A 72,089-nucleotide genomic window follows, 5' to 3' on the forward strand; every position below is an offset into this window, starting at 1 on the left:
AACCTTCCTATCATCTCTTAAGAAGACATCACCACCATTGTATTTCTCATACTCGCAAAACCACTCTCTATGGGGAGTGAAGTGAAAGAATGCACTTGAGTCAATCAACCATGCCTCATGATCTACATGTGTACTTGAAGAAGCCAAGTACACATCCCCACCTTCATCTAAGGTGGTTTTCGCCTCTGCAGAAGGAGCATCATCAGATCCCTTTCCTTTATCAGGAGTTTTAAATTTACAGTCCCTTTTGTAGTGCCATTCCTTTCCGCATTTCCAGCACACCACCTTTACAGGTTTTCCTGGAGATTTAGATCTCCCTCTAGATTTAGATCTCCCACTCGATGACTTATTTTTGTTTCTGTTCTGGGACCATCCTCGTACAGACAAGGCATCACTATTCTAGATCTCCATATTTTTCCGTCTCATCTCCTCTGTCAGCAAGGATGAGACTATTTCATCAAACTGCAAGGCATTTGCATTGCTGCCTATTGCAATAACCAAACTATCCCACGAATCTGGTAGAGAACACAGCAAACTAATGCACTTATCTTCATCTGAAATTTTAATATCAACAGATGCTAACTGACTTACCACAGTATTAAATGCATTCATATGCTCTGTCACCGAGTCTCCATCTTTCATCCTTAGGTTATACAGCTTTTTCCGTAGGAACAGTTTATTCACCAGAGACTTAGATTGGTACAAAGTCCCTAACTTGTCCCACAAAGCCCTGATACATTCAGCAATACTGAATCTGAGACACACAATCGTATTGTGCTCTTTGCCTTTTGATCCAACTTCTTCCATTCTTCATCAGACACTCTCGTTGGTTTAGTACCCGGATCTACCACGGTCCACTAATCTTTATTCACCAACAGATCCTCCATCTTGAGTTTCCACAACTCAAAACTCTGACCATTAAATTTCTTGATCTCTATCTTTCCACTACTTGCCATATTCTTTCACCACCAGAATCGATCTCGTAGATCTCCCACTGAATAGGGTGTACCACAGGCCTGAGTGAAACCCCTCAGCAACAAAGGCATCCCCTTGAAGCTAAAACGGCTCTGATACCAAATGTAGGTTTTAACCCCGTACAGAAATTACCTGCATACAAATTCTAAAACAAAGAAAATAAACAATGCGAGAGAATAACACATAAAACACATATACGCAGAGATTTTCCCCTAGATCCCAAAACCAAGACTACAAGCTTGAATTTTCATTATGTTCCTTTCAATGTTACAATACATATTTATACATTCCGAAGCATCCAATACCATGGAACAAAAAACCATCGCGTCCAAAACCATGTGCAAAAAAAATGCACAAAACCATAGGTAAGTCTGCCCAACCTAACATAGGGTCCAAAACCAAAAAATTTCGGGGCGCTGCTCCAGACCCCATAGAGTGGTGTTACATGCACCCCTCAAACCCCCTATGACTCCCCTCGCTACGCAATCGACGCAACGAAGGGGGGGCTCTGCCCCCCTTCTAACCCCCCAGTTAACTACATGGGCTAGTCGTGGAAAGAATATAACACAACCCAACAAACGTGACTTAGGAGGTCGAATCATATTATAGTAACTTCTTGTCACGTGTTTACCCCAGTTGGTCAGTTACTTGGGTAAATGTGGGAGGAGGATGTTACAATCTGATTAAGTCATATGCTAAGAGATGGTAGTCCACATCCTTTGCACCTGTACCACTACCTGTACCTATGTCTGCACTCTGCTATAACCTGTGCCTAAGCTCCATGTACCTGTTATCTCGTTGACTTGCCTTTAAGATCTGATCTTGTAGATTGTCCCATAAGAACTCATAACTACAATGTGATTTACATGTACCCTCCTAGTAAGAAAATCTGCAACCTTGTTCTCTTTACCCTTGATGCACTTGATCTCAAATTCAAACTCACTAATCGTGGCCAACCATCTAGCTTGATTGGAATTCAGATTTGGTTGTTCAAATAGGTACCTCAACCCATTGTGATCATTCATGAATACAAACCTCCTACCAAGAAGATAGTGCATCCACATCTTCAATGCATGAATGATCGCTGCTAACTCAAGATCATGAGTCAAATAGTTTTGCTCATTATCATTTAGCTTTCATGACTTGTAGCACACTACTTGTCCCTCCTACATAAGGACTTCACCAAATCCTCTCTTGCAGGCATCTATACATACCACAAACTCTTTTTTCGGATCTGCAATATTTAACACTGGAGAATTTGCCAATAATTTCTTTAACTTCTCAAAACTTGCTGCACATTTTTGTGTCCATTAAAATTTCTTACCTTTCTTCTACAATGACGTAATAGGATATGCAATATGAGATAAGTTCCTGAGGAACCTCCTATAATAACCTTCTAATTCATAAACGATATTACCTCTTCCACATTTCTAGGAGCTACCCACTCCATGATAGCCCTTATTTTATCTGGACCCACTATTATGCCTTCCTTGGAAACAACATGTCCCAAGTAATGCACCTTTTTTTTAAGAAAATGCATTTACTGAGCTTAGCATACAACTGATGCTCTCTCAATAGTCTCAATATTGTTTCTAAATATTCGACATGCTCTTCATAATTCTTAGAATATACCAGTATATCATTAATGAATACAATAATAAATTTGTCTAGATAAGGACGCAAAAAATTATTCATCAAGAACATAAAGGTAGTTGTTATAGCACCATTTACCACCCTTGGTATTTGTGATGCTTGGTTTATGTCCTAGGGCAACCCCTCCTTCTAGACTTGGTCCAAATATTTTAAAAACAGTGTTTTATTCCCTATACGCTACTTTGCCCTGAGATAAAAGCGTGTACACGCAGGTTAGTCAATACCCAACCCACGTATATGTGTTAAAACACTTAAAAAAATTAAATTTCCTTAATTATGGGTAGAGTTCACAATTTTTACCTATTGATTACCTCCTATTGCCCATGACCCAACTGTTTCCCAACTTAAAAACTAATTGGGAGAAGTATAAATAGACTTCTATGGGAAGGCCTTAAGGAGGAGAAGAGATAGAATTATTATACTGAGATTATCCCTGACTGAGTCTGAAGTATCCCTGTGCTTAAAGAACTTCCCCAAGTTTAAGGAAACCCTTGTTTCCTTGATTGTTGATATTCTCCCTTTTGCTTTAGATATCATGGTATTGGTTATGGAAGGAGGTTGTTGAAGACTAGGACTGGACGGATCTGGAGGACGGTTCCGCTTGGAGCCGGAAGAAGAAGACTCAGGTGAATTCTCTCCGTGTTAGTTATAGCTTTCTACAATAAAAAGAAGCATTGTCTTGTTCCTGAGATTAACTTTGTTTATGCATCAGATACTATTGTAATTCATGTATGAATGTTATTTTGATGTATAACTAATCATTTGCTTATATGATATAAAGTTAATTTCATTAAAATTATTTATCTATATGATGCTATGTATGTTCGAATTGGTTGATTTGCAGATTCGAAGATCATCAGGAGTTGCAAAGGGTCTGAACCCTGCTAGAACTACCCAAACGAAGGACATTCGGGTATGGTCGCTATCGCATAGTTTGTTTATATAAGCATGTTTCCTGAGTTGTATGAGTGTTTCTTACTGTAGTTTGCTCTTGCTATGTTGGGGTTCCAACCCAAAACCCTAGGGTACTTATTCCCGTAACAGAATTGGCGACTCCACTGGGGATAACAATCTTGTTATTCCTAGTTTGGGTTGTTCATTGTCAATCAGGGCCAAGTTATTGGTTTGCTTGCTGTGACAGTATTGTTCGGTCCAGTAGAATCTCATACCTTAAGTCTGATCTCTTTGATCTGGCTTTGTTTTCTATTTTTCTTGCAAAGCTTTATATATGCACTTTAGTCTGCTTACAGTAGCGTACACACGCTTCTTTCTGTGAAGTGAACTGGCGTATATGCGAGTTTCCTTTATCAGAAGCACGTGTACACGCCTTTGTGCTTGAACACAATCACGTATACCATTTTTTGCATTGTTTTTTCAAATCTCTCTACCCAGAAAGATTTGTTTATTGGTCTGTTTAGTCTCTGAGTGGTCAATTTCTGTCTATGGAATTTTATTATTTTGTGAGCTCACTGTTTTGAAATTTCTTCCACTTTGAAAAGATTTGGCCTAGGTTTGCTTTTGAGTGAGTTTAATGATTTGTGTTTTGGCACACAAGACTTCGTACAGAGGTTCTTGATTGTTTTGGTCCTCCAGAACAGCATATTGTTTTCAATCTTAGTGTCAAGCTCGGTTATTGGTCTACTTTCTTTGCTTTCCGTCATTTTGTGGCCTTATACCTTTTCTTGCTTTTTGAAAGTTTCTTTTTGACAAATTTGAAAGTGTTTCTTTCCTGACTTCTTGGTCAGTTTTTCAAAGCTCTTTGCTGTTGTTTGGGTCGTTTAGTGCAAGTTGAAGCCTTTTTGTTCAAGTTTTCATTCGTTGTCGAATTTGTAACTTGCAAAGATTCCTTGTGCTCTTCTTTCGGTCTTTGAGTCTTTAGTGGCATTTAGAGTGCTTTCAAAAGGTTGTTTTCATTGCTTCTTGAAAAAGAAAAGATCTTAAAAAACATTGTTTTTGTTTTCTTTTGCCAAGTTTGATTTTGGTTTCTTTTGATTTTTTGAAAGTGAATTGTGATCTTTTTGGATTTGTCCTTCTTGTTTGGAGAGGATTTTGTATTCAAAATTTGTATTCTTTTCAAACACTTAAGTTGGCTTATTAATAGTTATAAACAATTGCTTTCGTTCTTTTTAGAGTAATCTAGGATCTTGCATCTTCATTTACACCTTGCATTAGGGTAGTTTTGCATTATTAAAGCATCAATAGTCTTTTTAGTTTTTGTATGTGTGAAGTGTGTTTTAAGAAAAGAAAAGAAAAAAAAATTGCTTTATAGAAGTTTCGTAGAACCCACGTAGAGATCTCTTTTCATCGAAGAACAAACAATTGCATTCATATAAGTTAGTTTTTTATTGATTTCTTTTGCATCATACAAACACCATTGGTTTCATTTCCATTTATCCCTTTAACTTAAAAGAACAGCCATTAAAAATCAAGCGCTTAATAAATAAACTAGAACTTTTGTATTGTCATCAGAATAAACCAACAAGTTTAGGTTTATTAGGGCCTTGGATTAGGCAAGAGGAGAGTTAACTCTCCAAGACTGCTCTAAATTGTAAAACATAGAAGTCTGATTAAAGAGCGAAATCCAATAGCATTAGGGAGACTGAGAAAGCTCTGTGACTGGGAGTAAAGCACGAGGGTTAGTGAAGATAAGGACGAGAGATACCCCTTCTCTTACTTTTCGAATCCTACCTCACAATTGTTCCGCCCGACTTTTGATATGAGTTGGTGACCATATTTGCCTATCCTAGGGATCCACACAGGTGGCTGCGGAGGGGAATCTCGTGGCACCTGAGGTTGACGTTGTATCATGTTCAGCAGTACTTCTGGAGGGCACCCTTGTGAAGATTGGGGGATTGCACCAAAAAAGGTTGTTGTTTGGAGGTCAGCGTAACTACCTCTGATACCTTCGCTAGTAGGCCTGGGGCGTAATTACCCAAGACTATTTTCGGAAGGCCCTTATTATTAACTTTCTTGTATTTTGGTGTCCATTCCTAATCACCCAGAGCAGAAATAATTGGAAAATGTTTGATTGTTGATATCTCTAGGGACATTTTAGTGAGTGTTTTGTGCTCCTAGTCAGCCTAGATTTTTAATTTTCTTGAGTCTTTAAGTAGATTTTGTAAAATAATTCAAAGTGGCTGACCGACCATCTCGACGGTCTCGGAGACTTCGTGGGCTTTCACCTATGAGTCCAGAGCCTTCTCCTAGAAGGCATAGGAGCGATTCTACCAGTGGTTTCCAACCAGTGGCAGCAGGCGCATTGGAGATTGATCCTCCGCTTGGGGGCATTAGTTCACAAGATAGACCTGGTACTACTACAAAGTTAGAGAGGAACACACCAGTTCTTTCTCGAGTACTCTTCTAGTCGGAAGATAGTATTGAAGTAGAAGAGCTTTCAGAGTCGGTTGCGGCTCCAAATTCTCCTCTCCCTCCTAATCATCTAGACGTTTTGTTATACGTTGGAACTCCGACTCATAGGCCTTCGAGCCCAAGTCCACATACATCTATCCCTTCGATGACCACTGCTGGAAGCATGGCATCCACGACGAGTGTTGCGAGCATGCAGACTCCCATATTTGTGCAAGGGGGAGGAACTATTTCCATCCCTTCTAACACTCCCAGCACATCTATATTTGGGTCTACTTCCATTCCATCGACGAGTGGAAGTTCTCAGCCTAATGCATCCAGTTTTGGATTTTTCCCTTTTGGAATGCCCTCTCAAGGTATTCCTTCAGTTCCTTTGAATATACCATCAACCGCCTCCACATCCATGATGAGTGGATCAGCTTCTTTTTAGGGTTTCCCATTTTGAAGTGGTCATATAACACATTCCAATCCAACAGTAGGGTCAATGCCTTTTCCTTTTACAAGTCAAGGTAGTAACCCTTTCAGAGTTGGACAAACCCTACAGTTAGTGGGATAGGAGCTGGGAATCAATTTTTCGGCCAACAAGGGAATGTGCCGTATTCTTCGGTTAATTCATTTCAAAGTTTTTCACCCTTTGCTAATGCATGGAACCCTTATCAGGGGCTGTCAGCTCCTTTCAATACTTCGTTAGGGGGTAACTTCACTGGTTACGGAGGATTTTCGGCAGGAGTTGGTCAAACTCCGAATTTTACTGGACCACAAGGATCACCCTTTGGTTCAGTAGGCTCTACGAGTTACTTTGGGCAAACTGGTGCGTTTCAAAATCCAAGTCATTATTTTTAGACCTATTGGAACCCCGCCCATTCCGAATGGAATTCCCAAGGTCCTCCACGACTTCCTTTTCTGGCCACGCTTAATTTGCTAGACTTGACCTAATTGACGAATGGTCCAATTAGGTACAATCTGGCTTGGCCTTCCGTCCCAACTAAACTTCCATCGGATATTCCAAAATTCGAAGGGAAGAATGGTGAAGACCTGCGAGACCATGTGAACACATTCCACTTATGGTGCTCATCCAACTCCCTGATAGATGATTCGATCAGGTTGAGGTTATTTCAGCACACCCTAACTAATAATGCGGCCAAATGGTATATAGAGTTGTAAGGGGGCACCTTTACTTCTTTCGCTGATTTGGCTAATATTTTCTTGAACCATTTTCAGTTGCCTATCCTCTATGAAGCCGGAACTAAGCTTCTGACCAATTTTCATCAAGACACGACAAATCACATTTTAGATCATATCCAAGAGTGGAGACAGAGGAAGAGTCTTATCAAAGCCGAAATTCCACCAGAGTTTCATCTCGAATGGTTTCTCAAATCATTACAAACGGAGATCTCAAAGGATGTTTCTCTTTCCGGTGTTTATTCGAAAGAGAAGGCTATTTTTTGAGCCCAACAATTAGAACTGATATATTCTCAGTCTAGGACTCTTCAAAAAATCCTACCTGATGCTCCTAGATCCAAGGTTGATTTAGCCAAACCGAAGCCAAGCCCTCATGCCAATGGTATAGTTGGATCAATTGACGCAAATACGGTGAACCTTTTGAACCAATTGCAGCAGTTGTCTCTACAAACTGCTTCTTCTAACCAGGCAGCACTGTCTACACCTTCGCCCTCCCAACCTACCTCCATAAATGTTGTCCAGGCTTCTAACCCCAAAGGAAATCAACAATCCGATGGGAAGAAGAAGGGACGAGGTAAGAAGAAGAACCAGGAAGGGAAGGGTAATGCAAACAATCCCGACAACAGTGCCGGTGAGGGTAGAAAAGAGTCCAAAAACAAGGTTAAATTTCCATGCAAGCTATACAATGGAGATCATTTGACTCACCTCTGCCCTAAGATTCAAGATGCTCAGCGCTTGTTAGTGCAGAAAGGGTCCTCTAGCTCCCAAGATATCCTGACTAACCCTTTTCCCCAAGGGCAGCAATTACCTGCTGGTGCAAACTCGAACATTGGTACCTCTGCAAGGGACAACCAAGAAGGGGAAAATTCCTCAAATGTTTATATGATGAACTCTCATGTCGATGTTGCTACACGAGCGAACAATTATGGTGAAACAGAAACATCTAAGGGTAAAGTTGTTCCCGAAACCACATACCCACTTCATATTGAGCGACCCTCTGTTGAGTCTATACCTCAGATACCGAAAGGTTCCACAAAGTGCTCGACTATTAACCCTAATGCTAGGGCAGCCCAGAACTACTCGATTGTAGAAGATCTGGCTCAAATTCCTTGTGCTATGTCTGCATTGGAGGTACTCCAGTCATGTCCTACTCAGAGAAGTTCTTTGCTTTCGGCGATCGGGGTAGTGGATCCAAAAAATTCTTTAGTGCTCACTTTTGATATGCTAAATGTCAAAAAGAGACTTCCTCACCATATGGCTTTCCAGATAAAGTCTACTTACCGAAAAACCAATATTTTTCGGACAATTATAGATGAGGGAGCTTCCACATGCGTAATGTCTATGTCATGTTGGAAGGCCATTGGATCACCTTCAGTTATTCCTTCACCGGCTCTCTTAACAGCGTTTGATGGACATTCTCATAGGCCACACGGAATTATCCCGACCTTTCCTATATGTGTTGGAGGAAAGGTACTTAATATTGAGGTAAAAATGATTGATGCCAACCTGGATTACAACCTCCTCTTAGGAAGGAATTGGATTTATGAGATGGATTCCATAGTTTCATCTCTATTCTGCATCCTCTGTTTTCCTCATGAGGGGAGAATTGTTAAAATTGATCAGTTAGATTATTCTTCGGGTGACTCTCGAGCAACTTCGGATTCTACCGTTCCATTGGTGGATAATCCCCGTCAACCTATAGAGAATTTAGGAGTTGGGATGTACTCTTCCTTGATGGGTATATTTGACCTTCCCCCTCCTACAGCTAGAATCAATGCAATTTCATCCTCCAAGGGGCCTTCACGGAAAGAGTTCTTTCGAACTCATTATTTTTCAGACCCTTGGACCTTACCTTCATCTACAACCACATTAGATGGAGGCCAGGTTGGTGGAATGGAATTTCCCATGTCTGCAGCAGAACTTAGCTATCAATCTATCGTTAACTCTACAGACAACCATCCCACTCCTTTTTTAGAGGAGGAGTTAGATGGTGATGTGGCTCCAGCTTGGACCCTTGACTCTACTTCTGCTATGGATTGCTTAGATACAATTTTACCATTTGACGAAGCAATTTTAGAAGCAATGATGGGTGTAGGTCGACCTTGGGAAGATTTACATCATCGTCCATATTTTCATCTTCCATTGCATGAAGTCGAATCTAGGTTCTCCAATCTACTTACTAGCGATGTTTCTACAGTTTCAAACCCTTTGGATACAGCACAATTATTTGTTGAAGGTAATATGTTGATTATCTCAAAAAATGTACCTATAAACATCTCTAGGAAGTCTGACGTTATAGAAAATGTCTTCATCAGGGCCGATTGTTCCCCTGAGAGATTCAGATTTATGCCGACCTCTTTAAAGAGTTTCAAGATGTGTTCACTTGGTCTTATGAGGAAATGCATGGTACTGATCCATCTATAGTCCAGCATGAGATCAAGACATACGAAAACGCCAAGCCAATTCGTTAGAAGCTTCGACTGGTCAATCCTAGGAAAGAAGCAACTATTAAAGCTGAAGTTGAAAATCTGCTTAAGGCAGGTTTCATATACCCTGTTCCTCTAACAAAGTGGGTTTCCAATCTAGTCCTGGTAGATAAAAAGCAAGGAACAATCCGAGTATGCATCGACTTTAGGGATTTGAATAAAGCTTGTCCAAAAGACAATTACCCCACACCTTTTATTGATCAAATAGTTGATGAATGTGCGGGTAATGAAATTTTTTCATTCATGGATGGATTCTCTGGTTATAATCAAATTTCTATCCATCTAGAGGACCAACATAAGACAACTTTTATTTGTCCCTAGGGCACCTTTGCATACAAAAAGATGCCTTTTGGTCTTAAAAATGTTGGAGCTACGTTTCAGCGGGCCATGTCTTATGCTTTCCACGACATCAAACATGTCATCGAAGCATACTTGGATGATTTAGCTACTCGTTCTCGAAAGAGAATCGATCATCCCAGCCACCTTTGGTTAGTTTTTGAAAGATGTTGATTTTATAAAATCCAGTTGAATCCAAATAAGTGCGTTTTCGTGGTCACATATGGTCGGTTGTTGGGGTTAATCATATTGAATAAAGGGATTTGAGTAGATCCCTTCAAGGTTGAGGCAATAATTTAGTTTCCTCCCCCGTCTTGCATCCAACAACTTCAAAGTCTCCAAGGAAAGGTAAATTTCTTAAGAAGATTTATAGCAAATTATGTTGAGATTACCAAAGGATTTATGTGTTTTCTTAAGAAAGGAGTTCCATTTTTATGGGATGAATTTGCGCAACGATATTTTGATGCCTTGAAGCAGGCATTAATCTCTGCCCCATTGTTGATTCCATCAGATTATGGCAGAGATTTTCTTTTGTATCTCGCAGCGGCAGAATCAACCATAAGTATGGTTCTGGTTCACGAGGATGTTGCTCTCATGGAGCATGTGATTTACTACTTGAGTCGAGGCTTAGTAGGTCCTGAACTATGCTATTCTCCTATCGAGAAATTGGCCTTGGCAGCGGTCCACGTTGTCCAGTGGCTTCGTCACTATATTCTACTACACAAAACATTTGTCTTAGCGGTTGTCAATCCTTTTCAGTTTGTCCTTAGTAGGAAAGTGATTGGGGGAAAATATAATCGATGGATTGTTATTTTGCAAGAATTTGATCTCGAGTTCTTGTCAGCCAAGTCTAAGAAGTCATTGGTTTTTGCAGAATTAATTTCCAAGCTGCCTTGTGAAGAAGACATTGTTTATGAGGAAAATTTCCTCGACGAACATTTATTCCTCATTTCTTCACAAGATCCCTGGTATGGAGATATCATCATATATCTCCAGACTTCGAAGTTCCCGCCTGCTTCCTCCAAGGATGAGCGTCGAAAGTTACGTCACCTTGCTAAAAACTATGTTATCATTGGTGATACATTATATCGTAGAGGGGTTGATTCAATCCTTAGGCGTTGCTTAACTTTGGAGGAAGCAAAATCTGTACTCAATGATTGCCACAATGGAGCTTGTGGTGGTCATCTATTAGGGCTTGCAACAGCCCATAAAATTTTGCGTGCCGACTACTTTTGGCCTTAAATTTTCAAAGATTGTATGAAAGCGGTCAAACATTGCCACCGTTGTCAAGTCTATACTCGGAAGATGCGCGCACATCCAAATCCTCTTTTTCTTGTTATCACTATCGGTCCATTTACTAAGTGGGGCATTGACTTTACTACTTGTAATCCACCTTCAATGAAAAATCACAAGTACATCATTCAGCTTTGTTTCTCTTCAATCAAACTATTTCACGTTTTGGTATCTCGAGAGAGATTGTTACTGACCATGGCAGTCACTTCCAGAACCAACTAATGACCGAATTGGCTCTTAATTTGGGCTTCTGGCAGCAGCATTCGTCTCCGTATTATCCTCAAGCCAATGGGTAAGTCAAATCCATGAATAAGTCCCTCAAGACTATCCTGCAAAGGACAATTGACAAAAATCACTCCAATTGGCACATCATGTTGTACCCGGCTCTCTGGGCATACTGAACCTCGGTGAAGACTGCCACCGGTTTTACACCTTTTCAATTAGTTTACGAGCTAGAATCTACTTTTCCTATTGAATGCGAAATTCTATCCCTTAAGCGAGCTGTAGAGTTTCTTCTAGAGACGTCTAGTCCCAAAGAACGCCTTGTTCATTTGGAACATCTCGATGAGCAGTGTCGAGATGTCGCCATAATAAATGAGGCCCATAAGAAAAGGGTTAACACTCAGTATGATAAATCTGTCCGTCCTTGAGTCTTTTCTGAAGGCAACCTTGTCTTAGTCTATGACCAAGATAAAGATGCCTTGGGGGCAGGAAAATTTAAGTCTATGTGGTATGGTCCCTTTATAGTAAAACGAGTTTTGGGAAAAGGGGCTTATGAATTAGTCGATTTTGAAGGGAACAAGTTGGCGGAGCCCCGAAATGGGCTCTACCTTAAAAAGTATTTTTCTTAGGTTTCGACCGAGCAATTGCTTGTTTGTATATATTATATTTTTGTACATATTTGTCAGGAATTTTGTGATATCGACATTTTTTTATCTGCTTTGGTAGGTGTTGATGGATGACTTGATATATTTTGGATTCGCCAATGGTGCTAGTCGACACACTTGGAATCTTGCTTCCATAGCATGGGTGATTTATTATTCATTTGGCCAGTTGATGGTGTCGAGGGGAGTATGTATTGGTCCTACTTCAAATAACATTGACGAATATACTACCGTTATTAATTTACTATCTGAAGCAATTTCTTATGGAATTGATTCGTTGGTGGTTTATCTTGACTCACAACTGGTAGTGTCACAATTAAATAGCATTTATCGGGTTCCTGATCCTTATTTATATCGCCAATTTTTTAGAGTGAGAGCTTTGCAATGATCATTTGTTTATATTACATATGTGCACATTCCACGATCTAAAAATTCATTAGCGGACTCTATCGCTAATCAAGCATTAGATTGGCATATCAATCATTCATCAAATTAAGCAAACATTCAAAATTTGGATCTTTATATATATCATAAAATTGCCTATGTATAGCTAATGTGTTCAAAAAATAATATACAAAGTTGGGATGAAATGCCCATAATCATGTCCAGTTTGTTTATTAGCCCAGCTCAGGATGAGCGGCTAAAAGTTAACTACTACATTGGCTACACACCGAAGTATGCGGACCCAGTCCCATGGTACTCCTACCACGCGGTGCTGCATATCCTCAGGTAGATCCTCTATGGCTATCATCGGTACCTGGTGAGTCAATCTCACCAAGTTTCTTTGAACTGCATATAGGACCCTCTCTATCTCAGCTACTGCCTCTTCGACACCTGTGCCTCAGAAATCCATTTGGTCTCACTGGACCCACATCTGGAACATGGTCATTTTGTCAGTATTTTGTCCCATTAAAGGTATTTCTAAGTTCATTTAATATTTAGAAAAAAAAAAAACTTAAAAATTTACAAAAACTTAAAAAATTGTTACCTATGTCTCCCCATGCTGTGTTTGGTGGCAACACCAAGTCTGGATCTCCTCATAAATCCATACCAGCATATGGGTAGTCATCGACTGCGATGATCTGTTAGTCCCACCAGGAGAAAAAATCATCATCGAAAGTCGTCCTAGTCACGTCCCTGCCTCCAAGGCATTTCATCAAGTCATCCCATCTTCCCATCCAAGGAACTGGTGGGCTACTGATAGAGATAGATACTTTGGGACGTAGCCCAGGTACCTTCTCGAAGAAGAAGGAGCATAAGATAGTCCCATATCCAAATTTCTTTGTTTGACCCTTCTGAATAGAGGTCAGTTGGCTCTTCATGTTGGTCAGAAGAGGTGTGCACCAGTCGAAAACTGTGGTTAGGCATTCCACTGCCAGGCTCATGGACACTCGTGAAGCCTGATGCAGTGAAGCTGATCCATTTACCCTCGCAATGGTAAACAGTAGAATCCTCAGAGATAAACTATCCACATGTTTGATTGGAATCTGACTTCCAATTTTTCTAGGTGCCCAGGGCAGTATATATATACATAGTCTTCTACTGAAAGACTACTCCTTGTCCTGTTGTTCGAATGCACAACCTCCCCTCTTCAAGAGAGACCTGTAATAAAGTAGATTTCTTCCACCTCAATTCGTAGAGGCATTTGATCTATCATGAAGGCATCATCCTCTACACTCCAGTAGTGGATCAGTAATTCGAGCAGGCATGTGTTGGCTTTCATGTTTGGAATTTTGAAGAATTTCAATAAGTCGCACCCTCTCAATGCATCTAGTGCATTTTGGTCGTTCATTACCTCATTGTCAATTGTGGTATGCTCTCTCTCTCTCTCCATGTGATGGTCATCCTAAAAAAAAATGAGTTTCAACCGTTAGATTTTGTGTTTGAACTTCAACTCGCGTACACGTGGGTTCCCTTTACACACAATCGAGTGTAGGGTTGTCGTATACGCAGGTTGATCACATCCAACCCGTGTGTACGCAGAGTTGGATTTTTTGGCATGAATTCCCACAGTTAAATCTTAATGAAAAATTCTAAAAACTATCACAAAACATTGCAAGCATGATTTGAGGGTTACTTGATAACTTTGACGTGATTTGAACAGTCCAATTCTTCAGAGGCAATTTTGCTCCTTTTTGATCCACAACTCTTTTCCAAATATAAATAAAAAAATTTGTGAGTCCAAAAGTCAATATATAGATTTGAAATTGCAATATTTTTTCTCAAAAATTGATTTTTTGTCTCATGAATTTTTTGACTTGTGGGCTTGGATTGTCGAGAATGGGTTATTGTTTCAGGATATTTTGGACACTTCTTCGAGATCTTATTTCAGTCCCATGACCGTTGGCCCGTCATGGCAGGTATCAGTCACTCACTGGCATATAGGTTAGGGAAAACCATTTTTTCCGTTGCATCTTGCATACTAGCCTCCGTTCAGCGATACATTAGCCAGAGGGTCGACCCCATCGTGTCTTGGTTAGAAAACCATGTTCATTCACCAATTTTTAAATCATGATGCGATGGTAGAGCCATCCTTTACATGGACATCTTAGTTAGAACCTCGCTAATATTGGTTGCCCATGTTGTTATATTGAGTAGGCTCGGGAGTCCTCTTTAGTCCTACCATGACTTGTGCATTGAAGACACATTCTCCTTGCTTCTATGCTTATTTATGGCCTTATACCCTAGAGGCTCCTTTGTGTTGAGTTGTACTGTTGCATTGCATTTTGACTATTTGCACCTTTTGGCCTTGAGCTAGCTTCACTTGACTCATGTTTAAGCCACTTATTTGACCATGTCTTCTGCAAAATCAACCATGCAATAACTTAGCTTCTGCAACTTGACACGTCCTTTGACCCGTGGAAGGAACATCCCTTTAAGTGTCCTTGATCAGTTTCACCTCCCTGCATTGAGCATAGGATTGTTCCCATCCCATGAACTAGATCATCTATTTCTCTGATGCTCGTTCTTTCCATTGTACTATAGCATTCTTTTATTCTTTTTCCAGCTTAAAGAAAAAAAAGAAAAAAATTATATATTCCAAAAAGAGCGGGAACGAGACAACATTTCCATATATTGTTGGCAACTAGAGTTAGTTGTGTCGCCCTTGAATAAAGCACTCAAAATAAAGTCTCTCCTCCATTTTGGGCAGGATTTAGTTTGACTTAGGTACACCTTAACCTTGTTATTGAGTCAGTTCTCCTTCGATTGGTTACCTCTTCCAATCATATGAAGAGTTCACTCGTGCCTCCTGCATGACAAACTTATACAGAGTTATCATATGCTGCCATATAGTCATCATTGAGTCGTGCTTTTGTTCAAGGGAAGTAAGCCTGAGTCGGCCTCTCTGCGGTGTCTCTTGACCTATTTTCAGTTGGCCATCCCTGGTTGTCAGTGTCATGTTTGTCATCACATCAGTTATATTGGTCCTCTGCTTGTGCCGGTTCGATAAGGTCTCCATTGACTTCTTGCAGGCAGGACTTGTCCTTATCGACGACAACATATTACTCTGAGGGCAGGCCTAGAGCCACACCCTGGCCCTATTTTCATTATTGATAGGTCACCTTGTGCTCAGCATCGATCAGTATCATGGGTCTTTGACTGAGTGGTTTCCCTTGTGTTCGACATCAGCTTTCATTATCACACATTGGGATTCGTGCAGTGCCTTGGTTTCCGTTTGACCCTATTGGTGGATTCCTTGCCTCTGTGTCAGTTTTCATTATTGGTTGGTTCAGAGGGTTTCTATCGTGTGCTAGCTTCATCTTGTGTACATCGGAAACGTGCTTCGGTTGGGTTACTACATCTTTTTCATCTGATTCCTTCCACATTATTTGCCTACGGGTTACACTCGCACTAGATTGATGAAGGATGCCTTAATGCCTTCCTTCTAGCGGATCTCTTCCTATCGACTATGGCTCATTGCTCTGGGACAAAGATCTAGAGTCCATCTGGCATTACCTTGGGGTTTGCAGTCATCAGTGGCAAATTCCTTAACTATCGACAGTGGTAAACCATCATTGTCCCCTGATTGATAGATTCTTCCAGGTGTTCGACTTTAGCTCATTTATTCGCACTTATTAGATTGTACTGGGTACCTTGACTCTCATTATCATTATCGGTGAGTAGTCTCGCATTTGTTAATGATATACATCAATGACCAGTAATCAAACGATTTCTCACATGGTCAACTTCAGATCATTTATTCCTATTGTGTAGAAATGTACCACGGCGGTCGGTGAAGACCTTGGGTTGCTTCAGCATGTTTTGGTTCACTTGTCAGTTTCTCCTGTTACTGCTAGTCGACACCATCCACCTTATATGTTCCAGTCCTTCATAGCGACATCTTATATTGCGATGTAGTATCATTTTATTCCATCATGATCATTTGGTATTATTGGGATCAATTTTTGACATCAGTGATCAACTTCATCTTTCAACTTCATTAATCATCTTATTATATGTGATATTCAGACATGTACTTTTTTTATCACGATCAGATGATCCATTATGTGCTTTCAGTTGTTTATACTTGTATACATAGTGGATCCGCTTGTACTTGTTATGCAGACATGCTTTACTTTCTCTAAGCATGGGTATGCCCGCCTCAGACAACAGTTTCTTTCTGATCTCTTTTCGATGGCTTGGCAAGTTGAATTCTGGTGAAGTCCTTCTCAGTCTCGACAAGATTCCTTTCCATATAATTAATACATTTCGGCCATCATGTACCCCTTCTGACCTCATATATTAGGGGTCATATGTTATAACACCATTTACCACCCTTGGTATTTGTGATGCTTGGTTTATGGCCTAAGGCAACCCCTCCTTCCAGACTTGGTCCAAATATTTTAAAAATAGTGTTTTATTCCCTGTACGCTACTTTTCCCTGAGATAAAAGCATGTACACGCGGGTTAGTCAATACCCAACCCGCGTATATGTGTTAAAACACTTAAAAAAAATAAATTTCCTTAATTATGGGCAGAGTTCACGGTTTTTACCTGTTGATTACCTCCTATTGCCCGTGGCCCAACTGTTTCCTAACTAAAAAACTAATTGGGAGAAGTATAAATAGACTTCTATGGGAAGGCCTTAAGGAGGAGAAGAGATAGAATTATATACTGAGATTATTCCTAACTGAGTGTGAAGTATCCCTGTGCTTCAAGCACTTCCCCAAGTTTAAGGAAACCCTTGTTTCCCTGATTGTTGATATTCTCCCTCTTGCTTGAGATATCATGGTATTGGTTATGGAAGGAGGTTGTTGAAGACTGGGACTGGACGGATCTGGAGGATGGTTCTGCTTGGAGCCGGAAGAAGAAGACTCAGGTGAATTCTCTCCGTGTTAGTTATAGCTTTCTACAATAAAAAGAAGCGATGTCTTGTTCATGAGTTTAACTTTGTTTATGCATCAGATATTATTGTAATTCATGTATGAATGTTATTTTGATGTATAACTAATAATTTTCTTATATGATATAAATTTAATTTCATTAAAATGATTTATCTATATCCTACTATGTATGTTCGAATTGGTTGATTTGCAGATTCAAAGATCATCAGGAGTTGCAGAGGGTCTGAACCCTGTTGGAACTACCCAAACGAAGGACATCTGGGTATGGTCACTATCGCATAGTTTGTTTATATAAGCATGTTGCCTGAGTTGTATGAGTGTTTCTTACTGTAGTTTTCTCTTGCTCTGTTGGGGTTCCAACCCAACACCCTAGGGTACTTATTCTCGTAACAGTAGCTGGAGCATTAGTCAAACCAAAGGGAACTACAACAAACTCATAATGCCCATACTTGGTCCGGAAATCTGTCTTATAGATGTTCTCTTCTTTAATGCATATCTGAGGATATCCAAATCTCAGATCAATATTTGAGAACAATGTTTCTCCCTTTAACTGATCAAATAAGTCATCAATCCTCGACAATGGATACTTTTTCTTGATGGTCACCTTATTCAACTGCCTATAATCAATGCATAACTTGAGAGTACCATCCTTCTTCTTCACAAACAATACCGGTGCACCCCAAGGCGATACACTTCACCTAATGTATCCCTTGTCAAGAATTTCCTTCAACTACAACTTCAACTCTACTAACTTTGGAGTGCTCATCCTGTAAGGTGGCTTTGATACTGGTGTTGCCTCTGGTACCAACTCAATAGAAAATTCCACTTCTCCGTGAGGAGGAAACTATGAAATCTTTGTTGGAAACACATCCTAAAACTACTGTAAAACTGGGTACCTGCTCAATACCTTCACATCCTCACTCCTTACCTTTGTCACTAGAGATATGTATTGCCAATAACACACCCTTTTCCGCGACTGCGCTTTACCTACATAACTATCACCATCCTAACTGATGTTACCTTCTTCCTACCTTGTAAGATTCTTTGCTCTCCATTGTCATCCAAACATTCAATGACTTTGTCATAACAATCCACCTTGGTCCTATGTAGATACAACCAATCCATACCCAACAACATATTGTATGATCCCAATAGAAATACATTCAAATGTGTTGATGTAGGCATACCATTCATTTCAAATGCACAAGCTCTTACCCAATAATGAATTCTCTTCTTTGTACCTATATCCAACTGTACTAACAAAGGTTCTGCATGCAATTCCTTATTCAAACCACACATCCACCAAGCCAGGGTTAACATAACTATAATTAGATCCAAGGTCAATCAAGATAGAAACAACTTGATCACAAAGATTACCGTCCATCTCAATGATAGATGCTTGGTGATCTTCCTGCTTTTTATCTAGCACTGCATAGATATGAGGAATGACTTTCCCAACATCCCCAAGAGTCTGCGCCTCCTGTGCACTATAGATTTGAGGCCTACCGCCCTGATACTGTGGGAAATCTCTCTTGAGATGATATTTACCACATATCCAACACTCCAACTATCTCATACCATCACCTCTATTATGTTGTTGTGACCCATGTCCCTGTCTAGCTACATTGAACTTCTTGTATGTTGCAACATTATCTTTCTCTTATGCATTCTGAGGCCTTGTTCTTTTCGGTTGCCATTTACCTTTAGCTTTGTCTTTCCCTTTCCAACCTTGCTGAGATTATGTCTTATGTTTTGACTGCTCATAACAGTGATTCAATTTCCCAATAACTTCCTCAAGTGACCAAGGTTCATCATATTCAATTCAATCCTTAAATGTTAATGGAAATCCACTGACAAATCTGTGAAATTTATCCTTTTCATATTTAAGATATGGTACATACCTAAGTAGCTCCAACAACTTGCTCGTATACTCCTCATTTGTCATCGATCCCATTTTGAGCTCATAGAATTCCTTGGATTTGTTGTCGTGGTACCTCTCTGATAAGTACTTCTTCTTGAAAAGTCTCTCAAACTCATGCCAACTCAACTCTTCTATCCTGATGTATCTGACTCACTTCATATCTTCCCACCAGATGTCTGCTTTACCTTTCATGTTGAAGATAGCTACTTCGATCTTCATATTATCTATGTAATTATACAACTCAAAGAACTTCTTCATCGTGAGTAACCAAGCCTCTATATCCTCCGACTTCTTTAAATATCCATCAAAGGTAGGTGGATTAGCTTTCTTAAACTCATCTGGAAAATATCCCCCATGATGATCATAGTGCTTGTCAGAACCAAAACTAGAATAATACCTATGTCCATCACCTCTCTGATCCGGAGTATCCAAGAACCTGCCTTCTCTAACCATGTCATCCCTATCTGACCTGTGCCCACCATGAGATATACTGCCACATGCCCCATTAGTCCTATTCTCATTTCCATGGTTGATCCGAAGTGGTCCTTGTCTTTGCAAGTCTAACAAACTCTGAAGGATTTCTGCATTGACTTCTTCTTGTTTCTCTTATGCCTGCATGATTTTGTCATTATTTGACTTGCAACTCCTTAATTCTTCCTTCAAGCTTCTCAATGTGTTTGTTAAGTCAGAGGAATGCCCAACACCACACTGCTCATCTGATCCATAGGGAGAGTCTTGGGAGCTGTAGTCTACCATCTTGCTAGTCATCTTTGTTCTCTTCTTCCTGCAAGGTATATTATGTCAGCTAAACCAAAATATAAACATAATCAACATACCTCTGTATATTTTGCGGAGGATATCTCATCTGCAAGATCAACCATATTAGCACAATGCATGTATAAACATAATCATAACAACATATAGATACCATCCTAACCATAGTCCAATCATCAATGCATGACCATATCAGCCACACATCATGACCTCATACATGACAACTACACCCATATCAATGTATTCATAATCAACATATGGACGACATACAAACACTGAAATGCATATCCAGTGAATAACCGAACTATACTCCTGATAAACACATCCAACAACACACCATCCACTTTCACATGACGACATCACTGCAACCATGACCAACACCACGCATATGCAACAAGCACATAGACCACAAGTATAAGTAACGCATATGCAACCGACATGGATGCATGACCAACACATACTGCCCATCCAGTCCAAGGGTTTAACCGTGCTCTGATATCACTCTATAACACCCTCCTCCCACATTTACCCAAGTTAACTAGTTCGTTGGGGTAAACATGTGATGAGAGGCTACTACAATCTGATTCAACTTCCCATGTATAGTTAAGGAAGTGGAACTAGTAGAACACATACAACATGGCCTTCTACACCTACAACAGAACCCCCAGGAGCCATCCATCCCATCTAGGTGGCTAGCCCCTGAGACAAATTGACATCTTATTGCATTAAAGCCTCAGTCGCTCCCTTGACATGGGCATGCATGCGACTAGGGCCGTCTAGTCATTCTTGCAACATGGGCATGCAAGTGATTGGGGTCTTTTTCAGCTAGTTATGAGCCGCGACCCCAACTTTTGTGCCACTTTTTTAGGGCGAAGACTCAGGCCACTGCCCATAACTCCATGAAACTTTCAGAAATGAAAAGTAACATCGAAACAATGATACAAATGCAAATAATTGAACAAAGACTTAGCTACTAGACCCCTACTAGCCATGACGGGCATTTCTTCAAACATGTCACAAATATGCATTCTACAAGTCATAACAACATATTTGAGCATATGGGTCTCATACTTATCTGAGAATTGTTAAGAAGCATTGATGCCTTATCACATTAGCTACATTATCATCTATTAGGTCATATATTCATTGTACATTCATTTACAAATCAAAACATGATGAGAGCCATACATCATCATTGTCATAAAACATGCTCATAACCAGCATATAACCAACATAAATAACAAGGATACATCAGCCATAAATGCCTCATATGAACTAGTACATTTTCTCATAAAATACCAAGGAGAAATAGTTCTTATTAATGAATGATTAGGTCAACTAGGTTCGAGACTTCCACGTACCACCTGACCATAGATTGACTGAACTGAATCTTTCTTTCAGCCAATTACCCTCGTGCCATATTCTAAGCGTGAATGTGAGACTTATAACCAAATCAACCAGGGCTTCTCGAGGCTACACCACATTACCCTCAACAATAGAACTAGGCTTTATGCCAATTCCCACTGAATGACTAGGCCATACAAACATGGATGCCACCGGATTTCTCCACCTACACTGTGAGGGATTTGTCTGTCCCAACCTCTCGGCTTTATCATGTATCCCGCCATTATCGGTCAAGGGATTCTTAGGCCTACGAGGTATCCACCCTCTGAGATTTATCGTGTATCCCATCCCAAGATTCCTGGGCATAATCAAGGGTACTCACCACTGAGCTTTACTACGTATCTCGTCATTCACTGATCAAGCGATTCCTAGGCTTAATCGAGGTGTTCACATTCAGGTTTTACCATGTATCCCATCCCTGGATTCCTAAGCCTTGTGAATAATCCTAGGACCACCCCACTCAGTTTCGAGTCCATCCAACAATCCAACTCAACTACATACAAAAGAATGCACCACACCATGGCTATCCGGAAATGGAAAGTCTAGGCTGAAAAAAACTATCACACATAGAAAAACCCATGCCCATGACAACAAGAGAACCAAGAAAACACATGCATAGCCATGCATGCTAAATCTAGCAAGGGAATCACACATGCAAATTGATACCTGCAAATAATCCTACTGTAGCTGTTAGATCCTGCTCTTCCTTGCTTGATCTTTGCTTCCTCTTGCCTTCTTTTCTCTTCTTGATCCAATGTTTAAGTGCTCCAAGAAAGCTCTAAGTGTCCAAGAGAGAGAGAGAGAATAGAGAGAAAGCTCCAAAACTGAACTGACCAAAAAGCCATGAACTGACCCTCATAAGCCTTTTTATTAATGAGGCCCCCATTTTCTTCATTTTCCATTATTTTCCTTCATTTTCCTCTTCACATGCAACCTTTCACCTTCCTTTTCTCCTAATTTCCTTTATTTTCATAAATAAAATGCCAATTAATGTCATTTTGCCTTTCCAAAGCCTTTTCCATTGCCTTTGCCAATTTCCTTAGCCATAATAAAGCAAATGAACACCCACACTATGATGTCTTGCCCAACATTCATCTTGGAATAAGTGCCCTATAATTGTGGTTATTATTTTTCCTTTATTAACTTTTATTACATGGAATTTTCACCAGGGCTGTTACATCTAACAATTGGGTTTTCTTTAACTTGTCGTTCTGATAACTTTTGATGTAATGCATGCAAGAAGTTGCCCAATGCTCTACCTGAAAATCCACCTGGAACTATTGACCAAGTTTGACCAATCCACAACTTTTCAACAGATGCTATGATTGGAAAATTTCCACATGAGATGACATCCTCTAATCTTGTTGGACAATTGAACTTGGGTTGACTTTTTGACCATTTCAACCATTTTGCATTGGGAAGCATGAATTGCCTTAGGGAACATGAAAGTTGTCACAAGGCACTGCTATGTTGTGAGAGTTGTCATAAGTAATATTGCACCAAGGGTAAGGTAACCTACAAACGATATAAACAATAACCATGTGGAATGACATAGGTGCATTTTGATGTGGGTTAGACCGACCCATATACTCGTGATCACCCCTACAAAATGCAAGTTCTCATAAAACCATGAGTCCTCATGAGAAACCTCCTAAGGTCCTCCAATCCGATCAAGGACAAGATTGCCTAGGTGAAGCTTTCAAGGGACAAGGCATGGTCCAACCAAACAAAATAGATACAAACTCAAATAACAAGACACAGATCTAAAAGACCTAACATAAAACCTCACATAATTTTTACATAGCTTTGACTTATAACTTCGAGCTTACAATAATGGTGAATGATGCACTGTAAAAAAAACTCTATATATCTTTACTATAAAAACACCCTTATAATTAAATTTATTATTATATAATATATTTCCACAAAATTCCTAATATATAATATAATATAAACTATTTATTATAAAATACCAAAATCAACCTGTATTATAATTAAAACAATCATTTTAAAATAACGATTTTAAATATTCCTTTCTTTTACAATACCTTGATTACAAAGACCTTCTAAATGCGCACACTTCTTATAATAATATCCATGAGCTATATTTTGAAGATTTAGGTTTGGCGAAAAAAGTGTAGTTAGTAATTAATATATTAATTAAGAAAGAAGAAATAAAAATTAATTATTTTAATGTTTACGAGGTTAAAGATAGTTTATGAGATAGATTGGTATTTGATTTTTTTTTGTGAAGTTTTACAATAAACGTTTTCAATTTCACCACAAATCTTTTGCTGAATAGATTATCCCAAGAGCTAGCTTTCTGCCTAACTTTCCGTGTTGTCTTTGAAGGTGTCGCATTCTAAAATGAAATGCTTTTCGTTTCCACTTTTCTGAAAAAGCAAAAAATACATACTCTTTCCTCTTCGGCCTTTTCCAACACCTTGTCTTTGAAGGTGTCTCATTCTAAAATTAAATGTTTTTCTGTTTGGAAAAGCTAAAAATACATACTCTTTCCTCTCACCAACTCCCAAGCAATATGAAAGCAAGTCCCATCACCAACTCCGTCCTCTAGAGTTTTGGTGTTTGGAATTGATTTGCAGTAGTTCCAACCGTGTTCTCACATTTCTTTAGGCCTTTTTCAACACCCTTTAACTCTTATAAAAAACATAACAAATTAATTTTAAATTTTAAAAAAATATATGTATTATAAAATGGAGTTGTCTTTAGTGCGTTTTTTAAAATTTTGACAAACACACTTCTAAAAAATCACACTAAAAGCAAGTAGTTATAAAATATAAATATTATTTTTAATAATATTAAACCATCAAAAACTTTTATCTTTCACTCAAAAATATCTTCCAATATTAAACATAAAAACTAAAAACTGAAAAATATCTCACTGCTCTCGATACTCAAATCACATATAAATATTTTTTTTAATAATATTAAACTATCAAAAACTTTTATCTTTTACTGAAAAGTATCTTCCCATATTAAACATAAAAACTAAAAACTGAAAAATATCTCACTGCTCTCGATACTCAAAAAACGATAATATTTGATATCCATTGCTGCAGCAACATAAAGTTGCTTGAATCAGCCTGCTTGATTTCTTTGACCCAATCTCTTAATCTGCAGCCTTCGCCTGAAATCAATAGTTACAGACAACTGCTTGCTTTCTTTGAGACAATTTTTTAATATTCAGCCAATCCAGCCATCGCCATCGCCATCGCCAGAAAGCCAACGCAATCTCAAAATATCTACCCAATACAGCCAACGCAATCTCTTAATATCCAGCCATTACAGCCATCGCCCGAAAGCGAACGGGACGTTTTTAGTGACCCCTCCGCCATTGTAGGGGCGTAGTTGTCAGTCGGCTATCCGTGTCTGACATTTGTGTCTCAAAAGCCATAAAACGGATTCTCTGGGGTGGATAATGTTTCACTTACCGTATACATCATTCTGGCTGACACGCTATGCAAGCGAGCTAATGGCGCCCTTTTTTAAGCAAAGAAAGGAAAACAAGAAGGGCGGCCACCAGAGAACTTGGTCGGCTAAGAAAACAAACAGTGGGCAGGCTGCAACTTGGCTAATTTAGGCGCCAAGAAGAGCACCGCCAGGGTCTCAATGCGGCTTTCCTAACCCGCTCTTTATAACCCACCACAGCAGCAACAGAAACGGAGGGTCCACACAATTCACAAAACAACATTTCATCTTCTGTTGAATTGGGTGGGAATGGAGATCGAACTGGAGGAGGGATGGGTGAGGGGTGCCAGTATTGGGGCCGGAGCTCATGGCATGGTTAGCCTTGCCATGAACAGTTCTAATGGCCAACTCTTTGCAGTCAAATCCGCAAATGGTTATAGTTGGGCATTGGAGAATGAGCATAGGATTTTGCAGTGTATGGACTCTCCATACATTGTTCGCTGTCTTGGGGGCAATTATAGCGTAGAGAACGGCTTGGGGACGCACAATTTATTCATGGAGTACATGCCGGGCGGCAGCCTGGGGGATCTACTGATTAAGTTTGGAGGGAGGCTGAACGATTCTGTGATCAGGGCATACACCCATGACATCCTACATGGAATCCATTACCTCCACAGGCAGGGGATTGTGCACTGTGATATCAAGGGGAAGAATATTCTTGTGGGTGCCAACGGTGTGAAGCTTGCTGACTTTGGTTCTGCTAAGAGGTTGGGTGATGAGAAGGAGGGCCAGGAGACCCTGCAGTTGAGGGGGACCCCTCTGTGGATGGCTCCAGAGGTAGTGAACCAGGTGGAGCAGGGACCTGCTTCTGATATTTGGTCTCTCGGTTGCACTGTGCTGGAGATGGCCACTGGCAGGCCTCCATGGAGCCAAGCTTCTAATTTCCTTGCCGCGATGTATCAAATTGGCTGCACAGAGGACCTGCCTGAGATGCCTTCATCGATTTCAGCTCAGACCCAGGATTTCCTAGAAAAATGTTTTCGAAGAGATCCCAAGAAGAGGTGGACCAGTGCAGAGCTTTTGAACCATCCTTTTCTAAATGAGGACTGCTCTACCATGGAGGAAGAGGCCATTAGGGGTCCAGGGTCCCCAACCAGTAATTTGGATTTTGGGAATCAAGTATGGAATTCCTACCAGACTACTCCCATATCGTCGCTCAGCATCCCAAGCCCAACAGGGGAAAGCAATCCAGAGGTGAATATGTCAATCAACCAATGCCAAAGGCCTTCTCCTAGGGAGAGAGTGATGGCACTGGCTGCAGGTTGTAAATCTGGAGATGTTGCTGGCTGGCCTAATTGGTCTGCAATTCCTCATGATAAGCGAGTTGTTGTGAGATCTTCAAGAGGTAACTCACCAACTTCAGATAAACCTCTGTCAAACTTAGACTCCATCAAGGAGACTCCATTCAGAGAAGAAAAATGCATTGCCAGCTTGCAAACTGCCAGTTGGGAAGAGCTGCAGCCAAGAGGTGAACTAGATGAATGGTTGGGCACTGCAGCCTCTGCAGCTCAGCTTGAAAATCAATCATCTTCCAGCACTTTGCTCCAATGGCGGCAGCATCCATTTGATTGATGAAGCTTGATACATCTACAGAGATTCATTTCAGAACATTGCTGGTGGTGATCCGGGATTCATAATAGATCAGTACTTGAGAAACATTTTACATCTTTGATGATAAGTAGACTTCTACTAAGGCAGGAGCAGCTTGCTGTCCCTGTTGTAGTAGTATGTTTACTGCACAACTTTGTGACAAATATATGATAAAAGGGCAATTGGACATTAGCTGCAGAGCTAACACTCACCCCTCTTGTAAATTTGATTCAATATTACTTACAACCGAGTTTATTCAGCTACATATATGATTTCTTAACGGCTTATTTCACTTGCAATCTTGTTTGTGTGAATATTTTTCCTTTTCAGTTTGGCCAAAACATTATATATATATATCAACCAGGACTATACCCTGTTCTCATATATTGATATAGCACATAAATTGAAGGACAGTTTTACAAGTTACGACAACATCACAGGCCACATGAGTTTTTAATGATTTGTTTACTAGTTAACTGAATGAAAAGATATTGTTCGCAAATTAATGCTTAATTCCGCAGGTTGAAATTTTAGTGCCCCCATCCGTGTGCCTTTTTAATATATATCTCCAGGCCCTTCAACTCAATTACCCTTGCCCCTGTTTTCCATTTTGAAACAAGGTTTTAAAACCCAACCACTATGATAATTCTGCAGACTCGTTTTTCAGTTCCCTCTTTAGGTTCTGTTAGTGGTTTCTTCGATTCCCTGTTCTCTGTTAAAAAACTAGTATATAACTTTCTTTGCCATCCTCATATTATATATAAACAAGTGCCACTGTAGTGGCAATGTCCCTACCGTCCATGAATTTGAAATTGCCTATGATAAGTGGCTATATACATGGTATGTATCTCCTATTTGCTCGGTGCAGAAGACCCATGTAGAAGGCAACCAATAAATCCCAGGCTATCGGGCCATAAATGAACGGCGGCTGTATACGCCCACCGTTCGATTTTACTAAGGCCGAAATCGAACGGTACAGCCCACCGTTCGATTTTGCTAAGGCCGAAATCGAACGATGAGGGTATACAGCTGCCGTTCATTTATGGCCCGATAGCCTGGGAAATACATTGTCATGAAAACCAATTATTGGAACTTCAGATCTGTTGCAGCTGCGTCAATGGGTTATGAATGCACAAGGTTTCATAGGCTTATTATTGGATTTGGCGAGTCAGTTATTCAACGAAGAGCATATATAGTCCCGTATATTTATGGCCATGGACAGGCTGGTTATTTGTTACTCAAAAACAAAAGTTCATTTGAGATAACAAGATAACAAAATCTTTGGGCTGAGAGAAAGGTAGTAAACCATTGATTGCTTACCATGACTGACAACCAGACCATATATAAAAACTCAGACAAGATTTGTGTTTTTTTTAAAGAAACAATGTAGTTTAATTGTTTTATGTTTTTTGGTTAAATTTATTTGAAATTAGGAAAAAATGTGTTGGAACTGCAAATTTCAATAGTGAATTTTATACAATCTGAGTGCCCAGAATTTTTTTTTAGGGTACTGAATCTATAAATGCATAAAAAACAACCAAAAAAATCAAGATTCAATGTTTTAGATCCTTCTTTATTGAAACTTCAAGGAAGTATAGCAGAGATGGAAGATAGTAAGCCGAAAGTAATTTGCAAAGAAAAATGTTGTTGAAGAAATAAGCAGCCATGCAAGGTGTTCGAATTGCTATGGGGAATTATTACTTAGACAGCTGTTCTAGATCCTTCTTTATTGAAACTTCAAGGAGGTATAGCAGAGATGGAAGATAGAAAGCAGAAAGTAATTTGCAAAGAAAAATGTTCCTGAGGAAATAAGCAGCCATGCAGGCTGTTCGAATTGCTATTCGGAATTATTACTTATTATTTTTTTAAGAATGTGTGATTAGATGCTTTCAATTTTTGAACTCAAAAGATCGGAAAGAGTTAACCAGCCATCTCCAGGGTATTTAATGCCCGAGGATATGCATACGCGATAACATGCGAAAGCCAAGTTTCGACATTAACGGGCGTTAACTAATATTTTGGCAAAAGATCGGCCAACCCTCCTTGGAGAGTTAGGCACATGTGCATAACACAGGAGCATTGACAGATATGACTGATTTATAATTAATGCTGAGCATTGACAGGTATGACAGATTTGTAATCAATGCTGTAAGAGGTTCTTGCTGCGTTCAGAATCATAACCTTTTTGCAGGGATAGCTTGAAGAAAATTGTGAACTGGACAGATTTATGGATTTGTACCAGTGGTGAAGAAGTCGTTGGCATTGAAGTATCGGAAACATCTGGAAGACAGAGCTTTAAAAAGCTATTTAAGTACATTGATAATTGCAGAAAATTTGTCCACTAGAATGTGCCAACTTTGAGGATGGAGACAAAACCCAGGTCCACAATATGTCGATGTTGGCCTCCGGAGAATTCAAATAGAAATTTTCATATTAATGTTATTAATTATAAATTAAATAGCTGGTAAGGGTTATAATTTATAATTAGGAAATGTTAATAAATAATATTTATTATACAATATATTTTGTATTATTAAAAATTTAAAAATAATTAAACTAGCATTTGCACCTAATGTTGCAAAGGAAACGCGGTAAGGTATAGTGTGTTTATTGAAATTTATTTTACAGTTGATCTTTCTTAAGAGATTTTCCTTTAAGGTTGACCACGTGATGTAGATATACAATTCCTAAATATGCAATCTAAGATGATAAACAAACGTTTATTTTATTTTTGCAATGAAAATCCTAGCTGCTAAGGAAAGAGAAGTGAAATTGTTTCAACATAGAGAGAGCACACACTAAGATGCACTGTCCTAAATCAATTTTTGCATGCATTCTAAATGCAAATGCACATGCATGTATTTGTTTTCCACTTTCTTAATGTTTGAATGACAAAAAAAATGCTACAAATTTATAAGACTTTGTATCTACTCTGTGGCTAATGTACAATTGATGGCAGAGGATTTTCTATCATGGTCCATGGATGGAATAGAAATTAAACAAAAACTCAGAAAGGAGATTAAGGCTGCTACCGGAGATGAAGTTTTGTGAAATATTTTTCTCACGCATCTATAGAGAATTCAATAAACAAGAAAACAGATTACCTAAAGAAGTATTATCACTGCAGGAAGGGCAATGTCTACAAAGTTACGGATGAATTTTTCCTTCCAGCATCAGTTCCTTCCCTACACTGATTTTCACAAAAAAATCAGATATTTTGCTCTAGAAGTTAATATTCTGAATTGTTTATAACTTTATGTAATAGCCTAATTTTAGGCAAATTTGAATGTAAATATGGTGCTTTCTAGAAAAGTTGAGGCAAAAAATGCCTACAGATGACTGTAAAAATTAGGTTATAAAAAACCCTTTTGGGGTCTTCTAGACAGAAGGTCACAGAGACCTACAGTTCTGAAAGTGTCAATAAAAAAAAATGAAAATGTATATTTTGATTTCTCCTATAACATATTATAATGTTTTTTTCGTGAATAAAAAAGGGATCCTTCTTAGGCACAAACTCATATAACCTCCCAACATCTCTTCTTCATTATTGATTTATGATCTCAACAATTGCTTCATTCTGACCTAACTTGATGCCTATTAAAAAATCTCGTTGTCTTGAACTCAGCTGCATACATGCACAAAACTATGCTTGGATCCTCATTTAACATGCTTTGATGTTAACTTTGGAATGCAAACACATAAATAAGAGTCAAATGATAATGGAGAGAACATATAACATTATTTTTATGGATGATATTACAAAAATTATACAAGACAGAAAAATCATACTCTCTCACATAAGACACCCTTAGGAAGTTATGGTTGTTTAACTACCTTGCACTAACTTGTGCTTTTGATGTTACATGTCACATTTACCAACATTAATATGACTTGAACACTAAAGTGGTCACTAGCATTAAAGTCATTCAATAACGTATAATATTTGTACTTAACAAAACAATGGATCTCTTTGTTTGCTCCTGCAACAATTTGGTGATCCACTAATACTATATCCAAATGGATCAAGTTTAATTGGGAGACTGGGACCCAGAATGGTTTAAAGCCATAACACTCCAATCAAAAGGATTTATCATGGTATTCTTCTTGATTCCTGAATACAGACACCGTGTTTGGAGGAGGTTTATGGATGATATGGCAAACTGTGCCAATCCCTTTGAAGCATAGCCATCATCTAATCTAGTGCAATTTAGACTCCCTGGCTTACCCCTAGAGTTTTGGCATGAATTGATCTTTTCATAGGTTGAAAACTATTTAGATTTACATTTGTATCATCAAAGATCACAATAGAAAGAACCAACCTGGGCAAACGACTGTTGAGTTCAATTCAATCAAAGTTGTTGGTTAACTAATGGGAGCAAATGCACCTGTTTTTGAGGCAATAGGCTATCACTTTGTTGTCTGTGAGGAAATTAGTGTTCCCTAAGAAGACCCTAAATTCAACATATCCATGTGGATATGAGGTGTGATGACTCACCAGGTACAAGGATAAATGAATTGTTTCCCATAGGGCTTTGCCATGATTTGGCTGTAGGGGGTTATGGGTAGAAAGGACAATCTTTATCAACAGGTACAAGGACAAATGAATTGTTTCCCATAGGGATTTGCCATGATTTGTTTGCAGGGGGTTTGGCTTGCAAAAAATAACATGATATTACAAGATAAGGATATTCCTACAATACCGATTGGCCATCAAATTAGATTTGCCTATGGAGGATCATGGAAGCCTAAAAATGTCAAAGCTCAAAGAATTTTAAAAACCCCAGAGATAGAGAAAGACAAGACTTGAGGTTTCTTTCACAGTGCTTGCCAATGAATTCTAGCTAAATGTGGTTCTGGCAGCATTTTATATTTCAGTGAATCCCATTCATCTCTTTCAAGTATGCTATAGGCCAAGGGACAAATAGTAGAGCAAAATTCCATGACTTAAGATTATTGCTGCAACATGCAGTTCAAAAAGATAATGCCAGGCTCCAGGTAATGGAAGATTCTAAATTGATTATGGATTGGATAGAAAATATGGTGCTGAGCACAACCATGAATGGGGACAGGGTTTCTGAGGTCATAGTGAAGTTTTCTGAAATTGTGAGGAAATTAGTGTTCCCTAAGAAGACCCTAAATTCAACATATCCATGTGGATATGAGGTGTGATGACTCACCAGGTACAAGGATAAATGAATTGTTTCCCATAGAGCTTTGCCATGATTTTTCTGCATGGTGTTATGGGTAGAAAGGACAATCCTTATCACCAGGTACAAGGACAAATGAATTGTTTCCCATAGGGCTTTGCCATGATTTGTCTGCAGGGGGTTTGGCTTGCAAAAAATAACATGATATTATTTTTAAATGAAAACTAGCTTATAGTGAGGAAGATAATATTTTCCCTTGTTCCTATAGTCTGATTCTTCTAAGTTTTCATCAATTTTGCTCAAAATTCGGTAGATATTTGTTACAATTACATATCTGAGTTGTGTAACATGCATAATGCAGGTGTTCCAAGATTGTATACAGGAAAAAAGACATAATGTTCCAATGACATGGGTTACTTGTCAAACATCTCCTTTTTCAATCCTCTTTCTATGGATCTATTCTGGAATTTAATTTTGTTTCGGGCATTGCACAAAGGAATTTCTAAGAATTCACCAATCTAAAAACAAATAAGTGTGAGAAAAGCTAACAGTGTTATAGAACAGACATATATGAGATTCCCTTTTAACTGTGAGTAAAACTGCTGCAAGATGCAAATATCAACGTTACTCATCAATCACATAGGACATTCTCAATGCTGCAACCTAGCAAAATTGCAAACAAGTTGAACGTCAGAATGTGGTCTAGCAGCAAGTTTAAGTGCTTGGATAAGTGATGTCCCAAATTTAAATCCGGGCAGCACATTCTCTGTGTTGTTCTGAATTCAGAAGTAATATAAGCCAATCCAAACAGTAGAAAAAGGATTGAAAAAGAAGGGATTTATCTAGTAGCCTGAAAAGGCTTCGCATAATGGTTGTTATTTGACACAATCTCAACCCTCTCCTTATACAACCCCCACATCCAAATAGAGGATTACAACCACAGTGAAATTCTTCAACACCTGGACATCAATGTGTCAACTACAAAAGGAATGTTTCTGAGCGAGGACAGGGTATGAATTAGATTATAAAGAAAGACTGGCAAAATCATAATCAAGATTTGGGAACCATTTCAAATCCTCTGTTAAGTACGCAGTTGATCTTTTCAGGCATTGAAAAAGAAGGGATATCCAAAAGCCCTAAGATACATGACTGAGTTTCATAAACAAACAGTAGTGTTCTGGAAATACAATATGAGGTACTGGATTTCAAATTACATATTATAGATCTGATCAAACAGTTGGGATTTAACAGACTCTCTTTGCCAAAAAACTTAATTAACTAAGTACAGCAGATGAATACCCATATAGAATCGCTATTACGTTAACAGAAAACAAAGAATTACCTGTTCTTGTGTGGAGCTGGTTACCCTTGACGGTTAGGTGACTGTTAGGAGAGAAAATGGGAAGTACCACAACAACCCAACAGAACATGTACCTACAACAAGAAACAAAATAGGCTAGTAAAAAGACAAATACTATTTTCACAGAAATTAATCACCCAGTAGAGAAGCAATGAACCTAGCAGAGGTAAAAATAACCTAAATTGGGCTGCATGAGGGTTTTTATAGGCCTTATTAGACAAGTTTGATTCAGTCAACTAAGTCATACTCATACTCAGAGGTCAAACTCACAACAAACTCTGTCAAATTCTATCAACAAAAAAGTTTGACTTGGACAAGTTGAAAAATCAAACTCTGTCAACAACCAAGTTTGACTCGGACAAGTTGGAAAAACACATTTGCCTGATGACTCATTTCAAACTTGGCTAATGGCGGGTTCAAGCCACAATCCTGGCAACACTGGAAACTTTCTCTTCTATGTTTTGAAACTACAGATAATTTTAAGTTATCCCCTGCGCAACTTCTATGCATATGATCATGTTAAATTAAGAACTTCAAAAAGACACATTAATTTTGTTAGACTCTCTCATAAAACAATAATAAATCCAAAAATAAATAAATTAATTAAATATTCCAAGTTAGGAATTTGTGCCTAACTCTTGGGTTGTTCCTCTAAGATAGGAGTTAGCTTAGGTAACTCCTATATTGGTGTGTGTCTAGTGAGAAATTATCTCAACCAAAGGAGAAATTATCTCAACCAAAAGTGTATAAGATAGCACACACTATCTTGAGAACACTGTCTCTCATCTATTTATTTGTAACACTATATTCAATTATTTGATGAATGAATGCATGAAAGTGAGAGAGAAGCATGAGGCTTCAGCCTTTTTTTGCCAATATTTTGTGTCTGATTTTTATGTGTGCTTTTTTGTAATCTGTTGGAGTTTATTTCATTTTTCAATATGTGGTATCAGAGCTTTGGAAAGTTAGCATGTAATCCTCCTCATTCCAAGATAGGATCGAAGTGAAGCTCTTTGGAATGTGCGCGCTGCCAAGGGCCATTCGATAAGGGAGGATCCGCCTTCTTTTCGGCAACAGTGAAGCTTGTTGGTGCGGTAGACCTCTGAGGAGAATTGAATCAGGTGTGGCAGAACTCTGAGGAGAATTGAACCAATACCTTTAGTCATCTGAAGCGAGATTATTTGTAACTAACTCCAAGCGACGAAGAAGTTACCAGCGTACATAACAGCTTGGTGAAATGCGAGACTGCCAGTTCAACTCTGTCATCAGAGCCAAGGCGTTTATTGGGCTCGTTAAAAGTGCTGCGACTGTGTGGAGCTACTTGTGTGATCGTTGCCTGGATGGAACTTATGGTTTTTGAAGCTCGAAGATATCTTCATTATTTTTTAAAAAATCTACAAGTTACGATTCTCTGCAAGACCTTTATGCATACAAGCTATAGTCTGTGCTTTTCAATTCTGTTCTGGAATTTTCTGCTGCATTTCACTACAACAGACATTCACAACAGGGATCCTTGAATTAGATTGCAAGACATCAAGAACATGAAAAGAAGAAATGAGAAAACAATTATTTTCTTAATTTGTGGAGCAACCAAGTTATCAGGCATGTTTCAATCATCATTTTTCTGGGCGTCTGAACTTGTGGAGGTTTTGCCCTCTGTTTCATGGGCATGGGCATCTAAATTTGTGGAGTGAAAACAAGAATTCGTGGACATTTTACCCTCAATTTCCTTGGCATGGGAAGCTGTTTTCATTGGCATCTCAAATCATGGTGGCGGAATAACTGTTCATGGGCATTTTCCCCTCGATTTTTTGGGTGTGAGCATCTGTTTTTATTGGTATCTGAACTTTTGGAAGCAAAGCAATTTGTGGTTTTGTTAATTTCCTGCTGCAGATTGTGTGTTTGGGGCCTGGGCCCTTGTTATTCTTCATGATCCAAATTTTGAAGGTCAGACGTGAGCCACGGGCTTTTCTCCAGTTTTTCCTGCTGTCGACTGACTATTTTACCACACTGCCTGAGGCAACCACGAAGGTGACAATTTGAATTCCAGTGCTTTAATATCATTGTAAATTTTCTGGCTGCCCCAAACATGATGTCTACCTCCACGGAGACTCCTTAGCAGCTGTAAGTGAAACGCCCCTATGTTCATTACAAGAGACTGCAGAGCAGAATGTGTGAGATGGGAAAGCTAGATGCAGATTTCTTTGTTGAAATAGGTAGCTAGGTTCGGTCTTCATAAATATGTAATGTACTCCTGATTCTTGTATATTGTAAAATGCCCATTTTTTCATGTACCTGGCACAGATGGAAGGTTTCTATTTGTTGTTGAAGGTGAATTTCATTTAGTCATATTTGAAGTCATAAGAGGCACTTTTTGAAGACAAGTTGCTTCAAGCATTTGTGAGCTTGACATTCTCATTGCTTGAGAAATTTCAGTCACGATGTTGTGAAGGTGAAGATTGATGTACTTCAATGTTTAATAAAGAAATCATTTTTTGTGTTGATTGTGTCCTAGATCCGCCCGAAATTGAATAAGGGGATCTTAGGTACACGAAGGGTGTGTTGATGATGGTGCATGCTTCATGTTTTTTTTTCTTATGATTTGTGTCTAGTTTTGACAAATAAATGATCTCATTTCATGCACACATAAAATACAATGCAACAAGCACAACACCTATAACGAAATAGTTGCAAGGAAGGATAATTAAGCTCAACACATGCATTTGCATCACTACAACAAATAATCAAAGTTTTCAATATCGGCATTCTACCTCAATGAACAACTTCACTCAATACAATCAAGTTCTTGAATCTGCAGACTCCAGCATTTCAAAGCATTGTCTACATCACTACAATCAAGTTAATGAATCTGTAAACTTCAACGTTTCAGAGCACATTCTACATCAACATTATTGAACTTGTAACCAAACTCAAATTACATTGAATTGTAAGGGTGCATTCTCGGTTGAAACCGACACCCAAGTCTTGAATTGAGTCAAATTGAATTCATTGTAGTGAATCATTGAAATCATTGTAAGCTTTTTTGGGTGCATTTTCGACAGTGTTCGACACCCTTCCTTTAAAGCACAATCAAGTGAGTCCATGAGTTTTAACTCCAAATGAAACAAACAACAAGTTCACATCTCCTGCAAGCGAGCGTGAGTATTCATTCAAGCAATTTGTGTCAAAACTGTACAAGGTTCAAACCTTCAAGTGAGCCAGAGTGAAGATCATTGAAACAACCATCAAAGCAACCAAACAAGTTCAACTCTAACACCAATCAAGCAAGTTGAGATCGACATCAAGCGAGCGTAGCTATTCCTTCAAGTGAGCGTGAAGTCATCAAGTAAGGCAAGTGAGCATTCACACAAACACAATCGTCATCAAGCGAGCGTGAATTCCAGAGTTTAAGCAAGAAAGTTCTACAACTCTAGCAAGTGTTCTCAGCAAGTACAATAAGCAAAAAATCAAGCGAGCATGCCATTCAAGTCCCATAGCAAGCGAGCCTGTCATTCAAGTAACAAAATCAAGTGAAACAGTTCAAAGCACGACATCTACGACAAGAGAGCCTGATTTCAAGTGAGCAAGTTCAGATGGCGCAACATATTCAGTGGTTACACATTCTTCACAGTTTGATTATCTCCAGTGATGAAGACATGGTGCACGTCAGAAAAGAAACTCTTGCTAATCTTTCACAGAATCTACAACAAACACATGAAACCATTGAGTTTCTTCAACTAGAGTTGCAACTACAAAGAGATGAGCTGCAACAAAAGAGTGCTTCTTCCAAGTCATTCAACCATACAGATGAAGATAAAAATGTTGATTCCAAATCACTCATCCAAACAACTTCAAGTGTCGAAGTTGTTCATGATCAAATTCAAATTTCTTCCAAACCCATCATCAAGCCCTGGGAAGAAATTCAAAATAACAAGAATCGACGAGGCTTAGGATATGTCACTGATGACACCAACTTACATATCCCAGATTATTCCAAGCCAATTAAGTTTGTGAGTGCAGGATTTCTTGAACAACTCACCTCAGTAGGTTCTGAGAAAATTGCAGACAAACAGAATTGCACGCAACCTGAAGTTAATGTCCAACCGAAATGTTCTCATTGTCAAAGAACCGGTCATATGGAAGATCAGTGTTTTGATCTCCATCCTTGTTGCCATTGTGGCAAGCCCAATCATTCCTCAGAAAAATGTCGCAACCAACAAAAATCAGCCAGATTGAAGATACATTATGAATGGATCGATCCTTGGGAATGGTCATCCACAGTCAAACGCTTATCTCAGTTCTACAACCGACTACAATCACACATAGTGCAACCAACAGTGAACAGATCATGGTACTCTCATGCAGTTGAATGAGGGAGTACAATAGTGAAACTCTCCTACACTTGAAGGGGGGGAGTTCAAATATATTTTGGAGAAGATTGTCTCTCCTTTCACCTGACAAAGGGGGGAAAATGTCAATGAAATTAACAAGTGGTTGTCAGACTGAAAGTCTCGACAATATCAGTGAAGCAGCCAGAGGGCATCTTCATCAGCCAGTGGGCATCTTCATCAGCCAGTGGGCATCTTCATCAGCAAATGGGCATTTGTCATCAGCAGTGAGCATCAGCAAATTCGCCAGTGGGCAATCGATAGCCAAAGCAGCAGTGAGCAGCTTTCATCATAGCAAAAGCAACATCGAGTTGTTTTTCGACATCTTGAGCCAGTGGGCGATCATCATCAGCAAAACATGCCAGTGGGCGTTCATCAAATTGTGTCAGTGGACACCGGGTGCTGTTTTCAAGCAAAGGACAGTTGGATCCTTTTGTGGCTTGGCACATGATGGAGTTGTCAAGCGTCCTTCAGAGATGAATCAAGCATGCAGTTGATTCATGTTCTCTTCAGATTTGTGTTTTTTCCAGCATCCAATTTTGGCGGTTTTTTCAGGCAATGTTTTTGAGGATCAACATGAGAACTTGGAAGATGGTTCTCGTTCTTATTTTTGGATTTATCATTGAGGGGGGAATGTTAGACTCTCTCATAAAACAATAATAAATCCAAAAATAAATAAATTAATTAATTATTCCAAGTTAGGAATTTGTGCCTAACTCTTGGGTTGTTCCTCTAAGATAGGAGTTAGCTTAGGTAACTCCTATATTGGTGTGTGTCTGGTGAGAAATTATCTCAACCAAAGGAGAAATTATCTCAACCAAAAGTGTATAAGATAGCACGCACTATCTTGAGAACAATGTCTCTCATCTATTTATTTGTAACACTATATTCAATTATTTGATGAATGAATGCATGAAAGTGAGAGAGAAGCATGAGGCTTCAGCCTTTTTCCGCCAATATTTTGTGTCTGATTTTTATGTGTGCTTTTCTATAATCTGTTGGAGTTTATTTCATTTTTCAATAAATTTTATTTTGCAGGAGTACTAACTACATAACAAAGGAAATCACTGCATGACCCAACTTACCACAGTCAGGACCTTCCTTGTCATCTATCACAATGTACTGGTGACCATTAGATTCCAGCCATTCTCGTATGCCCAAAGCATTCTCAACACACCCAAGAAAGTTTGGATTCAGCGAAGCATATTCATTGGCTTTATAAAAGACTCCAACAATTTCATTACTTCCTGCAGGTGCCTGAAACATAAGACCATATAAATTAGAAAAATAGGAAGCATAGAAGAAAATACAATCTTGTTAATGAGAGTGATAATTGAAACTTGATATTGCTCCAGGTTTCCAAAATGTTCAAATCCACAGATGGTGTTCTTGAAGGGTTTTATGCAAGAGCTTCTAACATTACGGCACATAGATCAGAATAAATGTAAACAAAATCATCTTGGACATCATTCATATATGATATAACCCTTCGATCACCAATTGGATTCACCATTAAGGAGAGTCTGAACACTAGTCTTTTACAAAAGCATAAAAGTAGAGCAATGATCAAGATAAAGGCCTTTTGCAGAAAAATATCAAGATCAAGAAAAATCAAATCAAAATACAATATGCCTCTGAGAGCTCGAGATAAAGGCCCTTTGTAGAAACACATCAAGATCAAGAAAAATAAAATCTAACACAAAAAAGAAAATTATTATCTTCACATTAATAGGATACTTTCTGAGAGCACAAGATAGGAGATAGGGCCAAGGCAAGGTAACCTACAGAGATTGTGCCTTAAAGATCTTTATAACGTGCAACAGCTGATGGAATTGCAAATTGAAAACATGCATTTAGGTGATAGAGGTTTGATGGCTGTTTCAAAGTGCTCAAAGTTGGAAGTATTTTATATGAGAAGGGTGTCTAATTGTCCTGATCGAGGTATTTATGCAGTTGCAAATGCATGTAGGAAACTGAGAAAGGTGCACCTTGATAGTGGCAAGTCCAAAAGAATTGGCGAGGAAGGGTTATTGTCCATTGCAAAAAAATGTCATCAGATGCAAGAAAAAACGGCCTACGCGGCCCTCATGCAGGGAAGAAAGACACGTTTTGTGCTCTGTGGCCCTCATCGAAACCATTCTCCCTTCTCTGATAGCCCATCATTGTCAGTCATTGCCAAGAGTCTCATCGCCAGGAGGCCTAGCCTTTCATAGCCCATAGCCAGATCCTCCCTCTCTCTCTTCCAGCCGGTGGGAACATGGCGCACGTAGCATAAAAGCACACATGGAGTCAATTAACATAATAAATCCATCGATTCCAAAACATCCAAGAAGACATCCAAGAACAATAAGACATCCTCCATCGGTTCGCAAACAGCCAAGAATCCATCGAACCTGGCATCGGCTATCAGCTATGACAACTGGCAATGACAGGTCCGCCGCCCTCCTCAGCACCCGCGCCCTGCCCTCTTTTTCTTTTGGAAAAAAAAAAGACATTTTTCCATGAACAAAAAAACATATTAAACCAACGGCGGAAAACACCCCAATCGTCTAACATAGAATCAATGGCTCAGGATCGCACATGTGACATTTTAGGGATGTCTTTCTCAGAGGGAACGCCTTACGGCGTAATTATAACTTTATTTTCAATAATAATATTATTAATTATAAAAAATGTTAATATAGAAGTTAATATATAATATATATATATATATATATATATATATATATATATATATATATATATATAATATGCAACAAAATTCTTAAGTAGAGAGATTTATACACATTATATATATTTTTGTGTATTCTCAAACTTAAAATAAACTTTGATATTATGGGTAAATTTTTACTCTACATAAGCTTTGTAATAATATTATGGATAAACACTATTCAATATCACAATGCCCAAAAAAACCATTACTCATTTAACAATGAAAATATTTTATTATAGTGATCTATTTTGGAACAAGGCTTTTAGAACTTTAATTTACTTATCAATAATTATTAAGTGGATGGTAGAGATTTAACCTAATATTCTTAGTAGTAGTCATATATCAAAGTTTGAGATTTATTTTGAAAATAGTTATTCTATTTTTTCCTTTTAATTAAATTTGATTAACTAAGCTTTTCTTCCACGGCGAATTAATTAATTTTAGAAAAATAAAGACAAATAAAAATAAAAAGGGGTAACTAGGCATATAAGGATTACCAAGCCACTATGAACTCCAATATATGGTTAAGTACGTGCAAGAAATCTCCCCGAATGTTGTGTTCGTTGTATCACAATTAATAAGGCGACCGACTTGGTCACTTAGGGTTGGTTTGCATATTAATGGGGACTTCAAAAATATACCTGGAAGTACGTGCAAGTGTAATTCGTAGTAGTGTTGTTTAATGCGTCATGTATGATGGGAAGAATCCCTATATGCTTCTTAAACATGAAGCACCATTCTGATATACCCGAGGGTATGTGGAAAAATGATCCTATATACTTAGATGTACATGGAATATTGATCACCCCCAAAATGTAACATAGACAAGTAACGACAACTCCTATGTTGAGAGACGTTGGAACACGTCTTCTAACCTAGACCAACTAGATGTGTTGTTAATATTCCAAATGATCCTTAGGTTAATTGATAAATTTCAATGTTGATATTGATTAAAGTTTGAGTTTCAAAGCTCGAAACAAATTCACCTGAACTCCTACAATGCAACTAGCATGAGAAAATAATGTTTTTCATTCAATGAAGATCTATTTAAAGAAGGGAAGGAGTTTCAAACAATGACATAAAAAACAAGAACTTCCAAAACAAGATCCTCAAATTCACTATTCCAATTCAAAACTTCAAGGCCCTAATGCATGAAAAAATGAAACTTTCTTTTCTTTTCCTTTTCAATTTTCAATGCAATGTAAAATGAAATGTGACTAGATTATTGAATAAAAAAGAATTCACACAAATCAACATTGTAATATGAATGGTTCTCTTAACAAATCAATAATGAAGCCAGGTGATTAAAAAACCGTAATTGACAAGAAGAAACAAAAAAAATCCAAACTCTCATCAAAAGGTAATGACACTCAAATTTTAACAAACTATTGGCTTTACAGAGACCTTGAAGAGATCAAAAAGATAGGAAGTCACTGCAAAAGGAATAGAATTCATAGCAAGGCAGGCAAAAATTCAACTTCTTTGCAGTTTAAGAGAGATTCTTTGGCGTAAACATGATATTTCACTTGTCGATGTGTTTCAAACCAACCAGTGTGGTTTATCATCACTTCAAGTTGAATGAACAGATCAGGCTTTGCATGTTAAATAGAGCAGAACCTCCAACGGCTATATCCAGGTAACGACTATATTGACAACGGCTAGATCATCATAGGTTATGTATAGAAAGTAGTGTGAATCATTGCACATACATAGAGAGACAAGTGTGCTAGGTTTATCTTTCTTAAAATAGAAAGTGTGCTGGGGCTAATTTTGCTTAAAATATGAAAGAAAAACCCTACCAAGCTCAAAATTATGCTTTCCTAGGTCTAATAATTGTTTGAACAAGTCATCCTGAAGATCGCGCTGCTTGCTGAAGGAGCTGCGTAACCCTAGCCAACAAACGCAACAAGAAGCACGTAGCAGCACACAACTGCCCCTTAGCGGCCTCCTGCTAATGGGGACTGAGCACCATGGATGCATCAAAGGACAGAGGGCTTCTCTCAGATCAAAAACAAGAAAATGAAGGAACAACAAAAGCTTTCGCCTCTCATTTTTTCAATGGGACCAACAAAGAACAGACTATCAGTCACTAAGTTTGTTAAAAGATTGGAAGACATTCCTGAAATATCACTCCCTCCTGCCCTTCCTCGTAGAGCAGCACTTTCTCTGGTAGAGCATGGATTAGTGGGGCAGTTCACTGGGTTATGGCCATCGCCCAAAACTGTGAAAAAATGGGTAGAAAGGAACTGGACAGCTTCAATAGATGGGAAAATCTCAATTAGGTTTTGTGGAAGAGGTTACTAGACCTTTCACTTTGAAACCAAGGAGTATCAAGATCTGATATTTAGGGATGGACCTTATTTTATGGATACAAGGGAATTGGATCTAAACAGATGGACGTCGGATTTCGATCCAGAAATGGATGTACCCAATGCCATCCCCGTTTGGGTTAGACTGCCACACCTTCCCCTTCACTGTTGGGGGGATGATTCGGTCAAAGCCATAGGAAATGCAGTTGGGAAATATATAGACAGGTGCGAGCCAAAGGAAAATATGCATGCATGTGCCAAAATCCGTGTAGAAGTGGATCTTGGGAAAGGGCTACCAGAAGCCATCAAAATCAAAGTGGACTAGTGGACGCACATACAACAGTTGGATTATGAACAAATTCACTTCAAATGCAAGGTATGTCACGAATATGGTCATTTTGCAAATAGATACACAAAAAAAAAGAAAATGAAAATGAAAAGAGTGAAGATCCGGAAAATAAATGGGAATAGGTTAAAAGAAAGAAGACAGTCCACAAACAACCAAATCTATCCTCCTCGCAGCCCTCCACATCCTCTGATATCCACCCTCCATCACCAAAAGAAGATAATAATCCTCTTGGTAGCCTTAATCCTTTTGAGTCTCTGGATCCTTCAGCCCCCCCATCCCCTAGACCAAGATCCAAATCTAGATACCCACAACATACCCCCAACCCCCTTGCATCCCCTCTGGTATCAAACACCCATACTCCTCCCCCCCCCCCCCAGTAGACAAAATCCTAACTAGAAAGCAGTCAAAGGAAGCACCCCCAAATGTAGAATATAAAAAAAAAAAGCAGGAAGAAAGACAAACAAAGAACTCAGGGATGAAGCAACAACAAAGGAAATTGCATTAGGAACACAACAACCTATGGAAACCTTCTTAGGAAGGAGTACAGGAAACAACGAAAAAAGACAGCAAAAAGGGAAAGGAGCCATGCACCACCCAACAAGCAAATAATGATAGTGGTCTCCTGGAATTGCAGAGGAATGGGATCATCCATCAAAGAAAATGCCACAAGAGACATTTTGGCAAAAGAAAACCCAGACATCCTTATGATTCAGGAGAAAAAAACAAATAGCCAAGAAACTGAAAACATAAAAAAAAAAATCAGAAATTATGAAGGGGAAGCAATACAGGCAACAGGAGCGTCAGGAGGTATTTGCACAATATGGAAAAAAGCAACCCGGGAATTAATAAAATACAAAAAAGATCAGCACTGGATCCAAACGGATCTAATGCACATCATTACAAAAGTGAAGTACAGTGTCATAAATATATATGCCCCAACCAATACAAGGAAAAAGAGCAATGCTGGGCCACCATAAAAGAAGCACTAAAAGAAATGCAAGCTGGGAAAATAATACTAGGAGGAGATTTAAATTTGGTAAGAAGTATAGAAGAAAACTTTAGAGCAACATACCACACAAACCCATCTAGGGATAGTCTAGAAGAAATAATGGAACAACGCAATTTAATAGACATCCCGCCAAGCAATAAGAAATACACTTGGAGCAATAAAATAGTGGGAAAAAGCAACATAAAATAAAGGCTGGATAGAATTATGATACAAGAAAACATAGCAGTGGTGCACAACTCCATAAAATCAAAAATTTTACACACCACAATGCCTGACCATAAACCAGTGACAATAGTCATGGGCAAAATGGAAAACCAGGGACCGCTCCCATTTAGATACAGCTCAATTTGGGACAACAACATAGAAATCAACGAATTAGTCAAGGAAGCATGGGAGCCAAGAGTAACAGGATCACCACAGTATATTTGGGAAACAAAATTAAAAACTGCAAGAACCAAATTAAAGGAATGGGCAAGAGCAAATGAAATAAATAAAAAAGAAAAGAAAAAAGATTTATAGCAGAAAATGGACAGCATGCAAATTGAAAAAGAAAGCAAAGAAGAAGGCAAGCAAGATTATCTAAGAGAAAAGGAAATCTTTTGGGAAATATATAGGGAAAACAGGAAAGAATAAGAAGAGGCAAGATTGAAATCCAAAAGTTTGTGGCTCAAGGCAGGGGACAAAAACACATCATTTTTCCACAACACAATGAAGATAAGAAGAGAAAGAAACCAAATAGAAAAAATTCAAGTCGACAACCAAGAGGTCAAAGGTGCGGAGGAACTAAAAAAAGCTACCTATCAACACTTTAAAAACTTACTTTCAGCCAATGAAGAAATGGCTGAAAGTGAAGATTTATTAAAGCACAAAAAAAAAAATGAAAAAAGATAAAAATGTAGCAATATGCAAGGATCACACAGAAGAAGATGTAGTGGCAGCCATATGGAGCCTGCATCCGGACAAAGCCCCAAGGCCATATGGTTTCACAATAGAATTCTATAGATTTCATTAGTATACCATCAGAAAGGATTTCTTAAGAATGGTGAAGAATGTCTTCAAAGAAAAAAAAATAGGAGGTAACACAAAATCCTCCTATCTTGCTCTAACCCCAAAGGAAGCAAACCCCTCAACTTTCAACATGTTTCGCCCTATCTCTCTTTTCAATTCATATTATAAGCTAATAACAAAAATAATTGCAAATAGAATCAAGGAAGTGCTTCCAGTAATCATATCTGAAAATCAAGGAGGATTCGTGCCCAACGAGCAAATCATAGATAATGTAATTATTGTACAGGAAGCTGTACACTCTAGTATGCTAAGGCAAGAAAAAGGCCTCATAATCAAACTTGATAAGGTAAATGCATTTGACAGGGTCAGCCATCCATATCTAATGACTATCCTTCAGAAACTTGGGTTCTCAAGATAAATAATGGAAGTCATACAGGCATGCATTTCTACTCCATGGATTGCCCCCCTCATAAATGGAAGGCCTAGTGACTTCTTTCAAAGCACAAGAGGCCTTAGGCAAGGTTGTCCTCTCTCTCTCCATTCCTATATATTATAATGGCAAAAACATTAACCAGGGCTCTGGAAAAACAAAGAAAGGAAAGAAATATCATAGAGATCAGAATAGCAAAAGGAGTAAAAATAATAAACCACTCACTCTTTGCTGATGACACATTGCTGCTGGGAGGGGCATCAACAATAATAGCAAGGAGGTTCCAAAAAGTTATGGATGATTTTTTACAGGTTTCAGGTGGGCTATTAAACAATACAAAATGCAAGATATATGGATGGAATACCCCTCCCAGAACTATGCAAAGGATCTCACAAATCTTAGACATCCCTGTACAGGAAAAATTGACACATTTCTTTTACCTGGGACTTCCAATCTCAAAAGAGAACATGAAGACATAAATATGGACTAAACAAATTGAAAAAATGAAAAACAAAATACAAAGCTAGGGTATGATGTGGCTAAATATGGCAGGAAGGGTAATACTAATCAAAGCACTCCTTGCAGCTCTACCTATCTACCAATATGCAATAATCATGGCCCCAGCAAGTGCCCACAAACAATTGGAGTTAATCTTAAGAATCTTTTTGTGGCAGGGGGGAAGCAAGAAAACAAAAAATTTAGCATGGTCAGATGGGAGCAAGTAGCACTACCTTATGAACAAGGAGGCCTATCAATATGGATAACTAGGCTCATGAATGTAGCACTGGGAATGAAAATAGTATGGAGACTAATTACAGGAAAAGAGAGCTGGTGGAAAAAGACTCTTATATCAAAATACATGGATGGCACCAGGAAAAGACTGCTTAATGGAAATATCCTAATAAGACAATGCACCCAAGTATGGAACCTGGTTAAAAAAACAATTCTATTAATGGGTATATACATCTCTAAAATCCTAGGCAATGGAAAAACAATTTCAATTTTGGAGGACAAAATCATGGGAAAAGAACCTTTACAGATTCATCCAAAAATTGAAGACATACAAGAGTGGATGAAAGGTAAAGGTTTCAATACTTTACACTCAATCTCTCAATGGAACCAAAAGGAGTGGCAAGACTGGAAAATCTCAACAATTCCGGTAGATCTGGAAGGGAAATGGAGCAAAACCAGGCAGCTTCTAAAAGGGGCAGCGCCAATCCACCAGGATGAGGAAGATGATTATCTCTGGGACCCAAGTTGTGGACATTATATAGTTAGGACTGCATATAAAATCCTTCAAGAACAACCCAATCAACAAGACTGGGATCCTTGGAAAATAGCATGGAAATCAGGAAGTTTGCCTAAGATCAAAATGTTCATTTGGACTCTTTTAAAAGGGAGAATATTGACCAGTGAAAACTTAAAAAAAAAAAGGCTTTCAAGTCCCAACACGATGCCCATTATGCATGCAGGCTGAAGAAAATATAAAGCATTTATTCCAAGAATGCATTTTCGCCAAAGAATGTTGGCAGCAGCTGATAAGTCCATTGGAAATAACATTAAATTTTGAAAATCCCTTGCCAGATTTTCTTCAGACCTTTGAGAAGGCCTACCCATACACAACAAAGAAGAAAGTCACAATTCAGAGAATATGGAAGTGCATTCCAGTAGTTCTATGTTGGAAAATTTGGTTGACATGAAACAAGTGCATTTTCAAAAATCAAATTCCAAGGATAGGGAAGACCCTCTCAAAAATGTGGGGATTAACCTCTGAAATCCTCAATGTCAAAGGAACAACACCAACAGATTATAACACTCTTCAACAGGAAGAGTGAGATTGGCTCAGCAAAGCCATAATAAATAATAATGGACAAAAAGGACTGAGGAAGATAAACTCAGGAAATATATGGAAAATAAGAATGAGTGAAGAGGAATTGACAAACTTGAGGAAAAATCAGAATAGATACTATTTATACTTTGATGGGGCCTCAAAGCATAATCTGAGAAAGGAAGGGGCAGGGGGAATAATTCTCGATCCTAATGGAAAGAAATGTCACATATGAATGGGGATTGGGACAAATCTCAAATAATAAGGCAGAAACATACAGCTTGTTGATGGGAACAAGAATAATAAAAAAAAGAGAAATTCAAAATCCTATCATAATAGGAGACTCAGGCACAATAATAGTGGCAATAGCAAGAAACAAAAACCCAAGCAATGATTTCATGAACAAAATTTTTAGAAGAATCAGGAAGAACTTGGAAGGCTTTGGCGATGTAATCTTCAGACATGTCTTGAGAATTCACAATCAACAGGCGGATTATTTTGCAAACAAAGTAGTGGAAAAAAGAAGAAGGCAATGTTCGTGAAAACCGAGAGGAATATCACAACTCTGTTCCTTAATAATCAACAAAAAATCACAAGTATAAAGCTCACCAAAACCAAGGGAAAAATCACAGTGATAAAAGCAATAAATAAAAAAACCACAGTAAAAAAACAAAAAAGGACATATCAATGCAGTAACAACCAGGAAATCACGGGAATGCAAAGGAAAAATCATGAAACTTCAGACTCTCGTATGAGCAACAGCAGGAAGGACGATTGCAATCCTGGTCACAAGAACCACATTGCAATCTATCTCATCGAAGGCAGGTCTTGAGCTACGTTAAAGCACTATAAGAATAGAGAGTGCATTCACAAAAATCACAGCAGCGATCTCAGCGAATAAATCTTCATTTTCCATGTTAGCATAGTGTTACTTTGGTTTCAAAGCCCCTCCCTGTCTTCTCTAATAGCCCGCAATGTTTCCTCTGTTCAGCATGCAGACTTCATCTTAAACCCCCACCCTTCTTCTTACCCAACTCGCTCACCCCGTATCCCTTCACTCCCTCCACTCAGCGATCCATTGCAGCGCAAAGCCCTTCGGAGCATCCACGCCCTCCATCTGCCCATCCCATTATCTCAACCCTCCTCTCTGACTATTATAACCAAATTTTGTCTTCCTTCAATTCTGTCGTTCACAGGGATTTCAACTCTATCAAAATACACGGGAAAAACTTGACCGAGCGCTTAAATCAAACTTCAAAAAAACATTCACCCGCAACTATAATTATCAACGGTTCTGCACTCCGAAGCCATTTTCACAGTGCTGCTCCTTCCTTTCTCCGACCTTCGATCAAATTAGGATTGTTGATCTGGCACTCGATCTGACAGTTGTCGCTTAGCCTGATCAATCAAACTTGCGTGACAATCCTCCACCGTCGATCTGTACTCAATGGATCTGACGGTTCACATCAATTTTAGGTAGATATCAAGCACGAAGAATACTCACCTGAAAAGCGGTTTTCTCTCTCTCCTCTGCTGCTACGTGTCGCTCGGTTAGTGGAATCGGGCAACCACTCATTTTTACCACTTATGGTTTCTACCCCGCCCGAAATACCACTTCCGCATATAAATCCGCTTTTATTCTTGGTTAATGTTTGGACTTCTTTGCACCTGATGACCATAGATTTCAACCATCGACAACTGCGATGGCTCCTCCAGATTCCTCTTCCACTAGTGCTTCTGATTAATCTCCACTATTCATCCCTTGATTCCAATCTACACGATTTAATCTTGGCCGTTATTCATCTAAAAACCTCGTCCGTTGATCTCCAATATCCAACAGCTCTTGTGTACGACAAAAGGAAAGCGCTCAACATTAGCAGAAGAAGAAGTATCTCAGGTAATACAAAATCAAGGAAGCACAAAAAAACAAGTAGTAAGCAGAGCCAAAGGAAGAACAAGCAAACATATCAAATGGAATTCAACCCCATTGAAAAGGTAGCAAGGAATGATGCATGCCCAGCATGCAAAGTGAATAAATTCGTGATCCAACGCCTACAAGAGACACTCAAGGATGTCAGAAACGAAATGAAAATGGAGTATAGTTTCCAGAAAAGAAACATGGCAATGCAGAAAGAAGAAATCATGGAACTGAAAACCAAATGCAAACATCTAGAAGAAGCAGTGGCATTTTACAAAAACAACACTATGAGGAATGAAGAAGATAACTCGGTCAATTATGACAAGAAGAACCAGCCAACTCAAGAGCAATCAGTCTACAAGTCATGAAAATCTATCAGAGAATCCATGACATGTAAATTTATCTTTCTAGTAGGTCAGTTTGTTAGGCAGTATACTAGAATACTCATAAAAATACATGAAGTTTTGAACACAAGCTTAGGAGAAGAGACTGCGTTCTTATCTCATGGCTTAGATGTTTATCATGTTACAGTCGATTGTAATAGGAGCTTGCTCCATCAAAGCTTTTGGTAATATATCAACTACCTGACCTTGTTAAAAAAAATAAAAATTGTTTGAACAAGTCAAATTGAGTCATTTTCAGAGGTCCTAAAAGACTAGAAAAAGGAAACCACTAAAGGACATCCCATTCCCTAGTGGAGTTGCCAAGTTGTTTGATGAATAGTTTCCTTTCGCGAATAGAAACAAACTCCCTAGACTTAGTGGCTTGATCTAGAAAAAATCAAGACAAAAGACTATGTTTTCCTTAGATAAGTTTAGAATATGGAAGAATTACTTACATGGAATTCAACACAAGCTCTCCTCTTCTCCTTGCTTGTAATCTCCAACTCCAACTCCAAATGCTAAAAGTGGAGCTTGCAAAACATCTAAAACAAACAAGAGAACCAAAACATAAAATAGCATATACTAACATCTCTAAACAATAATTCAAGGAGTCATTGTTGTACATATGCATAGATGAGACATAAGTATAGGAAAACAAAAACTTTTTGTATTAGTAAATATAGGAGAAGCTACAACACTTGCAGGCCTTGACCTTATAGATCTCTCCCAACTATCTTGTCCTTCCTTTTCCACAATAGCTATCCTTCAATCACAACTCAAGTACATGGATATATAATGGACTTCTAGGCACAAATCAGTAGCATGAGGGCATAACTAAGAGACTCCAAAAGCCAACCTAGACTCTATGGGAGGCAGTGAATTTATAGGGTAAATGAGGTGGTTTGGGATTTACCATTCTAGGACTTAGATTCACATTAGAGGGAGGTAAGTTTTAGGGGATAAGAGATAAAATCTCAAGAGTAGAAATTTGAGATCTGATCCAACAATAAATGGTCAAATCCACTTCAGAAGCTTCTAAAAAGAGAAACTTCAAAATTATTTTTTATTTTTTACTCATTTCTTGCTATTATCTCATTTATAGAGAAAGAAACTTATGCTGACTAGTGAAATTGTCATTTGTGCAAACTGCGCCATCACAAGTTGCACTAAAGGAAGTCGCACTAATCCACAAAATGGAGTTTTTAGCCATTGTAATTAAGGATTCTTGGAAATTCTGGAAAAGATATGCTTTTGACTCTGTAGGGGATGATTGAAAAGTGTGAATGGATGATGGTTGATCCAAGTTCAAGGCCATTTGATACGATGCGACAAAATGACAAGTAGCAATGCTTGCAAAATGTTGAAACGTCAACATCATCAATCATCTAAAGGTATTTGGATTAATGCCTAAGGGTATTCCACCTAATCGAGATCATGACCATGCTATTCATTTGTAGTAGGGAAGTGTACCAACGATAAATAAAAAAAGGGAAAATCATATTAGAAGTAGAAAAAATATTTGAAATAAGGATTAAGTAGTGAGTAATCTAGTAGTTGTGGAGTACATCATTAAATATAAGAATCTACCAATGGAAGACATGACATGGGAAGATGGATTATTCTTTGAGAATCACTAGCAGCAAGTCAAGTGTTGAGGAAAACACTTATTTAAAGAGGAGGGGCATGTTAAGCCCTATATAATGCCAATATTAACCCCAAAACTCCTTATTAAGCCCTAGATATTCAATGAATACATTTTTATTGTTATATTTTTATGTAGGCTAGAACCCTTTATGGTCCCATTTTATCATAATTACACCCCTTGTCTCCTATATATATACTAAGGAGACTTAGTCTTATAATCTTCAAATATTGTCATGTACATTGTATTAATTGTAAAAGGATTTTCACACGGAATAAGTCAATCTTGCGGACAAGATAGACCTTCCTAGAATCTAAAGAAGACCTAATGACAAGAAAACCAACCAGACACTATCTTTCTCTAAATATGCTTTTATAAACAAAGGAAAACAAGTGTTTTAGGGCCTACCTTAGGTCCAACGCAAGTTTGTGGATGCCCTCGCTCCTTCGATCCAAATGAGCTCCTTTGTCGCGAATCTGCAAACACAAACAAGCAAACAAATTAAATAGCACCTGAAAAGCCAATATCATAAAACATATTTAACATGAAAGTCAAGGAGTTCATGAAACAAATAACATGAGATACTTGTTGAGAAAAATGAGTTTGATTGTATTAATTCAATAGAAGAAGAACTTTACAACCTGTGCCTTGACCTGTACAAGCTCCTCCCAAGGTCAGCAAGAAGTCTCCTCTACTTTGACAAGTTTCACTCACTTCCCAATGAAGCCAAAAAGGTATGTGATCTCTCCTCTTAAGCTCAACTAGGAAGTCTTAATTTCACCAGCATTTATCCTCAAAAATCTTCAGCTTCTAACCTCTCTAGCAACCAGCCCAATGCCTGAATTTATAGTGCAATGGAGGGAAGTTACTAGGTCCTCCTTCAAAGGGATAAAGCCCTCCTTCAAAGGGATAGCTCCTCTCATCAAGGGATTAGATCCTTCTCTTTTGGGATGCATGAACCACCTAAGATTGGCAAATCTACGTCAAAATTCCTTCTAGAATCATCTAGAATTAACCCAAAGTGAGTTTTTTAGAATAAACTTGCACCTTTTTGACTTTCACAGGGGTCCGCACCCACACCTTTAGGGACAGAGCGGGCAGGTCCGTAGTTTTTGTAAACAGAAGGTGTGGGACCGTAGGTAACAGTGAGAGAAAGTGCGGAACCAGAGTTTCATTGATTTTTAATGTCTTTCTCTTATTTTCAAAGCTTGACTTGAAGAGCTGAGGTCTGAGACTTGCTTAGGAGGACAGTACAAGTGATGATAGACCCATACTGACTGCAAATAATCATGATGACGATATTTTTGTGTAACAGATTTCCCCCTAAAGTGCGAAGTCTGTAGTAGATGAGGATTTCATTTATCATTTAGGAAGAGTGAAGTAATTTATCATTTCGAGGATTATCTTGTGGAGAGCCCAGTTGGAACCTATAAAAACATTCAATGCAAGATATATATATGAGATCATATCATCGCTGAGGTAGGCATTCCCATACTCAGATCAAAACTGACTTAAAAAACTAACTACTGCTCTGATACAGGAATGATCTTGTAATACATCACAAGTATAGACTCATGTGGACACAGTACGGACGCAGCCATCTGTTTATGAATAGTCTATTATATAATGAATACAAAATTCCTCGCAACCTGGATTGTGGAAACTAGATCCAGGGTCTTCATTTCTACTTCCCGAAACAGTACGATTCTATCCATGCGAATGAATGTGTTGATGTCGAACATGGTAGAAACCACTTGATTACCAGTCAATGATGTAAACTGTTAACAAGTGTGAGAGAAACCACCAGTGATGTCAATGGATCTCAAAGTACCCAGTACAATCCATGAGATGTGAATAAATGTGTTGATGTCAAACATGTCACTGAATCCTTTGATCGAAGGTCAATGATGCAACCTGTCATCAAAGGCGAGAAACCTGCCATTGAGGCATGCAGATCCCAAGGTATTGACGATTTCTAGATCATCTTTCTAGATAATGAGCTAAAGTCGATAGAAAGCGATCCGTCGCAGGCAAGCCCACAACACGAAATCATAGATCAAGTTGAAGAAGTTTAGTTGCAAGGACTGACTCATGGATGGTCAAGATGGATGACAGATATTTTGCAGATGAATGGCTTATTGGCAGTGACCTCTTGAACACATAACGACACGACAGATGGCTTGGTGGCAATTGACCCAAAGTTACTACCCAGAAACTGGCTGAAAACTTTCAATATGGTTTGATCAACTGTTAGGCAAAGGATTTCCCAACCCAGGTGAATAAAAGTGTCGTGTTCAAGAGTGGTTACAAAGTATGACAAACAGACTTATTTTTCTCTCTTTTCCCCCACCATTTTTGGCAAGTACCTCTTTATTTTTGACAAGCTTGAGGAGGATAACATTTGCTTGATTATAAGCTCATCCTTCGGATGAGTCCAACTTAGTTTAAATTCGAACCCTAAGAAGGAGTGGTTCATTCCTGTTTGTAATTGAACAGGTCCTTTACTGTGAAATTTTAATGAGTCCAGTATAGGAGAAACTCGGCGTTTTTCAATTTTAGAGAGTTTGAAAAAACTTAAGAAAAATCTAGGGTTGACCTTTTTTGTAAATTTGTGTCTCCCAAGCCCGAAAAAGTATAAAATAATACTTGAGAGAACCGCTTGATATTTGACGACCAAGGATTACTTTTCGTAATTAGTGCCCTTGATCCGAAAAAGTAAAAAAGCGATCAATAACATGTCATTTTATAACCAATATCGAATTTGAAACGACAAAAATCCGGCAATCTTTTCATGTTTTTACGGTCAGAAAAGAGCTGTAAGTGGACCATCTTTTAATTCCGTTTTAACGAGTTTAAAAGAAAAACTCGGCGATCTTTTCATGTTTTAGGAGTCAGAAAAGAGCTTAAAGGTGACTCTAAATGTTTTTTCGTCAAAAATGATGGATTTCGCCTGAATAATCCGTTATCCTGAACAAAAACGCAAACATTACTCATACCTGTTTGAAATGGATAAAAATGTCGCAAAAATACCTTTCCAAAGTGAAACATAAACAAATTTACAATTTATTTACTCAAAAAACTTATAAAAAGGGCCTTTGTCAATTCATTTTTACCATTTGAGTTTTGGGTGAGAAAATAGTGCTTTTGTTCAGAAAACTTCCCATGAAGATTTCGGAAAATCCAACCGTCAGAATCGAACGCCGTCTTCTCTAGGTAATCCACATCATCCTACTCTTCATTTTTAACCGTTTCATTTTTTGTTTTAGGTTTTCATTTCATTTTTTGGAGGGTTTTTAGGCTTAAAACCCGCGCGCGGGGGCCCGCAGGTGTACCACTGCTGGCCTGCGGACCCCGACTTTTCTCCATTGGGAAAAAGTCAGGGGTTCGCACCTTCCATGTAGACAAGGTGCGGTCCCATGCACTGTGTCTAACTCGGAGGGTGTGGTCCCTACCGCAAGGGTCTTTTACCCAAAATTTCTCAAAATTGGACCAAACAAAATAATTTCTAGCATTCTAATTTATCTTTTTACTTGATGCAGAGAGTACATCATGCTAGATTGGCGTGAACGAGAGCATGAGGACGTGGATGCTGCCGCATGGAACCATCAACCTTCACTTGATGCTTTGAGGGTGTGCGGCTTGTACAAATTCTGGGCCATTCCTGGCATGAGGGCTCAGGTGGATTTCTTACAGTGGATGGTTGACAGATGGAGCATACAGGACCAGTGCTTCTTCATTGGTGGCCATCAGCTCGAAATCGAGCCGGCGGACATATATTTCTTGACTAGTTTGCCTAAGAGAGGCGAAGACTTGACTCTGTTTGGGGCTAGGCTAGGTGGCCAGTTTGTAGATAGCCTCCGGCTAGAGTTCTGCAACAGCAAGGCTAGAGACAAAGGGATAGACATAAAAACCATATCCCATCCTAAATTCATGGTGATCGCATTTACTGTCACCAGACTTTGCGGGAGTGCCGCATTACATATTGCCACTAGATCCCAGATGCGTATGGCAGTTGATTGCTTTCGAGGCACCATCTTCAACTGGTGCGATGCTGTGTTGGCCAATGTGAAAGGCCAACTGACTAGGGCCAAGAACGGACAACTAAAGACCTTTGGTTATGGGGCTTTGGTTGTGAGTTTTGGTCTAGAGAGGGTTCCCATGTTGATCCCGCAGCACCTTACTGTTGGAGCTGGGCTTCCTCGAGAGCCCAAACTGATGCGATGGGTCGCAGTTATGGCCCGTCACCCGAATGAGAGGACAGAGGTTGCTCGATTCAAACCTGAGTATTTCCAATGGTTGGAAAACCAGGTCTTTTCTATTCAGGACTTCCCTTATGCTGGGGTAGATTTTCGTGGTGACCCAGACATGGCTCTTCCACCAGGAGAGTAGTGGGATGACTCAGGTAAAATTGTTTTCAACATTTTTCCTATTTAAATTTTTTTATTATTTTTCCATCATCCCAAAACTGATAGCAAAAGTTTCAAATGCAGATGTGGGTCCACAGCGACCAGCCGCTCTCTGGCCTTACGAGAGGAAACAACCAGTTGCAGCCGCGCCAGCCCCATAGGACGAATCAGCAGAGGTTTTGGCCGAGTTGGAGGGTCATCTCGAGCGCTTGATAGGAGATATTCCAGAGACCACTATAGATGACATTCCTCGTCGAATTCAGCGCTATGTGATTGGGGTCCCAGGACCTTTTAGGAGGTTCCTTTGCAAGGTGGCCCGTGCAGTGGTTTCTTATCGAGATCATCACCAGTGATAGGATGATCGCCTATTGTGGGCACATATGACATTTTTGTTTTTTGTACTTATCATTTTTGCCGATCATAAGGTGTTTTTCAACCTATGATCGAGGACGATGTATTTTTTGACACACTCCTATATATATATATATATCACTATTACCAGCTTTATCTTGTAAATCATGTTATGGAATGGTTTTAAATTTACATGTATGATTATTGCAAATGTCTACTTAGCATTCAAGAAGCAATTGCATCTGCTAATGTATTTAAAGATCTCGGAATACACTGATATTCAATATAATCAAATTCACGTTCCAAGAGACGCACTCTCAAAAATAATCTTAATAATACTGGATTTCTAATGGCATACACTCAATTAAGTTGTAATACAACGAGTTCACAATCTAACCTCACTATCAAACTCCAAATCCCAAATGAAATAGATTCAGATAATAACTCAATCACTGCACTATACTTGGCAATGTTGTTCATTGTTTGACTGAGGCTTACCCCATGCATAGATACTAACTCGTCAGAGGGCAAATAGATAACCCAAGCTACGGAAGAAATGTTCCGTGTATTACGACAAGCACCATCAGCGAAACCAATGTATGTTTGGAGAGGCATCGACATCTGCAATATCAAGAGTAAAACCAAGATAAGCAGGAATAATGACGAAAAAACACTCTCTAAGCTAAGCACACTTTTTAAACTAAAACACACTAGCTAGAAAGAAAAGCTATCCTAACTAAAAATCTCCATACCCATTCTTTAAGCATAATACCTCTTCAAGTAAAGACCATTTCTGGGTTTACCTAAAGAGTCCCCGTCAAAGTCTACCAATTCATAGGCCCCTTTTGCTAGCTTTCGCTTGACAACATAGGGACCATGCCACCTAGGAACGAATTTTCCAGCGCCTAATTTTTCATTAACTTGATCGTAAACTAAGACTAGATCTCCTTCCAAAAAATTTCGAGGGGTCACATTTCGATCATATTGAGCTTTCATACGTTTTGCGTGAGTCTCGATCGCCAATGCAGCATCACATCGATTCTCATCTAATTGAGCCAAGTATAACAAACACTTTTCCTCTTCGAAAGTGGCTGGAAGTAACTCGATGACCATTTGCAGTGACGGGATTTCACATTCAATGGGTAACACAGCTTCCAAACCATAGACTATTTGGAAAGGAGCAAACCCTGTTGATGTTTTTACTGAAGTTCGGTACGCCCAAAGCGCTGAAAATAGCATGTTATGCCAATTCGACCAATGAATCCCAATGATTCGTTGGATCATGATGACTAAAACTTTGTTGATGGATTCGACCAGACCATTAGCTTGTGGATAATAAGGGTTTGAACTATCGTGACGCAAACCAAGCTGGCCTGTAAGTTCGGTCATCATAACGTTTCAAAAATGACGCCCATGATCAGTGATTATCGCTTGCGAGACACCAAACCTAGCAATTATATGATTGAACATGAAAATTGCAGATATCTTGCCGTCTGCCTCAAATGTAGGCATCGCCTCGGCCCACTTGGTAAAATAATCTACCGCAAGGATGATATACACATGCCCCCCGGCCGAGTGAGGGTTACATGTAATAAAATCGATACCCCATTTGGCAAAAGGACCAACGACAATTATAGGGTGGAGAGGAGCAGGTGGAGCGTGCATCTTTCGATCAAAAATTTGGCAGTTGTGGTATTTTCGGACCGCAGTAATACAATCTTTAAACAAAGACGCCCAGAAGTAGCCAGTGCGCAATATCTTTTGGGTTGTGGCATACCCAGACATATGACTGCCACACGCTCCAGAGTGACAGTCATTTAGAACCCTTTCAGCTTCCTCGTGAGTTAAGCAACACCGAAAAACAGAGTCCGCCCCACGACGATAAAGAGTATCTCCAATAATCCTGTATTGTTGGGACTGGAATCGTATTTTCCGATGTTCTGACCTTGAAATTTCCGGCCGAAAGGATTGGGTCTAGAGATAAACGATGATATCCCCATACCATGGATCTAAAGTGCTGATTAGAAACAAGGATTCGTCTGCAATAGGCTCCTCCGCCACAGTTTCTGTGTCATCACGCGGGAAATCACACATTAATTCCGCAAAAACTAAAGATTTCTTAGACTTAGATTTCTCAAATTCTAAGTCGAACTCCTGCAGGATGAAAATCCATTTAGAGTACTTGCCCCCTAGCAATTGCTTGGTCAAAATGTAGATCATAGGGTTGCAATCCAAAATTACTGTAGTTTTACGTAGTAAAATGTAGTGACGAAAACGTTGGACAGCTTGAACAGCTACCAATGCCAATTTCTCCACATGTGAGTATTTTAACTCAGTTGGATTTAAAGTTCGACTAAGGTAATATATCACATGCTCAGTTCCGAATTCATCTTCCTGAACTAAAACCATTCCAATGGTGGAATGAGAGGCGGCGAGATACAAGAAGTAATCTTGGTTGTAGTTGGGAGGATGCAATAACAGTGCATGGGTCAACGCGTGTTTGAGTGCATCAAAAGATTTCTGAGCTATCTCATCCCAATAGAATGGAGTATTCTGTTTCAACAACCGAGTAAAACCCTTTGTAACCTCGGCGTAGTTAGGAATGAATCGTCGTAAAAAGTTTGCTTTCCCTTGCAAACTTTGGAGTTGGCGAAGACTCGAAGGAGGAGGCAATTTGACAATAGCTTCGACCTTCGAGGGATCGACGCGAATGCCGGCTTTCGAAACTACAAACCCCAGCAATCGACCTGTTTCTATACAAAAGACACATTTGTGTGGGTTCAACCGAATCCGATAATGCCTACACCTCATAAAGATTGCTCGTAAATGGACAAGGTGGTCAGCTCGATGTAATGAATGAGCAGGCAAGTCATCGAGATAGGGTTGCACAATGTGCTTGATGTCATGAAACGCATAAGACATGGCCCTTTGAAAAGTCGCTCTGGCATTCTTGAGCCCAAAAGGTAACTTGCAATAAGAAAATGTCCCCCATGGACAAATGAAAGCCGTTTTTGGTTGATCAGCAGGTAGAATGTTGATTTGATTGTATCCGAAAAAACCATCCATGAAGAAGAATATTTCGCTGCCGGCACAATCATCAATGATTTGATCGATATAGGGAGTTGGGTAATTGTCCTTTGAACATGCTCGATTGATTTCCCTATAATCGATGCATATTCTTATTGTTCCCTGCTTTTTCTTAACTGGAACAATATTCGATACCCAATCCGTTAACGGGATCGGATAAATGAAACCTGCTTTGAGTAATTTTTCAACTTCTGCTTTAATTGCAGCAACTTTTCTTGGGTGAATCTGACGCAAACATTGCCGGACGGGTTTAGCATCTAGGTAAGTCTTGATCTCACGAAAAACAATCGCGAGATCAATTCCTGGCATTTCCTCATAGGACTAGGCAAACACATCGCAGAATTGTTGAAATAGGACCTTATATGTTTGAATTTCGTCATCTGTACACGAGGCACCTATATGAATGTTCTCAACAATTCCAGGCTTAACCGAAATGTCAATAGGAATGGTTCGAGAGATGTTTCCCAAATTTAACTCTGGATCGGGATGGTTCATTGGATTCTGAGGTTCATTGACATATTCAGTCGTAAAAATTGATGAAAAATCATTTTCAAAACGATCATTCTCGGGTAAAAACGAAGATCTTTGATGGAGATCTTCCCATGGTAAATCATCTACACATAGGATTTCACGAATTTGCTCATCAGAGTGAACAAGTTCAGAAAACATGATTAAATCCGAGCTTGATGTGAAAAGTGATTCTTCATGGACCACATTCATGAAGTCATTTTCGGTTGAATATGGGTCGGTAAATGATTGCACGGCCTCATATGCAATTTCATATGGACTCAAAGGCATGACATCACCAAATGAGTCTATCTCAGATTCAGAAGGAATGATCCAAGGATCATCATAAACAACGGTGTCTGACGTAATCATATGAATGGTTGCAAATGAAGACGATGCATTGATCGGAGGAAAAGGAAAAGTTCCCAGTAAACCAGCATCTTTAACTAGTCCTACCCCAACATCCTTATACGGGATAGTTGTTTTACCGACATGCTGAATACTTTCAAAAGAGGCTGGGTTGGATGAAAAGTAAGCCAGCTGGTCTATTATTACGATCTTTCCATTATGATGAAACTTTATAACCTGAAAGACCGATGAAATGACTGTTGTCATAGCGTAAGACCAACTTTGACCCAAGAGAAGGTTGTAATCTAGAGGGGCATCAACCACCTCCACATCTAGATTAACGGTTTTTCCTTCAACCCCTATAGGCAAATCCTGTAGAATGCCAAAAGGATGAAACCCACGCCATCAAAGGCCTTTAGAATTGTCGGGGATTGATTTAGCAAAGGAGAACCAAGCGATCTCCAACACTGTATCGACATAATACACGTTGAGGCTCCCTCATCAATCACAGCTCGATGAATAGGCCTGTTTTTGACTATCACTGGAATCTACAAAGCCATTTGATGAGGAAAAAGTGGTGTACTATTTTCTAGATCGAAAATTATTAGGTTCGAGTCCTGAACGTCAATAGCTCCTATAGCCGACAAAAGTAATTTACGCTGTGCTGGACATGATTGCAGCACCTCCAAAGCCGACATTGCTGAGGGTGAAACAGCTAAATCCTCAACAATGTTATAGTTCTGAGCCGCTCTTGCATGTGGATTGAAAGTTGAATTTCGAAGTATACCCTTGGCAGGCGGTTTGATTACCAAGTCTAGATTAGGTTTCTCGATCTGTAGTGGATCGGAACCGGGAGTTGAGGTTGATCGATTAGAATGAGAAGATTCTGCTTTTTTACCATCAACAGGACTTTTACTACCATAATCTTGCGATTGAGTCGCAATCCTAACATGGGACATCATTAGTATGGGTTCTTCATTGGCACTCGAGGAAGAACCTATCATCTTACTGTCTTGAGCTGGAAAAGGATCCTTCAAAACAACAGGAGTTTGGGAACCTTTGACAATCTTCGCAAACTCTGCACAATGAGGGCAATCTCTTGTAAAATGTCCATCATCACAAATGAGACAAGGATAACGAGGTTTGCGCTTTTCATCATTGGATTCCAATTTTTCAGGTTTCTCCTTTGAATTTTTGTCCGTTTTATTCTTCTTCTTTCCTTTCTTCTTTCCACCGGATTTTGATTTGGCTGCAGATGACTCTACAACGTGAATATCGGCAGAAATCTTTGCAGAAGAATCTCCTGTTGGGGAATCAGGCAAGGTTATGATAGGAGAAGAATTCTTGGAAGACTTCTTCTTACTTTTAGTGTTAACCGTACCAATCATACCATCAGCGGTATGAGATCCCGAAGGAGCTACAGCGGTTTGATTTTTCTTGGGGAGATCAGGGATTTTCTCGTGTAACGTACCTGATTGAGTATAGACCAAGTCAAGGTACTGTGCTTGAGCAATTACTTGCTCCTCAATAACAACTCCGGCTTTTGCTACATCTTCAGTGATCTTTGGCAATAAAGATTTTACAAACCACTCAGCCAAGATCTGATCTGGAATAAAAACCTTCACTAAACGCCATCAATGTCTCCACTCATGAATATGATCTGAAATGTAAGTGGACGTCGATTGTTTTAACGAAGTTAACAATTCCATGCCATTGTCATATCGGACTGACAACTGAAAATGAGTTAAAAATGAGGTAGCTAACTAACTAAAATTATAAAAAGTGCCTCATGGTAACTCAATGTACCATTTGGCCGCGAGACCAATTAGAGTGCGCTGGAAAAGTATTAGACGGATTGAATCATCTGAGATGGAGTTAGACGCACACCAGAGGTGGTAAGTCATCACATGGTTCGACGGGTCCTCTCCTGATTTACCTTCGAACTTAGGAATGTCACTAGGCAACTTATTCGGCATTGGTGGCCAAAACGGAAGATAATTAATGGGATCGTTCATTAGGCGTGACAAGTCAGGCAAGTCCAAAGTTGCGATAAACGGTAACTGACGATTAGGGTCCCTAAAACTCTGGGTTTTGTAAAGAGAAAACACAAAGCGGATTCCTCAACAAGGGGAGATTTCATAAATGGTCAGACTCATAAGAAGGCTGGTAGACACCAAGGTGATCTGAGGTCCCTACAGCTTCTAAGCTCAGAGCCACTACAAGACCAAAATGAAAAACAAGCCCAACAAGCAAAACTCCTAGGAATTTCACATAAAACCCTAACACTAATGAAATCAACCTAAGGAAAGCTTTGACAAGTTATATGCAGGTATGGGTAGTGGATAATAACTTCTAAACAAAAACTAAGCTGACTAACAGAGGAAATCTTAGGTTTTTCAAAATTTTGACAGGGTCCGCAGGCCCACAGTTAACATAGGTGCGGTCCCGCTCTGTGCTAAAAGCAAAGGTGCGGATAGGTACGCACTGTGTCAAAAGGCTAGGGTGCGGTCCTCTCCCAAAGCTATGAAAAACGAAAATTAACCCTGGATCTACAAACTCTACCCAATTTTACACATAACAAGCCAAAAACAGAAACAAAAACACAGTTTCTTAGGTCAAAGTAAAAACAAGGAAAAAATCAATCTCCCACTGTGGTCGCCGGTGGAGTCGCCATTTTGTCACACGGAATAAGTCGATCTTGCGGACAAGATAGACCTTTCTAGAATCTAAAGAAGACCTAATGACAAGAAAACCAACCAGACACTATCTTTCTCTAAATATGCTTTTATAAACAAAGGCATACAAGTGTTTTAGGGCCTACCTTAGGTCCAACGCAAGTTTGTGGATGCCCTTGCTCCTTCGATCCAAATGAGCTCCTTTGTCGCGAATCTGCAAACAAAAACAAGAAAACAAATTAAATAGCACCTGAAAAGCCAATATCATAAAACATATTTAACATGAAAGTCAAGGAGTTCATGAAACAAATAACATGAGATACTTGTTGAGAAAAATGAGTTTGATTGTATTAATTCAATAGAAGAAGAACTTTACAACCTGTGCCTTGACGCTATACAAGCTCCTCCCAGGGTCCAGCAAGAAGTCTCCTCTACTTTGACAAGTTTCACTCACTTCCCAATGAAGCCAAAAAGGTATGTGATCTCTCCTCCTAAGCTCAACTAGGAAGTCTTAATTTCACCAGCATTTACCTTAAAAAATCTTCAGCTTCTAACCTCTCTAGCAACCAGCCCAATGCCTGAATTTATAGTGCAATGGAGGGAAGTTACTAGGTCCTCCGTCAAAGGGATAAAGCCCTCCTTCAAAGGGATAGCTCCTCTCATCAAGGGATTAGCTCCTTCTCTTTTGGAATGCATGAACCACCTAAGAGCGGCAAATCCACGTCAAAATTCCTTCTAGAATCATCTAGAATTAACCCAAAGTGAGTTTTTTAGAATAAACTTGCGCCTTTTTGACTTTCACAGGGGTCCGCACCCACACCTTTAGGGACAGAGCGGGCAGGTCCGCAGTTTTTGTAAACAGAAGGTGCGGGACCACAGGTAACAGTGAGAGAAAGTGCAGAACCAGAGTTTCATTGATTTTTAATGTCTTTCTCTTATTTTCAAAGCTTGACTTGAAGAGCTGAGGTCTGAGACTTGCTTAGGAGGACAGTACAAGTGATGATAGATCCATACTAACTGCAAATAATCATGATGACGATATTTTTGTGTAACAAGGATATTTTTCCCTCAAAGCGAATTGTAATTATTGGTTTATTATCATTTTTTAGGTGCAAGGTTTTTAACAGGTTCCATAAAATTTGATATTGCAGCTTCCTGAACGTGGAGGGGACTATTTCCTAAAATTATCACATTTTGTGCTAGGGGTGCATCATGGCCTTTACCCCTAGGTCAAGTCGATGTCCATGGTTGATAGAATTCTCATATAATCTAGACTTCCTTGCTAGTCCTAATTTAACCAATTACCTATTAGGATAGTTTCCTTGATGCCCATGATAAGACACTTCCAAGCTTCATCTACTGACTGCACCAAAATTTTAAAAACTCTCTAGGTTCTTTATTTCTAGTTCTCCCATAGAATGAAGCATGGAAGGAGTTTCCAAGTTTTTTTGATAATGCTATTTTTAAAGGCTATGTCTTTCCACTATGTAATAGTTGTAGTGATGTTAACCCTTATTATGTCTAATTTTATGAAGAGTGCTCCCCCCTTATCCAAAAGCTCAAAGATATATCAGCAATCATCATGAGGTGGTCCAAAGTTTCCTCCTCGCCTTTGCAAAGGTGATAGTGTGAAGGACCATAATAACATTTTTTCATTAGTTTATCCCATGTAATATTTTTTTGATGACCTATTAGCCAAAGGAAAGTGGTGATTTTAAGCTAATGTTTGATGTCCCATGTTTTCTTCCAATTTATTTCTTCCAAAAGTTTTGCATATCCTATAGACAACTTGTAATCTTCCTTCATATTGTAATTTCTTTCAAATTTATTGTACCCCAACAAAGTTTTTCAAGACCTTTATGAACTTTTGTGGTTCACTCTTGAAGTTTGGAACACAATTCCTCCAAGACTTCAAGATTTTTAGTGTAGCATCATTGGTCCTTGGTTATTCACTCCCTTAAACCTTGAAGAACTTCGATTCCTTGCCAGTGGTTTTACACTTTTGTCATTTGTTTATTATTCATCCAATATTTTAACTCTTGGAAGCAATCGATTTGATGGATATTTGGAATTTGATTCCAGGAATCTTCCCAGAATAAGGTGGATAGCCCCTCCCAAATTTCCCAAAATCTATGTTTCTTTATGAGAGATTTATTCTCCCAAGATATATTCCAGATTTGAGAACCCTTTAGCTCTCCTTCTAGCCTATTTAAGTTCATATCCTCCACCTTATGTGTATTTTTTCCTTTGTGATATTCTACATAGAGTATTGGGAATGGTAAGCCATTTCCACCATTTTTTTGTAGCCAAAAGTTTTGATAGAGTCTAAAGGTCCATCAACTCAATACCTCCCATGAAATTATGTTGATATATATGCCTCCAGGAAATTAAGGACCATCTCCATTCACATCTTTCCCTAACGCATAAGAAGGATCTCTGAATATTACAAATATTTTTTATAACAATTTTAGGGGTAGACAAATCCAAGAATAAACATAGGGGCTTGGCTTGTAAAATTTATTCTAGGAGGGTTAGCCTCCCCATAGAGTTGACATCTTTGATGGTCTAGTGGGACAATTTATTTTCAAATTTGACCCAAAAATCTTCCCATGAGACAAGTTTTAAAGAATATTCTAGGAATGGAGCTCTAAGTTATTTAGTAGAAAGTGTACTTTTATAAATAATAAGGGTTCTATAATATGGGTTTGAAAGACAAAGGGGCGTTGGAAAAGAATAAATAGGATTTGTTTGCATTAATTTTCATTCTCGAGGCTACTTGAGAGTCCTCCAAATTATTCTTGAAAATTTTGGCTTCTCTTGCAAAGGGATATCCCATGAGCAAGGTATCATATATTTATGCACTGTTGGTGAGAAGCAAAGTTAGATTCATTATGAATTTTGAGTCCCTTTATATGATTTAGATTTACTTCAGCTTTAATGGTTCCACTTAGACCTTCAGCCATGAGCAAGAAGAGGAAGGGAGAAAAAGAATATCCTTTCTGAATTCCTCTGGTAGGTGTAACGGTGGCTATGGGAGAACTATTAAGCATAATGGAAAAAATTCTTTGTATACTAGAACCAAGACCCAATAGATCCATTTTTTTAGAGCCAAAATCAATAAACATATGGTACATATATTACCATATATGACAATCAAAGGATTTTGAAAGGTCAAGTTTTGTATAAATACCTAGTTTCTTAGAGGTTTTTAGAGTGTGTTCGTTCATGAGTGAACAATATGTTATCCATAATCTTCCTACCATCCACTTATCTAGTTTTCTCAACACAGATGATTTTGAAAGGATGGGATTCAATCTATTGGCTATGAATTTGGAAATTATTTTGTAGATGATGTTGCATAGTGCAATAGGTATTTAAGCCATTGGATTTTAACCTTTGTTGTTTTTGGAAGATGGAGTTATAAATGTGGTATTAAAGGCTGCTAGAACTATAATAGATCTATGTGAATGTTCCATCACTTCCTAGAGATCATGATTTAGGATATTTCAATAGGCTTGGAATAATTCCCCAATGAAATCATCTCGGTCCAATGTTGTTCCTTTCTTCATTTCCTTAACTACTTGCTCAACTTCATATAAAGAGATCTCACTTATCAGAACGAAATTCATTAGAGAATTTTTGAGGTAAAAAATGGGCCTCAAAACAAAAAAGTGTAACCAAAATTTAACTTTATAAGAACCAATAAGATTCAATATGATGATGTCAACCATGGGCGATGATTCACCATTTTTGGAGTAAAAAAGTATTTTTTTTTTTCAACTCGTATTTTCAATTTATCTCCCTATGGTTTTACTCAAATTTCAAGTGGGAAATATCATTAGATGCATACTTTAATTCCTCATCCAAGGAGTACCCATGTTTCATACTTTCTACAGACCTTACCACACAAAAAATGAGAAATACATGAAAAACCTGATTGCAATCATGATTTTTCATGTATTTCCCATTTTTCATGTAGCAGGGTCCATCAAAAGTATGCAACATGGGCACTCCTTGGATGAAGAATTATATTATGCATCCAATGAGTGCTCCCACTCAAAAATTGAGTAAAACTGTAAGAAGATAAGTTGAAATTATGAGTTGAAAAAATAGTTTTTTCTTTTTTCCCTTTAGAATTTGATGATGTAATCTAATCTTATTTTATTATTTCTACTATTATTTTATAATATTCCTTAGAAGGCCCATTTTAGACCTCAAAATTTCTCTAATGTTACTCCTAAGTTATGATTATGGGAATATTCCTTGTGATTTTCATATTGTTTTCTCTTTGTCTCAAAAAAGTTATAAGAGTAATTGTTGATAGTAGTTTTTTAACTCCTCCTGCATGTCTTAGTGATTCTCCAATTTGAGCCCATGAGAGTTCTTGATACATGCTGTCAGTGTTGAACCATTGACTTGTGGAAGAATTTGGAATTAGAGTATCCCCCCTTTAGTCATTGAACTCTTTATTTTTGTTTACATAAAATTTCCTCTTAAGCTTGAATTTCTTCCCACATCAAAGCAAGTTGTGTTTCTTTCATATATAATTATTTATTTTTTCAATTCTCCATGATATGTATTTGTATTACTTCCATTTCATCCTCGAACTACTTCTTGGCCTCATGGATATTTCAAAATTCAATCTTATTCCATTCCTTGAGGCGTTGTTTTATATACTTCAATTTTTGTTGAAAATTATGCATGATGGTCCCCTCTTTGATAGGCACTTATAACCACCATTTTTCAGCGTTCTCATAAAAGAATGATGTATTAACCAGAAGGATTCAAATCTAAGCAACCTTCATATCGGGCTTCCTCCCCAGTCTAACTTTAGACACACTTTATAATGGTATGAGCCATTGTTGGGGATAATTGATGCATTTATCTCCCTTTTGGACACTACAAGATATTTTGAGACAAGGTGGAGATCCAAGAAAGAGGAAATTGTTTGACTCTTTTGATCCAACCGTGATCCGCATTTAAATATGAACGAAAAAAATTACAAATATAGACATACATATAGAGATGCAACAGAAATAACACTTTATTTCATTACTGTAAAATACTGAAATATGCTTACAAACAGAAATGGAAATAAACTAGCTATGGTGATGGTAGCTTATCTTTGAGAAGATATGTGGCGGCTACATGCCTCTAAACTGTGTTACAATGAGGCTCAAAGGCATATTTATTATTTAGAAACAATGGAAAACCCTAAACATCAAAAAACCTAACCCTAGAATATGAAACGCCAAAATGTGGGCCCCATTTGGGTAAATTGGTACATCAACTTCCTGGGGTCGTAACTTTGGCATACGATCTCCATTTGATGTGCACAATATCTCGTTAGAAAGATCTATCCGAGAAATACAACTTTGAGAAGAGAAAAATTCGTCTATGGACCCATGTTGCTCCCATATTTCCCAAAAAACGTCATTTAGGGCCTCAAAACGGCTCCAGAAGTTCAGGACCCGAAAAACTGCTAAAAATCGTAAATTGTGCTATAATTAAGGAAACTGAAAAATTGAAAGAGACAGTTGTGGGGGTCCAAGTGGGATAGATGGGTGGAACCAAAATCCTCCTGGATCATTCCTTCCCCCTTAGGAAGCAATGGTCCCCATTGCATTGAGTTGCTCCATCTACTGAACTTGGTCCCTGGTAAGCTGTTCTACAACCCCTGTTGTGTCCAGTAATGGTGGGAAGCATGGTCGACGACGGTCCACATTGAACACTCGATGCAAGCGAAGGAATGGGGGAATGCTGTGCTCCAAAGCATTGTTTCCCACAACCTTGGTAATGGTGTAAGGACCATGTCAGAGTGGTTGGAGCTTCTGATGGGCTCTTGTAAGGTGTTCTTTTTGTAGATGTAACCAGACATTGTTGCCCACCTGAAACTTGTGTGGTACCCATGCGGGTGAGGAGAAGCTGTTCTTGTCTATTTTCATGACCATATCCATCTGCTGCGGCTGCTACATGGAGAAACCCTTCGCGGGGGTCATGGATGTGGTGACGATCTTCCCCTTACTTTGGGAGCGAACCAAACAGAAAATGAATTTCCTAGTCTAGGATATGAGCTTGCTGCATTTCTTAGTAGTGATCAAAGAGGTTGCGGTAGGTGGGGCTACCTCTGGTATCCTGTATAATGAATTACCCAAAGTGATAATAACAGTGCAAGGCCTTGATTCATACACATCACGTCACCTCCCCAATTATGGCTGGCCTAATAATACATCACAAACATCCAAAGGTGCAACATCACACAATACCTCGTCTGTGAAGGGTTTGATGCTGTAGGGTAGGCGGCACTACAGGTGAACTCGAAGATCTCATCCTTGGTGAAGCCACCCAATATTGTATAGATGTGGGTGTGGTGTAGTTGGTAGGCCAAACCGCTTCACGACCTCTATTGAAATGAGGTTATTTTGGCTCCCACTATCAACAATGAATTACAACGGCGAACCCTTCACCCACATCTGTGAGTGGCAAAGACACTCCCCCTCCTCTAGATCTTTGGGCTCATTCTTCTAGATCTTGGCAGTGGCAATAGTGGCACTGGGCTCCACATCAATGATCTGTTTCCCTTTGCCATTCCCCTTGTCGGGTTCTGACTCAGGGTTAGAACATGCATCTGATTCGGAAGCCTTCAACTCAGCCACTAACGATTGCTTGGTCCGACACTCACTTGTGTTGTGAGTGAGGATCTTATGGAACTCATACCACTTTCCTCTGTGCTTCTTCGACTTCGTGGTGTTTTTCTTTTCTTGCAGCTTCAATGGGTTATCTTTGGTCACCCCGCCTTGGCTTTGTCCTTTGGTCTTCGGATTCACAAATCCAAAGTCTTGCTTCTTTTGTTTAAACTTTTGTTCGATTTTGACAGCATATCAGTATGTCGTATTGAGTGAGGAGATGTTTAGGAACTCCATCTCTTCCTGGATGTACCTGTGTGGGTAGCCGTGGTATTTGAGTACCAAATGTAGCTCAGAATCCTTGATACCAAACTATGTGTGAAGGGTATGAAAATTTTTTGTGAACTTCGACACCTCTTGGTTCCTTCCCTGCCACAGCATGGCCCACTTTATGTATTTGTCCTCATAGGTTTTGACAGGGTAGTACCGCTCCTTGATGGCATCCCAGAATGAATTCCAAGTGGGTGCTGCTGAAAATAATGAGCCTGTACTTTCATCCTTCTACTCACAGTAGGTTTCCCACCAGTCCTTGACGTGGGGTGCTGCTTTGAGAAGAGCGAAAATAATCTTTTCCCGACTGGAAAAATCATGAACAGAAAAATAACCCTCTAGAATATTTAACCATTTATCAACGGCATCTACATCTATCTGACCCTCAAAGATGGGGATTTCAAAATTAACTTGTACCTTAAAGGGTGTGGCATTTCCAAAGTAGTTGTTGGAAGCCAATGCGTCGCCTCTGGGTAGCCGCTGAAGGATATGGGCAAAGTTGTCCATCATTGCATTCCTTTGTCGCTCAGGGGCTTCTTCAAGAAATATTTTGATAGGATCTCCTGCTCCCTCATCTTTTTGTTCATTCACCATGGGAGGCCCTTGGGATTTACGAGGCTGGTCTTGTAAAGGTTCGACCAGTTCAAGCCCTAACTCCTTATATCCCAACCTCATTGGGGACATGCAAAGAAAAACAGAGAAAGAGTAGATTGCTTTAATACCACTGATCTAGATTTAAACAGGAACACAACAAATTACAGATATAACCATACATATAGAGATGCGACAGAAATAATACTTCATTTCATTACTATAAAATACTGAAATATGCTTACAAACAGAAATGGAAATAAACTAGCTAAGGCGATGGTAGCTTATCTCTGAGAAGAGATGTGGTGGCTACGCGCCTCTGAACTGTGTTACAATGAGGCTCGAAGGCCTATTTATTGTTGAGAAACAATGGAAAACCCTAAACATCCAAAAACCTAACCCTAGAAGATGAAACACCAAACTGTGGGCCCTGTTTGGGTAAATTGGTACATCAACTTCTCGAGGTCATAACTTTGGCATACGATCTCCGTTTGATGCACACAATATCTCGTTAGAAAGATCTATTCGAGAACTACAACTTTGGGAAGAGAAAAACTCGTCCATGGACCCATGTTGCTCCAAGATTTCCCAAAAATCGTCGTTTAGGGCCTCAAAATGGCTTCGGATGTTCAGGACTCAAAAAACTGCTAAAAGTAGTAAATTGTACTACAATTAAGGAAACTGAAAAACTGAAAGAGACAGTCGTGGGGGTCCAAGAGGGATAGGTGGGTGGCCACCAACATCCTCTTGGATCAAAGTGACTCTTGAGCTTCTATAAGGCTCTTTGACTTTTCGTAGTGACTCTTTAGTTTACATGTGTCTTTTCGTATTCCACATGTGACTCTTGGAATTCCACACATTTCCATTTTGTCATTTTTTGAAATTACATCATTAAATCCACAAATGTTGTGGCAAGAAATATTGACACATATGACATTGTGATGAAATTTTTACAAGCAATGACTTGGTAATGACAATATGACACTTCATGATGATGTGGCAATGCCAAGCTAGTCCCTTTGTTGATTTGAATTTGGATTCTTTTTTATAGATCTTTGCTTCTTCTTCTTCATCACCCTCTAAAGGTTCTAGGTGAATATAGGAACCTTCCAAGTTAGATTCTTTATCTTGATCCAAGATTCCTTTGTTTTCTTCATGATGATTCTTCCTCTACTCCTTCACAAGTTCTCTCCTGTAGCCTTTGCTTGATGGCCTCTCTTAAGAATTACATTGTCATGTTGTAATAATGATACTTATAGATAAAAAAAACTCATGAAAAACCAACATTAGTTCAAAAAACCATCTATTCTACCTCTTCTTACCCATGGAATATGTTGATTTAAATGAGGTAAAATGCAAGGTTTTTGAGAGAAGGAGGCTAGGGATTACAATGTTGAGGGCCTTAGGAACTTAGGGGGCGGCATAATGCTGACTAGAAATGTGCAATGTGCAATGCAGGTGGGCTTGACAAATCTTCTTGCATAGTGAAGGAGCCTAGGAATACATGTATTGATATTTTTGACTGGTGATCTGTAGTGAGGAGTGCCCAAAAGAAGGAGACTAGGATTGCACATTTGGGCATCTTAGGTACTGAAGAATGCCTCATTGTTTACATGTGGATTTTTGTATTCCACATGTGACTCTTGGAGTTCCACACATTTCCATTTTGTCATTTTTTGAAATTCAATAATTACATCCACAAATGTTGTTGCAAGACATATTGACACATATGACATTCTGATGACATTTGTACAAGCCATGACTTGGTAATGACATAATGACACTTCATGATGATGTGGCAATTCCAAGTCGCTCTCTTTTCTACTTTATTTTCTTCTTTGTGTTAGACATTTGCTTCTTCTTCTTCATCACCCTCCAAAGGGTCTAGGTGAATGTTAGATCCTTCCAAGTAAGATGCTTTGTTTTGATCCATGATGGTTATTCCTCTACTCCTTCATAATTTTTCTCCTACAGCCTCTTCTTGAT

General features: G+C 38.9%; 1 pseudogene; it reads left to right on the forward strand.

Moving 5' to 3' along the window:
- Positions 1–25,357: 25,357 nt before the first annotated feature.
- Positions 25,358–26,680, forward strand: LOC149171298 (mitogen-activated protein kinase kinase kinase 20 pseudogene; annotated as a pseudogene).
- Positions 26,681–72,089: the final 45,409 nt, after the last annotated feature.

This window comes from Pinus tabuliformis, chromosome 4_2 (assembly GCF_031772625.1).
Source record: "Pinus tabuliformis cultivar Carrire ecotype Pingquan chromosome 4_2, CPIR1, whole genome shotgun sequence".
Lineage (NCBI taxonomy): Eukaryota > Viridiplantae > Streptophyta > Pinopsida > Pinales > Pinaceae > Pinus > Pinus tabuliformis.